Genomic DNA, 63,289 nt, shown 5'->3' on the forward strand with positions numbered 1-63,289 from the left:
TTGTCCCCAAGCAGGGTGGAAGTTGATCTCAGTGGTCTGTGGCTTCTCCAAGGCCTTGTGTGGTAGGGGTAGGGATAATTCTAGGTTGATCTAGACATGACCGGAGGAAGGAACACTTGACTGCAGCCTGCCATGTGCCAGTGCCGCCCTCAACCCCTGTTGGGTTCCATCTTCAAGTGTGGGTCCCATGCTGAAGACAAAAGCCTGGCCTTCTGCCTCTCCAGGGAGTCTGGCCTGGGGCCCACCCTTCTCCTCCCTCAGAACCCTGCTCTAACCTAGGGTCAGTGAGCTCTGGCTGAAGGCAAATGGTCCTGAAGGAAGTTGCAGAAAAACACTGAAGACAGTGCCCCCTTCACCCCAGTCTTCACCTTCCTCTTGCCGTATGGACAGCTAGTATGGTCAAGCTTCCAGCAGGCCCAGGCCAGCCCTTGTGTATGTTTGTTTCACTACTGTGAACAGTTGAATTAGAAAAAAGATAGCTGCTGCAGGCAGAAGTATCCCTAAGTGTGTGGGACTTGGCTTAGCAAGCTAACCACAGGCTGCACTTCAGTCCCTACTTAATCCCTTGGCCAGGAGTTTTGAGCAGTGTACAATTGTATAACTTTCCTAAGCAGCCCTAATCCTGGACTATGAGGCAACTCTGAGGATAAAAATCACTTGAATGCAGAGCTGAAAGACAAATGCAGCCTGGGTCCTTGATAAGGAGTCTCCCATACCATTCCTGGGTGGCCTTCCTCCTTTGCTTTTTTTTTTTAATCATTTATTTTGAAATGACTTCAAAGTTTCAGAACAGTTTCAAAAGCCATACAAATAGTTCCCCTCCATCCAGCCTGGCCATTTAGTGCTATTCTCGGCCGCCTGCTCTCCTGTCCTCTCCTCTCCCTACCATTGGGAAATGTCATTCATCCCTCTTCTGCTGTCCAGCACATATAGTGACCTCTACTTTTGAAGGAAAACCTGAAACTTCTCTTCACATTATTTATTTTGCTATTCTATTCTAAGTTGCAAAATTAAATATTTTTTTGGAGACAAGGTCTCACTCTGTAGTTCAAGCTGTGTTTGAATTCACTATGTAGCTCAGGCTGGCCTTAAACTCACAGCAATCCTCCTGCCTCAGCCTCCCAAGTGCTGGGATTATAGACATGTGCCACCACACACAGTTCTTTTGACATTTTAACTGCTTCCCTCCAAAATGCTCTGCCTGGTGACTTTCAGACCACCATGTGACCCCAGTAGGAAAACCAGCACTGTGACCAGGTCTGCCCTCATGCACACTTCACCTCCAGAATCACACTCGCTATGATCCAGAGACCCTTATGTGGCAAGGCTGCACCATCTCTTAAGTGTCCATATATGGACAGGAAGCTGTGGCCCAGGCCATCCTCTGTGTGATCCTGGCCACTTTGACCTCACAATGTCCTGCATCTATAAGAGGCCCAGGGCTCAGCCCTGCCTCACAGCCCACAAAGTTCTACCTCCTCATAGGTTGGCTGGCTCACCTGAGGTGGTGCTCCTGCTCTGAGCCAAGTCTGGGCCAAGTTCACCTTGAACCATGGCCCGATACAGATGCTGCCACAGCCCAAGCCAGAGCAGATGCTGCTGTAGACACTGCCATAGATGAAGGAGGCAATGCCATCACAGACAGAGACAAAGTAAGAGAGGGTCTGGCCTGGGCTGGGGCTGGGCTCCATGAGGCCATGATGCCCTCTGAATATCTTTTGTGTTACTAGGGTGCTGCCACTGGAGGTACACCCAGAGGTGCAGAAGATGCTAACTGCAGAAGAGCAAGTCCACTGAACTCCTGCTGAAGACTTTACCAGACCTCAAGACCCTCTTGCCACCTCTGACAATGCCACCTTGCACTGAAAAAGGAGCCTTCTAAGGAACAATGCTGCCTGTCAATAATGTTAAACTCGTTCCACTCATGCCTTTGTCATTGATGGCTCAAGGAGAGGGCTGGCCTGGAGGTGGAATGGCTTGGGGATGTGGCACAGAAAGGAAGCTGGGAAGGGGGCCATGAGAGTGACAGTTGTCACAAGGGATCCTGTCCAAAACTCAGTGACATGACATGAGGAACATCTGCTCCCAAACTACCTACCTCTCTGACCCCTGGAGCTAGGTCATCACATTTGAGGGCCCCTGTCCTTCCACCCTGTTCTGTGGTTGGCAGCTGGCAATGAGCCACACAGGAAGTTGCTGTAAGCATCAGAGGGCCATCAGGGCTTCCTTACCCCAAGGGTATCTGGGGATCCCCAGAGCTGGTGAAACATCTGCCAGTCCCAAAAGTGTCACACAAGTTTAATTGAAAGCTGAAATCTCAACAGTTCCTTTGGTTATACAGGGAACAAGACAGTCACCAGTAGAGTCATGAATTCAAGGTTTTCCTTCATTTAGCAGCTCTCATTTGTGTCCCCATTTCATAGCAGTGGTAACTTGGCCAGGCAGCAGGGGAACTGCCCTTTCCGTTCTGTCCTCAAGTGCCTACAGGAGGTTAAGCACTGTGCCCATGACACAAACTTACCCATCAGAGCTGCCAAACCAACCCCCTTCTCACAGGATGCTCCACATGATGGAAGCAGATGCAAGAAATCCTACTAGGATTCCAGGCTAATGGGCCCAGTCAAGGCCTAGGAAGGCCCACGCTCAGCCCTGACACAGATCCTGTGTCACAATCACTTCCTGGCACTGGAGCAAGCCAGGGGTTTCATCAGTGATCCACCAGAGCCACAGGACCAGTTCCTAAAAGGGATCGGGCCCACCAACACCTGGGAGCTCTGACTTCTGCTCATGGGGCTCCACTGAGCACCAAGCCTTCGGTCCTCAGCAGTTCCTTGAGGCAGGTGTCAGCAGGCTGTGCCTCCAGGTGATCACGAGCCCCCATGGAGCCTTGAGCTAAACCTGGCTTTTCCTGGACTCTTGGAACCCCACACACCCCAGCAAGGCAAGGAGGAGGAAGACAGCAGGCTGGAGGGCTGGCAGACAACCCCCCAGGTGGACTTTTTGGGGATTTGCTTTTCTTGTATTTTGACCATATCAGTAGACATGGAGATGTGAACATAGCTGGGCATTCGTATATTTACCAATTGCCTGAGGGGTGACTGAGCCTCTTATAAAGTTTCTTTGTCCTGAAAGGGAGCAGCATTTAAATTCAGGAAAGGCAGTGTCACCCTTCACTCCTGTGAGGCCCCAGGACTAAGCCTGCTTCCTCTTCTATGGCCACTTTGACAAATCACCACACACTCCGAAGCTTTAACCAACATGAGTTTATGACACAATTCTGCAGGTCAGAAGTCCAAACGGGTCTAATGGGGCTACAATCAAGGTGTCTCTGGGCTCTGGGGCAGAACTCATTTTCTAGCCTCTCCAGCATCTAGAGCACCATCCTCAAGGCCAGAAGCACAGCCTCTGCACACCTCTTCCTGCATTCCTCCTCTCTCCTAAGGACTTCTGTGATTGCATGGGACCCACCCAAGTGATGAGGCCCGCTCCCCATCTGCAGACCCTCAGTCACACTTGTGCACAGGTTCATGCATTAGGATGGGGATGCCTTTAGGGGAGGGGACTTCTCTGTCACCATGTCCCCATTCTTTCCCCAAGAAACACCAGGACCACATACCCTCTGCCCTCCTTGAGAGGGAAACTAGGGCTTCAGCTGCCATGACTCTGCTTCCAGTCTTCAGTGGATCATCAAATACAAGGGGACAAAAGCTACACAATATGCCCAGGCATGAAGGCATCCCCCCAACACTCAGATCATATAAAACACTAGAGTTGACCATGACACAACACCAAGGAAGTGGGGAAGCTTCTAGAATGACTACCTATGAATTTCCACCACTCAGTAGGATGAGGATTGGGCGTAGACAAAAAGCAGCTTCTTCCTCATGACTGGGGTTGCATTTTACAGGCAGAGTCAGGGCCTCTGTGCCAGGACTGCAGCCCCTGGCCTGTGCTGACCTCATAGAGGATACTGGGCAGAATGGGGATAATCATGGGATGGGCTGCGAGGTCATAGTGGGGGCCCCCTTTATATATGAGCTCTGAGCACCCCATCAACTAGACCAACCAACAACAAGAGCAGGTGGGCCAGCTGCAGCCCTTCTCCCCAGGTCAGCTACAGCCTCAGCCTAGAGCCGGCCCTCTCCCCAGCTCCTGGCACAGTGGTCCAGTGCTGCATGAGGAGCCCCAGTGAGCACCTGCTCCAGGCACACAGCTTGGAGTCTGGTGAGGGCCAGGAGCAGGAGTGGGGGCTAAGCCCAGAGGGCATGGAGGCCTATGGGAGGACATACAGAGGCTGCCACTACAGGCATAAGTGCTGTTCTCAGAGGAGGCTATGCCAGATCCACAGAGGGCAGCACCTATCCTCCTGAAGGCACAGGAGATGCACCTGTAGGAGACAACATCACCAAGGTCTGGCCCAACCCTGCCCCACCCACGAACATTCCCAGAGCCAGCCTGCCTGCACCAGGTCCCCATTTGAACACTGCTACCCAGTTTCAGCTGGCTGCTTTCTCCCCTCCACCTTAGTGTGGAGGTGGTGGGCTGGGCCAGCTGGGGAGCAGACCCTGGCTCAGCTGTGCCCTCCCCAGGTGGCAATCTCCTCCTCTCTGCAGCTGAGGAAGGGTGAGCTGGCTGCCTGCCTGGTACTGGCCCACCCCTTCACCCTGCCTTGGTGGCACGCTGAGGCCAGGGTCCTTGCCTTGAGGAGGGATGGCAGGCAGACCAGCAGGTGAGCAGAGTTTTGCCATGGCTGGGAGGAAAGGTGACTGATTTCTCAGTGATAGCGACTCTAGAATTGGGGGTGTCCAAGGCCAGGTACCTCAAGGGTCCCAGCCTCGCCTGTTCCTTTAGTGGTGCTCTGTCTCATACCTAAGGGGGAACCCTTTGCCACTGCATCTGCAAGCATCCTTGTCCTTTACACAGCCCCCTTCTGCATGGGTACCTCGAGGTGGGCAAGGTGAGCAGGGCAGCTGGACCCCCCCACCTGGAAGGCAGCCTTGGCAGCACTCGCTACCCCTCTGAGCCAGTTTTCTCATCTGTGACGTGCACAACAGCAGATCAGGGAAAACTGGCAGAACCCAAGCAAATGAGAAAATGAACCCCTCAGAAGTTGTAAAAATGGAATCACCTGGCCTATGAAAGATGAATAAGGAGCCCTAGGTACTAGGTAGTTGCTTTGCTGTTTTTCTATATTGATGTACAAGATGATTTCTATAAATGGCATAATTGGATAGTGTTTTCTGAAGGAAAGACTTATTTTGCACTAAAAAAAAATTCAGAAAGTAGCCAAAAGCCAAAATGGCAGAAATTTTCACTGTGCTACATCAAAGTTACTGATTACTCTTACAAAAACCTCTTTTTTTTTTTTAGAGAGAATCAGACTATTTCCTGATGATATGAAATCTTAAATTATTCTAAAAGTTCATTTTAAATAGCACTGTTATTTTAAGTGATTTTCAGGGAATAACCTTTAGGGAGAATTTTAAAGATTAACTTCACTTGAATCATAAGAAGATAGTGCCTTAATTATGTCATTTACTTTAATTTTTTGTTGTGTTTTTCTCAGTTCCTATTGCAGAGAATACAGAAAAAAATAGAATCTTCCCCTTCTGATGCAACCCAGCATTCAGTGCAGTCTCCACAGGAAACTGCTGTAATACTGCCAACACAACAGATCAGGAAATTGGCTCAAATTAAACCACCTAGACCTAACCCAGCCCCTGAGAAGGGCAGTACTTTTAAAAATGTCATACCAATGAGAAAAGGTCAAAGCTCAGGAAAAAAGGTTAGTTGTATCTCCTGCTAATTTGTATATAGGTCTCTCTAGTGCTGTATTTGTGACATACAGTTAGGAATTTGTCTGCAATATGATTAGGCTCTTTAGGAATGTACTAAGATCATATAGCATTCTTAAAGGCCCCACATAGCTATTGAGAAATTGACATTTCTTTTCTTGGGTAATTTGATACTTTTTATAATCTTCAAAACCTATGTGGATGCACTATATGGGTGTATTTGTGTTCTTGCTAGTTAGTTTAAAATTTGTATACTTTCAGAAACTATTATGCCTTACTGGGGATTGAATGCCTCATACATACTAAACAAGCAACTCTATCAGTGCACTATATTCCCTGCCCTTTTTTACTTGGAAACATGGTCTCACTGAGTTGCCCGCACTGGCCTTCAGAAACTTAGTCTTCATGCCTCAGCTTCCCTAGGAGCTGGGATTACAAGGCATGTGCCACTGCACCTGGCTAAAATTCACTGTATTTTAAAAATCTATATGAAGTGCATTTTACTGTACATAAACTATACTTCAGTAAACTAGTGGGAGGGAATCAGTGTGATGAGTTTATTAAGTTTGAGTGTTATGGTTTATATCTAGACGTCCCCCAAAGACTCATGCCCATCTCTTTATGCAAAATGCATTTAGACCATCTTTAAGAGTTGCCAAAGTCCTAACAGTTGCCAAAGTCCTAACAGTTTCAGCATTGCTGAAAAGTCCAAGCCCAAAGCCTCTTTTGAGATTTAAGGCAAACTCTTAGCTTTGAGCCCCTGTAAAAATGAAAAGAAAGTTAAATTCTGCCAACATACAAATGTACAGGGTAAACATTCCCATTCCAAAGGTAGAAATAGGACAGTAGAAAGGAATGGAACCAAAGCAAGACCTCATCCATCCAGCAAGGCAAACATTAAACCCTGCAGTTTGTGTCTAGCACCTGGGACAGTCTGTGGCTAGATGTGTGAACTCCAAAGACTTGAGTGGCCCTGCCCCTTACAGCACTGCTCACTCCTTGGGGCTTTCCACAGACATTCCACACTCCTGGCTTTCTAATGTGCTGGGATCTCCACTGCACTGACTTGACTGTCACAGCTTTAGAAACTGCCCTCTCTCAGGGGCCACTGCCTGGCCTCTCAGGCCTTCTAAAATCTGAGTGGAAGCCTTCCTGACCCTCAACTCTTGTATTCTGTGTGTGCCTAAAATGAACACTATGCAGATGATGATGCCAAAGTCTGCTACCAGCTGGAGTAGTAACTGAGCCCTTTTGCATCTCTCTTGTGGTTGCAGAATCCCCTGAATGATTGAGCATGTGAACTGAATTCTGTGGAATCCATTCCCATTCTGTAGGCTGCTTCCATTCTGGAGCTTAGTGCCCTGGGGCTTTCTTCTCAAACCAGTCTTTAACCTTTGAAATTTTGAGCCTGCAGAGCTGGAATCCTACTGGTTCTCGGCGGCCATCTTTTCTACTGTCCTGGTCCAAAGTATTTGGCTCTTTTTTTCCTACTTGTATTCTCTCTAATTGAAGGATTACTCAATGAATTTTAAGTAAATAAAATCACTAATTTTACATGTATTTCAAAATACATGTATCTATATCAATTTACAACAGTAAAACTACCACCCACATCAAGATTTTGAACAAAAATCTTACATATGAATGCCAGTTTCTTCACTATGAAATTCCTTTTAACATTCTTATTTCGACCTAATAAAAATGTTACTCTCCATTTCTAAGCCTCAAGCATTTCTATTACCTTTAAACTCCTTTCAACACTTTTTTACAAATATAAGTATCTCAGATCAGAGTTTTGTTTTTTTTTTTACTCAACTTGGATCTTATTAATTAGGAATTTTTAACCAGTTTATAATTTACTTCTATCTCTGTCAGTATATCATTTCTGCCAATTTTAATGCTTCCATGGTATTTTTCTTTTACTAGTTTTTCTTGATTTTTTCACTTGTTTTCAATTCCAGAAACTTGGAATATATATAATCTATTTTTGTCTACAACTCAGTGACAAATTAACCTATATGAACTACCATTTGATGCAGTAATTACTGGTTTTTCTCTATTCAGTATTTCAAACATATCCACACCTCTCCAACCACTGCTTTGAAAATTTTCTCCTTAAATTATTATTATTAACATTATAGACTTTTTATTTTTTAAAAGGGAAATAAAACTACCACTTTCTAATTTGTCAGATTAACATTCAGAATGTCTTTACTGTACTTATCCTGCCCACAGTAACAAACCATTTTTATCTAATGTAGATTTGGCTTTAACAACAAGCATTGTTGTAATATTACATGGCAAAAATAAAACAGTATTTATTTACCCAATACATTGAATATTTGGCATGAACTTTGACAGTTTAAAAGTATATAAACTGAAAAGTTTAGATCTAGCTTACAAATCTATTTTGCATTAGGTTTATTACCCTATATGCAACAATTTTAGATATAATGTTTCTTAACTAGTTTTAATAATCAAATCTTTCATAGTTATCTCCCTAATCTTTTTACTTTTTCTGTTGGCTGCAGTAAATCATTCAGTAACATTTTCAGAGGTTTTTGTTTGATATGCTTTCCTAACCCCTTGGTATCTAAGAAAGTCTCCCAGTTGCCTTCATGCACAAATCTTAACTTGGCAGGGTATGTAATTCTTGATTCAAATTTATTTTTCCCTGAAAACTCTGTAGATATTGTCCCATTGTCTTTCGGCATTTAGAATTGTAAGAGAAGGTCAGTCTGACTTTTGCCCCTCTATAGGTAACCTGCTTTATTAGAATACTTGCAAATTTTTTCTTTATCCTTAGAATTTTAAAATGTCAAAAGGATATGTCTAAGTGTTGCTTTCTTCTCATGAAATTTTAAAGGTACCCTGTGAGCCTTCTTCATTTGCAGGCCTGCTTCATTCTTCAACTCTTTTCTTCAATTAGTTCCTTAACTATTGTTTCAGCTTCATTTGCTTTGTCCTCTGTTTCTGATATTCCTATTACATGTAGATTATATCTCTTGGACAAGCCCTCTACATCTATCTTCTTCTCCTCTCTTCTTAATTTATTTGCCCTTTTCCTCTGCATTTTGTGAGAATTTCTCTTGTTTTGCATTTACTTCAGCAATTTTATTTTGTGACCAACCCTGCTTACATATTTCCTTTAAATGGAGGCCATGATTTCTTCTACGTGGTCACACACCTCCTGCTCTATAATTAAGCCCATATGGGCAACAAGCTCTCTTATAATGTTCAGTGCTTCCTAGATGGTTACTGTAGCCGGGTGCATCAGTATGGAGGAGGGATATCCTCTATTACTTAGCTCTATTCCTTTCTTCTGAACTGCATCTTCATCCCATTCATAAACACCAAAGTTGAAAAAAACAAGTACTTTTAATGCTAATCTTATCAGCAACCAAGTTCCTCTCTGTACTATCTTTGCAAGCCCCAGCTTTACCCAGGCTTCCTTTCTATCCAAACTCAAAACTTTTAAAATCATTCTACTGGCTATTTGTTCTTAATTTGTGATGTAGAGCTGGATAAAAGGTCCCAACAAAACCTAAAGCCACAGCCTGAATGTTTGGCTGCCTTCCAATTTCCTCCTCCAGGTTAATTAGTCCACCACCCTTAATCTCAGACTTCTACAAATTTACTAGACAGGAGTAAAATAAAGATACATTTTCTGCCAGAACATAACACACATGGCCTGGGATCCATCTGCCAATGTAGTCCTTCCCAACTGAAACCTCTTGAGCCTGGTCTTTTCTGGCTGCATTACTGTCAAGATTATAATTTTCTGACCTCTGACCAGACTCTCCCATCAAGCTCAGCTCACAGCGTTTTAGGGCTGCTTCTCCAGCCAGGTCTCCAAAACTTTCTAAATTCCTGCAAGCCAGTTCTAAAGGCTTCTGAACCACATGATCACATAGTATCACAGCAACAACCAGACTCTGGTACCAAAATCTTTTACTTTCTACTTGCTAAGAAACAATACTCACCACACACAAATTAAAGCAGGAAAGGTTTATTTTGGCTCACAGTTGATAGAGATTTCAGTCCAGAGTTGGCTGCCTCCAAGGCAGGGCAGCACTGCAGAGGGATATGGCAGAGGAGAATTAGTTCATGGCATGGCAGTGGGAAGCAGAGAAAGAAAGAAATCAAGGGAAGAGGGAGGGAGATAGATCCTTCCAGCTCATGCCCACAGTGACCCACCTCTTCACCTCCCAACATCATATTTAGTTATAAACTCATCAGTAGACTAATCCACTGGTGAGTATCACAACCCCATAATACACTCACCTCCCAGGCCCCATTCCATGAGCACATAAGTCTTTGGGGGGACATTTAGATATACATCTGTCTTAGTTACTTTGTCTTCACTTGAGACATTGACTTAACATTTTACCTGATTCCCCCAAAGAAGTCATGTCTAAAATCTGGAAGTGATAGGAAAAAAAACAACTAATTGAAGATACACTGGAGAATGAATGGAAGCAGATAGATTCTGTTGGCAGGCAAAGTATACCCTGAGGAAGTGTTTTAATGCAAAGTGAGTTTCCATTTTCATTTTTAGTATCAGTCAGGTGCACTGTCTAACATGTTAGTGACAGTGGTGATACTAGGAAAGCTAAACTTTGTCTGGCATGAGGAAACCAGAAAACAGAATCCAGGAAAAATGTGGTTTCTAAAGTCATTTGAGACATCATAGAAGGGAAAGAGCCAGAAAGAAGACCCCCAAACTGTCCACAAACACCTCTGACAGACCATTGATCCAAATGTGCGGATAACACAGAGGCCAGTTTAGCTAAAGTAAAAGTTTTACCCTGAGGCTGAAGTTATGCCCAAGATCAGAGTTTAAAATTTCTCAAACAAAGATAATTTTCTGCTAAAATATAAGACATAACACCCATGAGGAAAAAATAGAATCCAGAATCTGCATAAATTAACATTCATAATTTCTAAGAAACAATCCATAATTGCCTAAAAGACACAGTAAAATGAACACATTTGTGACCTTGATGTTGGAACCAGAACACAAAAATTTTATAATGGCCATTAAAATTGTCCTTGGGGGCTGGGTGCTTTGCTCAATGGTACTGCACCTGCCTCATAAGTGCAAGGTTCTGAGTTCCATCCCTGGTACTCCAAAAAAAATTTGTCCTTGATGAAGTTAAAAGCACCCCTCCCCACACACACACATACACATAATTGCAGGGATTAAAAGGATAGGCTCTCTTATCAGAGAAGCATAAAGGATAGAAATGAGCCAAATGAAAATTCAGGTATTGAAAATCAGTGTATAGAAGTAACAGGAATTGACTGGAGATGACAAAAGAAAGAGCAAGGGAACTGCAAGATAAAATAGAAATTTTCTGATGTGAAGAATTGAGATAAAATTTAAAAGACTGAGGAAAAAAACCAGAGCTCCAGAGATCTTTTAGGATCTTTATATTTTAGATAATATCAAAGGGCTAACGCATACGTAATTGAAGTCCTAAAAGAAAAAGATAGAGATTGGTAGAAAAGGTATTGAAGAAATAATATCTCTCTAGATTTCTGAGTTTCATGAATGAAAGACATATGTACAGACATAATATACAACCAAGAACAAACTGAAGTCTAACCCAAGGCATACCAGAGTCAAACTGTTGAAAACCGGAGATAAAGAACAAATCTTAAAGGCAGCAATGTAAAAGTGAAAAGACATGTACAGAGAAACATGAATTTGATTACCAACCAAGTTTCCTTGTTCAGAAACATGGATGCCACAAGAGAGTAGAACATCTCTAAGGTGCTGAAAGAAAGAAAAAAATGTCAACCCAAAATTGTACATGTGAAGAATCAAAGTGAGGGCTGGGGATTTAGTTCAGTGGTTCCAACACCTGCCTCACAAGTGGAAGGACCAGAGTTCGATCCCCAGTACCAAAAAAAAAAAAAAAAAAAAGAATGAAAGTGAACTTAGACTGAAAGGATAGGTAGTGTTGTCTTGTTTTGATAATAAACTATAATTTTTATTTCAAAGGCAGCATTTTTGTTCAATTTCATCCTCTTTAGCTTTATTATTTCGCTACGAAAAGATGAGGATTGTCAAACATTTAGCTAAATGTCTCAGTGCTCAACACATTCATAGTTTAGATATTCAGAAAGTCTGAACTGAGTAAAAGTTATTTGTAGTAATCTCTTTGCTTTCCAAACTGTCATTTTCTTAATAACCTTAAGGATTTTAGAAGTATAGAAGTGCAATTTCTAAATAACTGTACCTTTATTCAATTTACAATGTTGATGTAAACATACTGTCTTAATATATCTCAAGTCAAGGGATTCAGATTTTAAAATAATGAGAGTAAATGACTAATTATAGTTCAATATGTAAAAATTACATGATTTACTAAAATACTATAAATCTAAATGATAATCATTAATTTACACAAATTCCAACACTTTTGAATGTTGTCCTATTTTTTATTCCTTTGTCCCTGCCTTTAAGTGTCCTCTACTGTGGTATTACCTTTTCCAGGCACAAGATTCCCTTTTCTACTATTAAAGAGTAGTGTTTGAACGAAGTTGCAAGAAAATCCAAAAAGTTGATGTGAAATATAAGGAAATATCATGGTGATGTTTAACAGTACTCAGGAGACCTTTGATACTTAATACAATAGGCATAATTTTCTATGTTCTTTAGCAAGGTTTTTGAAATTTTTTCACAATTCTTGTTGTGTGTGCAATGGAGAAATATAAGCTAGACACGGGGGGACAAGCAACTACTTTCTAAAGTCCTCCATCTTACTGAGACTTTTTCCCCCCATTGGAGAGAGATTTTTAAACTTTTCTTTAGCAATGTGAGGTGAAAAAATTGTCTTACAGGGAACTCCAAAAAAATAAAGCTCAGAAGCTGGACCAGCAAGGTGAGAGGAAAAGCTTGAATCTACGTGGCCATCCTAGGCCCTTGCCCACACCACAGTGAGGTCCTGGGTCGTGTCTTGCAGCCCAATCCCCATCTGACACTAAGCTGGACCTGCCAGGTAAGAGAAGCAGCTTGAAGCTATGCAGCCATCCCGGGCCCTGCCCACACCATGGTGAGGTGTGCTTAGCTGCTCAGGCACCTTTCAAGGGCCAATTCCCCCCACTCACTGTGTGCCTCTGGCCTTCTGGCTTTTCTGCTACCTGATCCCACACTACAGAGGCACAGGACATTATAAAGACCCTTGTCCTGAGCACCACAAGATAGAGAAGAAGTTAGTAACAGAAAGAGGGTTTCTCAGGCTCCTCGATGAAAACTGAAGCTCAGTGGAAAAGTAAAGAGAATCTCTACAATAAAGGCACATCAGACCATTGTACTTCATCTGCTGCTGGCTTGCTGAGACTCATTGATTCATATATGTACATGGATTCCTACATTGCCTACTATGACAGCAGAGACATACCCTGAAGGAGGCCCATAATTTCTAGTGCTATTTGCAAAAAAAGAAAAAAAATTGTTCTCCTATTTTCAGTTAATTTTTACTTTCTCTCTACTCTTCCAAGTTTTACTTTTCTTTCTTTTAACTTTTTTTTCACTCTCTCTTGCTCATTCTCTGACTGTCCCACATTGCTCCTCATCTCCCTATTTGTTCCTTTCTACACTGAATTTGGATTTGTCCCTTATTGTTTTTTTCTTCTTTTTCCTTCTCTTGATTATCATTAGGTTTAAAGGAAAGTACATTTGGTATCTAGCCTCCCTGTAGCTGTTAGATGATTCTATTCACATCTTTGTTCTTTCATTCTGCCATTTTCTCTTGCCTTTAACAAATTCTTAGAGTTTGTGTGATATTTCTGTGTCTTCGGGATTCACCACTAATCTTACCTATTCTTCCTACCTGTCCCTCATTCCCCAACTTCTTTTAACTCGCCACCTAAAGGGGAAAGATGTTGTCTTGAAGAGCTTATTCATTATATACATGTTAGATTGGTCTTCGGTTTTAATTTAACTCACATAGTTAAAATTCATAGATTAGTAACTACCACAAATTGTCATTTTCTTAGCTGTGCTTGATGGTATGGTATTGCTGACTATATCTTTTGGGCTAACATGTTGTGATTGATCTAATTAGTTTTCCTTCCTGGTATAAGGAAAATAAAATAGCCAAACACAAGCTATATCCGGAAGACAACCCTGAAAAGCAATCATTCCACAAGGGTTCTAAACATAAGCAACAAATGTACCTACTTTAAGCAATTTTGAAATATCAACCCAGGAATTAAACCAAGGACAGTACCAAAAACAAAAATGAGAAGACACTTAAGCAAGGCACAAATTCAGGCTTTCACACCACTAAAAGGAAATTCTGGGGGAAATGAGGTGGAAAAGTCTGAGAAGCAACCACTTGGACACCCTGAACTGATAGCACAGGAAGTAACAAAGCAGATGCATGAGGCTCTAGAAAAATTCAAAACAGAAATAATCTCCCTGATAAATATAGACATGGTGAACAGAATGAAAGACATGATTAGAAGCTCTAGAGCAGAAATAGACAAGAAAATAGATGAGCTCAGAAACATGCTGGAAGCCATGAATGCCCAGCATAAGAAAGAAATGGAAAACATGATCACCCAACATAAGAAAGAAATGGAATCCATGAAACAGATTCAAACAGATATTCAAGAGGTTAAAAACTCCATTGAAAGCATGCAGACCAGACTAAGAGAATGTGAAGACAAAATATCAGATATAGAAGACAGGATTGCAGTTAAGGAGTATGAAAATAAAGATTTCTTAAAGGTAGTAAGGGACCATGAGAAATCAATCCAACAGCTGCTAGATGATGCAAAGAAGAATAACATAAGACTCACAGGAGTCCACAAAAAACCAGGAGAAAGTACAATTGACATAAAAAAAAACTGTTCACAGAAGTAAAAGTAGAAAACTTCCCAGACAGAGGTAGAAAACTGGACGTACAGATAAGTGAGGCATATAGAACTCCAACCGGCCATGACCAAAACAAATCTACACCTAGACATATAATAATCAAGATCTCAGAACCCCCAAAAAAGAACAAAATTCTACATGCAGTTAGAGAAAAGAAACAAATCACCTACAAAGGAAATTTCATCAGAATCACCACAGATTTCTCAACACAAACCCTCAAATCAAGGAGGGCCTGGAGTAAAGTATTTCAAGCCCTAAAGGAAAATAACTTCCAACCTAGACTGTTGCATCTGGCAAAATTATCTTTCAAAATTGATGGAGAAATTAGATACTTTCATGACAAAGAACATCTGAGAAACTTCATAAGCATCAAACCAGCACTCCAAAAAATTTTAAGCAATATCCTAGAAAAAGACAAGGAGGATCATAACTCCATGAGGCCCAGCAGAGAAGGCACCACGCAAGGTAAGACACTAAAGGGAAAGGGGGGAAACTAAGAAATATAAGATTCAATAACAGTAAAACATCATGACAAGGATGAGTCAATACCTGTCAATTATAACTACCAATGTTAATGGCCTCAATTCACCAATCAAAAGAAATAGTGACAAAATGGATTAAGAAGCAAAACCCAGCAATATGCTGTGTACAAGAAATACATCTAAGTCAAAAGGAAATCCATACACTGAAAATAAAATGACGGAATGTAGTGGACAGGGGAAAGGGACGCTACCAGAACCTCTGCAGTGAGTCCTGGTCTCCTGCGAGCCACGACAGCACAGGGCGAATTACAGGAAAGGTAGACAAATGAGACTGAGAAGAAGCTGAGCTTTGGGTCTGATCAGTGCTGCTCTGGGCAGCAAAGACAAAAGCCCCCAGCTTACCACACCTTTTATTCAGTACCTCGGGAGAAACAAATGTAACAAATGACTTGCAGAGAGTTCAATAGTTCACATTGGAATAAACAAGGTGTAACAGAAGCCTTGCAGAGAGTTCAGTACATCTCGAGCAAACAAAATGTTAACAGTCCAAGAACAACGAGGAACTGAGCAGATGTTTGTTCTCCCAGGATGTTTCTTGTCCTGGAGAATCACAGCATCACTGGATCACTAAAGTCTCAGTTGTGACCTGAGGCCAAACTGGAGTTATTCTGTAGCTGGGCTGTAGGCAAGAGAACTAGGCTAACCAAATGACTTTTCCCTAGAATTATGTAGCATTGCTCCCAACAATGGAAAACAGTTCTCTACATGACAGGAACCCAGAAAAAAGCAGGCGTAGCAATCTTATTTGCAGACTAAGTAGATGTCAAACCAAAACTAATTAAGAGAGACAAATATGGTCACTACATCCTTGTGAAAGAAACAATCCAAGAGGAAGAGATGACAATCCTAAATATATATGCACCAAATATGAACACCCTCAACTATACAAAACAAATATTAATGGACATGAAAAACCAAATAAGCAATAATACAATTGTAGTGGGGAATCTCAATACCCCTCTATCACAAATAGACAGATCAACTAGAAAAAAAATTAACAATGAAATTCTAGAACTGAACCAAGCTATTGAACAAATGGACTTAATAGATGTTTACAGAATGTTCCACCCCACAATATCAGAATACACATTCTTTTCAGCTGCATATGGGTCATTCTCCGAAACAGATCAAATGCTAGCTCATAGGACATATCCAAGTAAGTGTAAAAGAATTGAAGTTACCCCCTGTATATTATCAGACCATAATGCAATACAATTGGAGATCAATAACATAAGAAACCACAAAACTGGGCCAGGGATTTAGCTCAGTGGTTCTGCCACCTGCCTCACATGCACAAGGACCCGAGTTTGATCCCCACTACCAAAAAAAAGGAAACCACAAAACTCCCACAAATACATGGAAATTGAACAACACCCCCCTGAACAGCTAATGGGTGACAGAGGAACTTAAAGGAGAAATTAGACAGTTTCTACAAGTAAATGATAATGCCAGTACAACATACAGGAATCTGTGGGACACAATGAAAGCAGTTCTATGTGGGAAATTCATAGCAGTGAATGCCCCTATTAGGACAACAGGGAGAGCTCAGTTAAATAACCTAATGGAAAACCTCAAGATCCTAGAAAAAGAAGACCATAACAACTCAAAGCTCATACAAGAAAGGAAATAATAAAGACTTGAGCAGAAATCAATTCAATGGAGACTAAGAGAATGATACCAAAAAAATCAATGAATCAAAGAGTTTGTTTTTTGAAAGAATTAGTAAAATCTATAAACCATTAGCCAACCTTATCAAAAAAGGAAAGAAAAGGCTCAAATCCATGTGATTAAGAATGAAAAATGTGAAGCCACAACAAATCCTGCAGAAATTCAGAGAATCATCAATACCTACTTTGAGAACCTGTACTCTAATAAAATGGAAAACACAGAAGAAATGGACAGATTCCTAGATACAAACTGCCAAAATTAAATAAGAAGATATAGAAATTCTAATCACCCCAATAACAATGAGTGAAATTCAAAATGTAATAAAAAAACTTACCAACAAAGAAAAGCCCAGGTCCTGATGGCTTCACTGCTGAAATCTACAAGATATTCAAAGAAGAACTATTGCCATTACTTTTTAAACTCAAGCAAATTGAAAGGGAAGCAAGGATTCCAAATTCATTCCTGAAAGCAAGTGTTACTTTGATTCCAAAACCAGGGAAAGACCCAACAAAAAAAGAGAACTACAGACCAATCTCCCTAATAAACATAGATGCAAAAATCCTCAAGAAGATACTGGCAAACAGAATACAGAGGGTCATCAAGAAGATCGTACACCCTGACCAAGTCAGATTTACCCCAGAAATGCAAGGTTCAACATCTGTAAATCAATAAATGTAATACACTATATTAACAGAATCAAGGACCAAATCTCAGTAGATGCAGAAAAAGCATTTGACAAAATCCAACACCCATTCATGATAAAAACACTACAGAAAATTGGAATAGAAGGGCTTTATCTCAACCTGATTAAGGCTATCTATGAAAAACAAACAGCCATCATCATACTAAATAGTCAAAAACTAAAAACTTTCACGCTAAAATCAAGAACATGAGAAGGGTGCCCACTATCACCACTCCTGTTCTATATTGTTTGGGAAACATTAGCCATAGCAATTAGAAAAGAGAAAGAAATACAAGGAATAAAGATAGGAAAGGAAGAAGTGAAACTGTCATTATTTGCTGATAATATGACACTTTACATAGAAGATCCAAAAAACTCAGTCAAAAGTCTGCTAGACCTAATTGACCTGCAGTAGAGTAGCTAGATACAAGGTCAACACTCAAAAAACAATAGCCTTTTTATATGCAAATAGCAGACCAATTGAGAGAGAAATTTGGGAAAAAATTCCTTTTACAATAGCATCTAAAAAAAATGAAATATCTAGGAATCAACCTAACAAAGAAAGCAAAGACCTGTATACTGAAAACTACAGCTCTCTGAAAAAGAAGGTCGAAGAGGATATAAGAAGATGGAATGATATCCCTTGTTCCTGGGTAGGAAGAACCAATATAGTGAAAATGGCCATACTTCCAAAACTACTATATAGATTCAATGCAATGCCAATGGAAATTCCAACAATATACTTCACAGAACTAGATAAAACAATCTAAAAATTCATTTGGAAGCAGAAGAAATCTAGAATAGCAAAATTAATTCTAGGCAACAGAGACATGGCTGGGGGTATCACAATCCCCAACTTGAAACTATACTACAAAGCTAATGTAAAAAAAAAGCATGGTACTGGCAAAGAAACAGACCCAAGGATCAGTGGAATAGATTAGAAGATGCAGAAACAACTCCAGACATACTCAGCCACCACATCTTTGATAAAGGAGCCAACTACCCTCATTGGAGGAAAGATATCCTCTTTAGTAAATGGCACTGGAAAAACTGGATTTCAACCTGCCAAAGATTAAAACTAGAACCATACCTATCACTGCACACTAAACTAAGATCACAGTAGACTAAAGATCTAAATATTAAGCCAGAAACACTAAACTTGCTGGAAGATAAGTTAGGTAGAACTCTTGATGACACTGGCATAGGAAAAGACTTTATGAACAAATCTTCAGTAGCACGTAAGTAGCACAAAAAATCAACAACTGGGATCTCATCATATTAAAAAGCTTCTGCACTGCAAGAAACTACTAACAGAGCCAAGAGTCAACCTACAATGTAGGAAGAAATATTTAGCAGCTATACCTCAGACAAAGGTCTAGTATCGAAAATATACAAAGAACTGAAAGAAATCAGACCCCCCCAAATTCAAAGACCCAATTCAAAAATGGGCATCTGAAATTAACAGACATTTCTCAGACAAAGAAGTAAAGACAGCAATTAAATATATGAAAAAATGTTCAAAATCAGTGGTTATTTGAGAAATGCAGATGAAAACAACACTGAGATTCCACCTCATCCCACAAAGATTGGCTGCTATCAAGAAATTGACAAATAACAAGTGCTGGTGGGGGTGTGGAAAGAAAGGAACCCTTCTCCATTGTTGGTGGCGATGTAGCCTGGTGCAACCACTGTGGAAATCAGTGTGAAGACACCTCAAAGAACTAGGACTCCAGGTCCCATTTGACCTAGCTATTCCCCTACTGGGAACCTTCTCCAAAGAATTAAAAGAATAGATGCTCAGCAATATATGTGCACCTATGTTTATGGTGACACAGTTTGTAATAGCTAAAGCTTGGAAACAGCCCAAATGCCCATCAACTGAAAACTGGATAAAGAAGATGTGGTTTTTCTATAAAATGGAGTACTACTCAGCCATAAAGAATGAGAAACTAGAGACATTTATAGCTAAATGGATGCATATTGAGGCCATCCTCTTAAGTGAAATAAATAGGACACACATGTGTAAATACCAAATTGTTTCTCTAGTGTGAGAAACTGAAAGTGTAAATAAGGATGAAAATGATTAAAATGAATAATTGATAATTTGAAATAAAAGTTACAAAGGTTAGGGGATGGTGGGAGGGGAAGGGGAAAGGAAAGAAAGTAAAGGAAAAATTATGAGAAAGAAAAATATGGAATCAAACTCTGTGTAAACAGGGAAGGGTGGAGGGGGTGAAGGGTGCACAGGTAATGGGAGAAAAAATAAAAACTAAGTTACATCATGTTCTGGGACAAACACCTAATGATAAATGTAAATGTATTTTATAACAAAAATGTACCAATAACTATATATATAAATAAAAAATAAATAAAGCTTTGAAAGAGTGAACTGATTTGACTAAGATGTGATCAGTTGGAGCAAGGGATAGGGCAGGAATTCTTAGCCTCTTGGTCTCTTTGTTCCCTATTTGGATGGCTCAAAAGTTCACGATACATATAGTGAACCTATTGCATGAGTGTTATACATTAACATCTTTTGTCTTAAAAGAAAAATAAGGTTTTTTTCTAAACTAAAACCTTAATATTCAGGTTTAATTGCAATGTTTGCACTTGGCAATAAATAAGTGGGTTTTGGGTTGCAGTTTGAGCACTCATCTCTAAGAAGTTTGCTATCACTGATACAGTGGTTTCCAACCTTGAGCATTTGTGACAACTGGTAATTTTGTGAACCAATAATGCCTATAATTTTCTTACTTTCTTATCAAGCAATTTTTGAAGAGCAATTTATACTCATGTTCTTTTATTTAACAGGAATAAACTATACCTGTGTTTTGTTCTACATCTAAAGCTTCTCTAAGAACACTACAAAGAATTTCACATGACAGGAATGACAGTGCTGCTCCATGTAAAATAGTGATGTCCAGAGGTAAATTGATATTTTCCAAAGAACTATAAAATTACCTATCTTTTATATTATATTACTTTCAGTCTTGAAGTCCTGGAAATGAAAAATAAGATGACAATAGTTAACATTTCTTTTAGCATTTTTCATATTATTTTGTAATACTGATTGTTAAATTTAATATTAAAGAGAGTCTATTTAAATATATCTCAGTTTAAAATTCAGTATCCTTACAGCATTTAATCCATTTAAGTAAGAAATAACATTTCTATCATTGTCAAATCTGTTATTTTCCCTTTATCTCTTCAGATTTTATTTTGGGTTTTTTTGTATTGTGTATTTTCAAGCTACCTGAAACCTTTTTCTAATGCCTTTTAAAAAAAAATTTTCTTAGCAGTTCTTCCCTATGAAGGAGAATGGTAACTTTAAATTGTTGTCTGGTATTTGTCCAAAACAAACCCAAACAAATCAATCCCTTTTATCTGTTATCTTCTGTACATTTGCTTATTCAAGTTTTTAAAAAAGCATGTTTTGCTTCTTCCTCCCCTAGAACCTTAATTATCTCCTTTATAGTATTTCTTGGACTTTTTTCTCCAACGTTTTTTTCCTGACTGAAAGGAAATTATGATTGAACTTTTTGAAATAGAAATCACTTTAAAATATTATGACATACCTAATTTTTAATTATTTCTGATTTTTAATCTATCAGCAAGAGAGACTAGCCAAATGGACACAAGTTGACCATCTGAATCTGAAATGCTCTGAAATCCAAAACTTTTTTAGTACTGACACACTACCATGAGTGAAAAGTACCTGACCTCATACATTGGGTCATATGGTGCAGTCAAAACAGAGGTGTGCTAATATATGAAAATTTACATTATAAATTAATGGATTAAATAACATGCTTCTTGATTTAGGAAAGCAATAGTTTTGATAATGATATATCTTTGTGTTTTTTTAGTTACATTCTCATAGAAATTGTTGAAACTTGAGCTTTGTGTTATTATAGGTGAATTATCTATCTTATGCCTTATACTAGTTTATTTTTAAATTTTCTTCAGTAAAATTGACATATCGAGAAGCAAATGTTTTTCTTAAAATTATTGAAATTAATTTCTCTATATTATTAGATGTTACACTGACATATACCTTAAATTATTTGTTTACTCCAGATAATACAATTGAGATTCAATGTTAGTGACATAAAGGAAATTAAGTCCAAGACCAGTTTTGAAAGGAAATTCTTGTACTATATGTACGATTACAAAAGGAGAATATTCAACTATCTTGAGGCCATTTTATGTAATGTGAAATGTATGAAGACTGGTTTTTGTGATGTCCTTCAACTTGTATAGTTTCTAATATAATCATTTTGGGCATAATTCTAAAATATTGAATAAACAGTTTGACTATTTCTTTGTATGTTTAGTATCTTTACACACATAGGATATATTTACCTACATAGGTAGCAGAAGTGACCATTGGTACTAACAATATTTAGGTTCCTTGTAAGTGAAATGACTTTTTTGATATAATAATTATAGTGTTTTATAAATTTCCTTTTAATCTCTATCATCATATCTGTGTACACATTTTCCCTCAAGTCTGTTTATATAAACAAACATGGAAACACTGGCCCTCACCTGTACCCAAAGAGAATCCAACAGCTACATGATCACTTTGGCCCAGGCCCTGTAAATGTGGTGCTCCAGCAGATTATGCAAGCCTGTGTGGATTGTGCCTTTGAGTCAAAGACTGTTTTTGGATTTCTTAAGCCAGATAATTGTGGAGGAGAAGTGAGAAATGGAATACTAATCCTTTTTTCAACTTCTTTTTCCAAATTTGATTTTAAGTTGAGATGCTAGGATTTTATAACATACGGGCTATTATTCTACTAGTTATGCTGTAATATTTGACTGAGAGAATATGTATAATAGTTATAATCAATTTTTAACCATGGTTTGGAAATTTTATTTAAGAAGAGACAAATGAGGGCTGGGGATTTAGCTCAGTGGTTCCAGTGCCTGCCTCACAAGCACAAGGTCCCAAGTTTGATCCCCAGTACAAAAAAGAAAAATAAAAACAAAAAAAGGAGAGACAAATAATATTAGAGTAATATGCTAATTTAAGATAAAAGGTACAGATTTTTCCTTTTACATGCTATGTTAAGCTCAATATAGACACTACCTTGGTTATAATATGTTTTAATTTGTAAGGAAAACAGGCTGATCTACAAGAACCTTTAAATAAAAATGTGATTCAAGTACTCATTAAGAGAGTCAGGGATTTAGCTCAGTGGTACCACATCTGCCTGGCAAGTGCAGAGTCCTGAGTTCAATCTCTGGTACCACCCCCCCCCCCAAAAAAACAAACAAAAACTCATTAAGAAAAAAGATATAGTGGGTGGTTTCCATACTTGTGCAATTGGATACACCATTTTTGCCCTTGCAATAGAAAGAAATGTTGCTATAGGTCAATAGCGTTTCTCATGATTTTGTTTACATTGTGAATATTTTTAAATGAGGGTTTTTACCAGTATAAGCTATTGAGTGAGAGAACTTTTATAATTTATGTTTATTTCTTTATGAATTACAAAAACTACAAATTAAACTTGTCACACATTTCCTAAATTGATGGAGGTTTTTGTTTGCATTGAATTTCTTACTTTTCTGTGAGATGACTGACATCTCTTTCCCCCTCTAAATAGCATCGTTTGATGGGGAAATTCATTCCATCCAGCTGTCTCCAGTAAATAGTGCATCCTTTGCTCTTCGCTTTCTTGAGACTTTGTGCCACAGCTTGCAGTGTGATTTTTTGAGTAGCCAGCCTTTCAGCTCTTACAGGGTTAATATTCAAAGCCCTGTAGAACAAGATTAAAAATATGTCAGGTAAGAGAAAATGTAACTTTTTATACTATGCTTCTCTTTATTTTGTGCTTAACTGGAGAATATTGTGTTATTCAGCTTTTCTGTCTTCCTCAAAGTAAATGTTTTAGCAACAGAGAACTAATTAGACATATGGTTGTCTTTATTCACTTAAAATGGGAAAATAATCTGGACATGGTGGGACATGCCTGTAATTCTAGCGCTCTAGGAGTCTGAGGCTGGAGGATCACAGCTGGAGCAACTTAGTGATTTAGCAAGAGTGTGTCTCAAAAAAAGTAAAAAAAAATGATGAAAGGGCTGAGGATATAGCTTAGTGTGAAGGCCTAGGGTTCATGCCTTAGTACCACAAAATAGATGAGACAAGCAGATAGAAAGAAATCTTTTGTGTTCATAATAAAATTGAGAATCAAAATCAGTGAGTTATATTTGGCTTCTTTGTGCCTAGTTCACAGAGTTACACATTTTCTATTAGGTTGAAATGGAGATTTAAAGTTACTGACCTTAATTCTAAAATGTTATCAAAGCATATTGAGCCCATTGGCTATCAGCAATGATCTGCTTGAACTTAACATTTAAGCCTTGGTTGGCTTTCTTCCACACAAACCCTCAACTGGTGCTTGAATGAGAGGATCTGTGTAAGGCAGTCTTGTATAACCAAACATGGTTCTATTCACTAAAGAAAACTCTTTGAGCTTCTAGGCTAAAGTGCTTTGTTCTTTGGGAGAATGGTTTGTCTGTTTTTATGTTTATTTGTTCTATTAAAATTCAGCACAGGATATTTACATTTTTAGGTAAATAACTGGGATAGGTTACAATTTGATAGAATACACTGAATAATCAAATAATAGTATTTTAAGCTTTTATCAGTTTGCTGTCACAGAAAGCTTAGTTTGGCCATTTGAAAATGGTTTTGAACTAGAATTTTACGTTAGTTTTTTAGGTTAGTTTTTTTCGTTAGCTTTCAGTTTTAAAAGTTGCATATAAGGGCCGGGGATGTAGCTCAATGGTGCTGCACCTACCTGGCAAGCTCAAGGTCCTGAGTTCAATTCCCAGTACCAGGGGAAAAAAAGGCAAAAAGTTGCCTATAAATGTTATAAAGTTGATTCTTCTAAAATTCTATGTCCACTATCCCATTTATTGAATGTGACTAAAAATATTTTTAAGACAAAGTGCTCTTGGGAGATTTTAATTCTGACAGATCCAGTGTTTGCATATTTTAGAAATAGTTGTCTTAAAGACATTTCACAGAAATATAATATACCTAGAGAAAAATACACATAGAATACAGCTTCACAAAGTGAACACAACTCAATTAACAAGGTTCTGGTTGAAGAAGCAGATACCATGTGGTAACTCAGTTCATAAACTTATTTCTACAATTGTGGTCACAAACAGAGGTACCACTATAGTACCAGTACCCTGGAAGCAACCCTAGTGTGTCAAACCCCTTCCATCCTCTATTCCCCTTTAATCTCAACAAGGGTAACTACTGTCCTGACTTCTGGTACCATATATTAGTTTTACATATTTTTGAACTTTATAAAAATAATAGATTCTGTGTTCTTTTGTGTCTAGCTGTATTTCACTCATTTTGTTATCTGTATGATATGTAGTCAGATCATTTATTCACTTTAATGTATAAAATTCTGTGGTAAAATAGGCCATTATTTTGTGTACCTAAGTACTTTGTGTTTGTTGCCTTTATCAGTAGTGTTATTGTGAATATTTTACTATTTTTTTTTTGTAAAGTATGTATGCCTTTTTGTTCCTCTATCTATCTATGAGTGGAATTGCTAGATCATAGGAAATCCGTTGGCTTAGCTTTGGTAGATACCATCAGTTTTTCAAAGTGATTGCCTTACCTTAATGTCTTATCAGCCTTTTAATAGGTTCTCTGGTGAAATTTTTTCTTGTCCATATTTTTCTCAGATGTTTTTGAACTTAATGACCAAAATTGTGTTATAATCCTAGTCTATTGACACCAGTTCTCTCAATTATTAGTTAAGTGGTCTTGCTTCTTTGCATGCCTATTTTTTGTTTGGTAGACATTATGTATACAAGTAGCCACACACATTATGTATAAAAGATCGGCAGGCACTCCAGATTTCTTCCTTATGGGGTTTCTTCTTTTCTCCTTTAGGCAGGACAAGCGAGGGGCTCATTCCAGACAGAGATAGTGCTAGGTGGGGCTGAAGAACAGTTTTATTGAGACTAGGTCTATCTCTAATTCCTCCCTATTCAGCAAATGTTGACCTCCCAGGTTTTTTGATTGAGAGCCTGGCAATTCGGGAGCTCCCTAGCCCTGAAAGACCATGGGAAACTATGCTTCTATCCTTTAGAGGATTTAGCTCAGCTCTTTAACCTTCTTCCTCATGTATTACCCAAACTTGTCTTATGTGCTGAGGAATAGACTACTGTATGTTTGAGTTAGACCCCTTCTCTTGGTAGATCTGTATTTCCTAAGTTCTATGAGACTGACCGTAGGAGATTCCAGTGTGCTTTTAAAGAACTTTCAACTTAGCTATGCAACTTTTGTTCAGCCCCAGAACTCAGATGTCCCATGGGGAAAAGCCACCTATGAGCTTCAGCTTCCAGTTTGTCACTCCAGATTATGAAGCTGCTAAATCATTTTTAAATTTACTTTTGCCTCAGCAGGGTCCATTACCTGGATCAAATCCTATTTTCAATCCAGTACCAAGAATCAGCAAATTTCCTACAAGAAAAAATTTGATGAAATTTTCAGTTTAACCTAGAATGGTTCTTCCCTGTCTGGCATGTGATTATATTAGTTCTTGTGACTACCATACCTCTATGATGCCTGCTATACAATAACTTTATAATGATATTATTCATATTCTATAATTTTACCCCTTTGAAGTATACAATTCAGTGCTTTCAATATATTCACGAAGTTCTGCAATAGTCAACACTATTTAATTTCAGAGCATTTCCTTGAACCTCTAAATACTACAGTTGGATTGAGTGTCTACCCTTCTAATACCTGACAATGAGAAGTAAATTTCAACATGAGTGTTGGTCAGGACATTCAGACCACAGCACCTGTCAAGCACCTTTCCTCAGAAGGGTAAGCCCCATCAAAACAAGAAAAGGGGACCCAGATAGGAGACAGGACTTCAGTGTATGAGATGAGATGGAGTCCCTGGGAGGATGATGAAGGCCATCTGGATAACAGCTCTGCTCCAGATGGAGGGCAGCTGAGCCATTCTGCAGCAGTGTGACCCAAGAAGTAGACTGTCATCACTGACACCAAGCGAGTGTCCCGGAGAGCGGGGATGAGGTTCTCAGCACTGCCCGCTCATGTGTGTGCTCAGGAGCCCCTCCGTCCAGCTGTGCTGAGGACACACATACCACTGGACAGTTCTCAGCTTTTCCCCAAGTGGGAGATGGGCCACGGCATGCTCAGAAGCAGAGGGCACAGAGCAGCCTCTCCCTGGCCGTATTTCTGTTGCGGCCCAGTCCCTGCTCCAACCTCAGGCCTGCCAGGTGTCCAGCTATGCTGAGCCCCATGTCTCCAGGACCCTCTGGTGGCCTTGTCCACGACTTCCCTAGAAAGGGCCTTGTCTGCACCCAGAGAAGTGGGAGTCAGATGGCGCCCTGGAGACCCTGCCCCTCACCTCCTCCAGCAGGGACAGTGTGTGCTGGCCCTCCATTTTCACAACTAGGCAATACAGTCCTGCCTTGGTATCCAGAGGATTGGATCCAGGCACCCCCGTGGATACCAAAATCAGTGGCTGGTGAAGCCCCTTATGTAGAAACAACATAGCATTTGCACATAAACTAGCAACATACTCCTACCTTAAATCATGTCTAGATGACTTATTATACCTAGTACAGTGCCTACATATCACTTCATTCACGTGGATTCAGTGCACTACTTGTACAATAGCTTCAAGTTTTGGGTTTTTTTCTGGGATTTTTTTCAAATATTTTTGACCTGTGGTTGGTTGACTCCACGGATGTGGATGCAGAACCCACGAGGGCCAAGTAAATATTATTGAGGATAGACACACAGGTAAACCTACAAAGAAAAGTGAGGGGAATGATTAGCACAAAGCTCAAGATCACCAGTGTTTCTTGGCTGTGAGGATCAGATAGTTTTTCTAGGTCTTGACCAGATAAACATGGCTAGCTTGTAAACAGTTTCCTAACCTTAGGAGCTATATTGACCGTGGTTTGATCAGGAAGATAGAGGTGGTCTAGCTGTTGCCTTGTTAGTTGCTGAGGACTACAAGATGGAGGTCTAGGAAAGCCAGCACAGTTCCTGGGTTCCTGCCAAAACACTATAGATGGCATTTGGGTGGAAGGGCAGGGAACCCCTGTTCATGGCCAGCATCACCTGGGGCCCGAGGCGGGATTTTGGGGAGCACTCAGGGGCTGTGCGAGGGGCCCCTATCTGCCGGACCTACATCTCTGTCTGCCTCTTCTAGAACAGAAATGAGTGCAGGTGTTCCTCAGTTTACAGTGGGACTGGGACTGGGTAAATGTACCACAGGTTGAAAGCACCGTAAGTTGAAAATACATTTAATATACCTAACCTATCAAACAGCCAGTCTACCTAGAGCATGCTTGTAACACGACATTTGCCTACAACTGGACAAAATCATCTATCACAAAGGTGTTTTATAATAAAATGTTGAATATCTTATGTAATTTATTGAATATCATACTGATCATATGTATATGATTTCTACTGGATGTAAAGTACTTTGGCTATACTGTAAAGTAAAACGTCCTAAGTCAAACTGATACTCGGGGCCTCGAATTTCCTTCCATACCAGTTTTCAACACATGAATCCCTGTGAGACACATCAAACCACATCCAATTGTGGCACTCACAAACACAGCTTTTCCCACCATACCCTGCCAAGTTCCTTGGAAGTCCTCAATATCTAAAGTGTACAAAAAGAATGTGGTTAACCAAATCCAGAATATAAACACACATGCAAATGTACTGTCTTGATTGTCTTAAAATTGCACAGTACTTTGATTGTGCGCGCTTTTGAATAGAGACCGGGGTAGCCCACTTGAAACTGCCCTCCTGCATGGGACTTTTCAAGCTGTTCTAATATCTAATATGGGTAGGGGAGCAGGGACCAAAATGCTGCTTGGGCTTAAAAAGAACCATTGTCTGATTCAACCTAAGTCAGACAGTTGGCCGGATTTGGGCCCTAAAACAGAAAAAAGTATTGGAGGAAGCTGAAATGTCAACTAGACTTAGGGAGGGCAGAGGAAGATGGCTGGAGGGCTTCAGTGACATCAGAGGACAGAGCCAGGAGCAGCCCAGGGAGGAGGGAAGGGCGAAGAAGTCCAGATGGTCAATCCCTTGTGCTCAAACTGAGATGAAGGCTACTCACCAGGAGCGAACCCGGAGCCAGTGCAGTGGGTAGCTGAGGTGAAGAGTCTGGGTATTACCATGGCTACAGGAAGCCACATATAGAAAAATAACTTAAGCTATACAGTCGTCATTATAAACACTTCATTTTTTAAAACTAACTAGTGTTGGTTTAAAAGGTTCACAGTTACTCTGAGAGAGCCATATGTCTATTGCACAGCAGTGGGAAAATCTGCTCTGACCCCCATGTGTAAACAATAATCCTCTTCTCCTCAGGCAACTTCAGGACACAGAGAAAGTATTTGCTCTAAGCAAAAGCACTTGGGTACAAGGCACATTGAAGCTGTCAGATTCTACTGGGAACATGTGGCACCAGGAGTGCTCACTTTTCCTTGTGGCATCCACTGCGTGACAGGTCTCGAACAGACTAATGGTCACGATTCCCCTCATTCCACAGTGACAGACTTGGCCCAATTTCTGGGGAAGTCAACCTGAAAGAAAGGAGCTGCTGAGGACCCCACCAATGGTCATTCCGTGCTACACCGCAATGGCTCTTACCAAGAAAACAGGTGTTCCCGGTCCCCTCCAACCTCGAGTTGCCTTGACACTCACGTCTTGGAAGTGAATTCCTCCTAGAAGCTTCATTGCATTCTATAATCCTTAGTTCACTGAATAAACATTTAGTGTGCACCTAGTGTGTCATGCTGTATAACTAACAACTAAAAGACTATGACCCATGCGTTTAAAAACAGCCAACTTGGAGTGTGCTGTTAGAACTCTTTTCAGGGGTGGGTGTGTAGCTCAGTGGTAAAACACTTGCCTAGCAGGCATGAGCCCCTGGGTCTGGCCCCAGGCACTGCCAAATAAATAAATAAATACACCTTTTTGAAGAATACACACAAATTTCACAAAACTTTTTGTTTTTAGGGTGGAAATTGGGAAGGAAATATGATTGGGAATGGGTGATAAACTGGGATTGAACTTTACCTGCAATGAATTACTTTCTTTATATTTTAAGAGGAGATGAAAGAAATATGACAAAGTGGTAGCAAATGTCAGTTCTGGATGCTACGTACACATTCAGGTATTTGTTCTACTGTGGGCTTCGTTACATGATTTAGAAAGCATCTCAAATAGAATTGTAATTAAATGTTTACTTCTTTGCACAGTGAAGTATGTGTTCTTACATAAGATCCTAAGTAGTTCTTTTCTGGAACATAATTTGGCAATATATATGAAAAATCTCAAAATGTTGTCTGATTAGCTAGACGAAGGACAAAGCTTAATCATGGGACCAAGGTGTACGAACAAAGATGTCCACTGCAGTGTTATTTATGAAGATGAAAAATTGGAAAAAATTAAATAGTAACAGACTAGCAGAATAACTGGTAGGAAAATCACGTTATGAGATTATAAATGAAATATGCAATGATTAAATGTTGCACATAGCAAGTTCATAAATGTGAAAAAAAGGAGAAAATTTTATACTTGATATAATATTGAAAAATGTTTTTTAAAATCTCGCATGAACAGGAAAAGATGAATAAAATATTCAATTTGTTAACTAACATTGCCTCTGGGTGATGAGGTTATAATTTAATGATATGGTCTCCTCCACCTTTTTGCAGTTCTCAGCTGTTGTTGGGATATAAGCTACTTTAAAGAAAGTTACTTATAATGAGATTATTCCTCCAAATGCTGCTCTAAATAGATACATAAAGAAAAGGGAACTGGCATTGCATGCCACGTATGTGCGCTGAAACATCACTCTACCCCATAGGTACATACATGCATGTGTCAGTTAAAGTGAGAAGTGTATTTTAGAAGGAGCTCAGGGCTGTATTCTCCTCTTCGGCATGCGGGCGCAGTGCTCAGACTTACATCTTATCCTCGGAGCACAGCCAGGTGGAAAGATAGAAGCTGCAGCGGGATCACGCTCAGGATGCCCTGCAGGCAGTCCACGGTGTGGGGCAGCTCGATGGTTTTGTATGCAAACTTAGAACTCTCGGTGTCAACCTTGCAGCACAGCATAATCAGGCGACCCTAGGGTAGAGAAATACGTTTGCAAATAGGTAAGTTCTGAGAGAAGCAGCTGTTTCCACATTGCAGTTTTTGGAACCAGCATTAGTGCAATTGTTGGAATTATGGGTGAAGGTGCAATTCATGATTCATGTAAGGGACAAAGCATGTGATGCTTCGTGGCACATTCCTGTCCTTCCTGGTAAGATGACTGGAACCTACCCACACCGTTCTGCACCCATTTGTTGAGTGGTCTCAGGCTGCCTTGTAAAGGGCCAGGCAGCCCTCCTAACCCCAATGGGATCACCATCTAGTGATGGGAAACAGACCCATAAGCAGACCAGGACACGAAGATGAATTTTAGATAAATGCCACGGGGCAATAAAAGAGGCAGTGTGACTGAGGAAGGCTGCTCAGAAAGGAGATGTCTGGCTTGAGACCTCAGTGATGAGAAGCTGACTCTCTTGACTGTGCAAGAGCATTCTGGGCAGAGAAACACCCAGCACACAAAGGCTCCAAACCGGAATGAGCTCGGCATGAGTAGGACACAGGGGGAGAGTGGGGTGGTGGAACTCGGCATGGCAGGAGGAGAGGGACAGGTGATACAGGCTTGTAGGGCGCTGCAATTGGATGGGGGGGGGCGGTGCTGCAGGAGGGTTTTTGGCAGGGGAATGGTGTGGTCTGACCACCACGCTGAGTCAGGTGTGGCGGCCCCTGGCTTGAACAGTTTACTGTGTTTCACCTACCTGTAACTTCATGAGCCAGCCCAAGATGGAGCTGGAGGGCTCTGGCCTTCTGTGTCAGGGAGCAACTGTACAATAAAGAATCTGGCTAGGGCCGGGGATTTAGCTCAGTGGTTCTGGCACCTGCCTTGCAAGTGCAAGGTCCCGAGTTCAATCCCTGGTACCAAAAAAAAAAAAAAAAAAGAATCTGGCTAGTCTTTGTCCCTGCTGCCTGGGAGAGAGACTGTAATCTTCTGGACTTTCCTGAAAGATAGAAGCATCTTTGTCTCCTGGTGGGCCGCTCAGCCGACACCTGAGTCTATGCTGGTGAGAAGATTCACGATGAGTCCAAGGACAGTTTCAGTGTGGGGGATGAGCGTGTCAGAAAGATCACCATATGATTACAGGATTGGGACCTTGGGCCCTAAAGACAGAGGGAGAACTGGAGGGAGAACTGGAGATCAAGTTCAAACAAAAGCCAATGATTTAATCAGTCATGCTTACTTAATGAAACCCCAATAAAGCATGGGCACTGAAGCCAGAAGCTCAGGTGAGCTCTCAGGTGCTACACCAGGAGGATGACTCATCCTGAGGACACAGAAGCTTCAAGTTTGGTGCCTGACTGGTATCCTTATAATCAAACTGTAATAGGAGGCAGAGCACTTTCCTGCATTCTCTGAGTTGCTCTAGAGAATCATCAAGCCTGAGGGGATCATGGGAACGCCCCAGTTTGCAGCCAGGTAACAGTGGCAATGCCCACATCATTTTGTCTTAGGCCACCTGGGTGGAGATTAGTTTACTTTGAAAAATTGCCCTTTGTAAAGCCATTTTTTTTGTTGTTTCCCTTTCCCCAACATTCTTGCTTCTAAAAGAAAGTCCCCCTTTAAATGGCTGAGGTATGCACTATAGTTCACAATAGAGTGAACTATTCCAGAAAGGAGGACAAAGAGGAAAGCAATGGTCCTCAGACTCCTAATCAGTGATTTTTCTTCAGGTCTTTAAAACAGGGACACCTGGTGGTCTTCAAATTGATCTATTAATCCTGTTTTCTAAAATAAGAGCTCTTATGAAAATTATGTCTTTATCTAAAGCATTAAAGGACAGCTCAGGAGCTGAAGGTCCTTTGTAATCACAGGGATGCCCAAGTAAGAGAAAGAAAAGCATCCCCAGTGCACAACCTTCCTGTCTCTCCCGCCCTTTTGCTTTTTTGGTACCTGGGATTGAACTCAGGATCCTGTGCTTGCGAGGCAGGGGGCAGCACCACTGAACTAAATCCCTGGCCCCCTCCCTCCCTTTTGAAGAGGGTGTGGTGGTCCCTGCCTGGAATCTCTGTGCTCTGAAAGGCAGGAAGGTCACAGGTTTGAGTCCAGTCTGGGAAACTTAATGAGACCCTGTCTCAAAATGAAAAATTTTAAAAGGGCTGGGGACATAGCTCAGTCCAAAGGCCCCAAGTTCAATCCCTAACACTGCAAACAAACAAAAAACAAACACCCTTTCTTGATCCTGAAGTTTCTGAAATGGCCATGAGGACAGAAGTCTGGCCATTTTCCCTATCAGTTGTTTATTTTAATAAGAACTAATGTCCTTCTTACTAACTTCTGTCTTCAGAATATCAGCCGTCCTCAGAGGGCAAGGCCGGACCTTGACTGGTCAAAACTGTGAGTGGCCCAGCAGCCCTGTAAGCACCTGACTTGTGTCTGATGTGAGGCTGCCCTACACCGGGGAAACCTGACTTCAGCCCGCCTGGTCAGCATCAGAACGGCACTGGTCATCTTGGGAGAGGCCATCCCCAGGTGCTCTGCTAGGAGTACCCCACCCTCCTCTGGTCCACAAACCTGGAGTCCCAGGCGGCTGGGGACAGTCTGGGCACTGGGGCTCACTGAGGAGCTGCTGCAGGGTATGGCTGCAAGCCTGGTATTTCCTTCCCAGTGTGTGTGTGTCTCACAAGGGGCACAGGAGTGTGTCATCATGGCTGCTCAGTGGCAGCACAACCCATAGCCGGTGTGGCAGGAAGTGGGTGAGGTGGGCGTGTGCAGAAGACAGCAGGGCAGAGGTGTCCCCGGACCAGCAGAGGCCTCACCTGGTGGGCTGTGACTTGCTGCAAAGCATTCTGGCATTTGGCAAAACAAGGATCCTTCATGATCACCATGATGACTGGCATCTGCTTGTCAATCAGTGCCAGAGGCCCATGCTTCAGCTCCCCGGCCAGGATTGCCTTCTGAATGCATGTGGGTTATCTCTTTAATTTTCTGGGAAAACACAACAGCTCAGTGTCACCCTGGGCAGACAGGGGCTGGAGCAGATCAGCCAGAAAGGAGGAAGGGAAGCGGGGAGAGGGATAACTCGGGAAGGCAGGAGCTTGGGGCTGAAAGGCCAATGGGTGTATGGACCAGTCACGGCAGCAATGGTGAGGCAGGGCCAGGGCTTCCTGTCCAGGGCACACACCACCGCTGGCTCGCTGGCTCAGGGTCCTCAGGCCAGCCCCGGGCGCTACAGCTCCATCTGTTCAGTCGCACACACAGCCACCCACTTTGGACACAAAGTCGGCACTGGTCTCCCTCCTTCCTCCTGGTGAGCCAGACTCATGGTTTCCCGTCACCATGGACAACACCATTGTGCCAGCACAGACTGACCCTTATTCTGCTAGTCGGTTCGTCATTCCTTCAACTTTAGAGCCTTCATACCTTCCAGAGGGTCGCTCCAGCTGACCTATCGAACGAAATCACATCCTCTGGGCTATTTCAATTTTTTCTTATGTTCAGGTAAGATCCATTTCTTTTTTCCTTAATATATGTTTGCACTACACGAGGCAGACCCGTGTCTACTGTTACCATTAAACCCACGTCATTGTCCCGATGAGACCATCGAAGGAAACATCTCTCCTTCCCCAGAGCCATTCCTCTGGGTCAGGGAAACATTGTAGGGACTGAGGCTCCTCCCTGGCGGCTGCAGACAGCTGGAGTCCTGACCTCCACGTGGCCACAGAGGGGCCATTCACTTGTGCCAGCAATAGCCTAAAGGCTTCTTTCTTTGCCAGTGACTAGTGTGGAGACGATGTTGAATATGCATCGTTCACCAGTGCACTTAGCCACTGCAGCTGAGCATCCCAGCCTGGCGGCAGAACTACCGGGGGCTAAAAGTGCACCCACCCAGGCCCCGTCTCCACTGTGCCCTTTGAGAAGCTGTGTGTGGCAGCTCCTCACTTTTTCTGACAGCAGTCAGAATCTCCTACCACCCTGAGTTCAAAGGCCAGGGATTGTGAAATATGTACGTTGTCTTCATCTCTCTTTCCCGGCATATAATCCTAAAATCCTTGGACTCTTAGAGTGACAGGTGCTAACGATCAACTGCTGGCTGACAGCTCCTCGGTAGCTTCAAGATGGGGCCGCGTCACCAGAAAGATGGAGGCAGAATCAGCAGGCTGGAACTTTCAGCTCTGTGCCCCAACCCTAGGTGAGGGTTAAGGTTAAAGGGATCATCACTGGAGATGTGAATCGATCCTGCCTGTATCATCAGCGTCCGCAACAACACTGAAGACGCCCAGAGGGTCCTGGAGGGTGATCTGTCCAGATGAGCATGGAAGCCCACGTCCCTCTGCCCATACCTTGGCCCGTGCACCTACCTCTTCACTGGGGATTCACTGCTGTCCTCCGAAATACTCTACTCTGCGAACCAGTGACCCTAAGCAAAGAAGGCTCTGCGTGGGATGCAGGCGGTGGAGGTCGGAGTGCACTGAGGTCAGGCTTGGACTTTCAAGGCCTGCTAATGCCTCTCAGTGCTTCCTGAGAGCCTTACTGGGGTAAGCAGCGGAATCGGGGCACTGGAAGCTATCTGCCGCTCTCTCCGCAGCCCTGTGGTCCACACAGGAGGAAAGTCAGTCACTGATTTTAAAATGTAGGCTCACTCTTGCAGGATATCAAGCTCCCTTTGGGTTTAAAAGGTAACAAGGAAGTTCTGCAGAGGCTCCTTCTCATAATTCTGGTGTGTGGAATCCTCCTGCACAGGCAGCTTGTGGCAGTGGGAAAACACAGGTCCTTTACATAATCTTGAGCAGGACACTTCACTTGCTGGAGGCTTAAGTTTCTTCCTGAATACGGTGTGGGCAGTTTCTAGCACTCTCTCAGAAGCTGCCAGTGACATGTGACTGAGCTTCTCCAGATGGGGCCTGGCTGCACCAGCCGGCTCCTGGGGCTCACCTTTTCTCCTGGGAGACCAGGAGCTCCCTGGGGACAGACACCCAGCTGTGTCCCGGGCCATACCAGCCTGGTTGAGAGCTGGGGCTCATGCAGGCCCACGGGATGGCCAGCCCTTCCCTCCCCACACAGTGCTGTGCCCTCCCTTGCCCCACAGGTTTCTCGGCAGGTCTCCTATATCTCCCCACGGCACGGTGGGATGCTGGGTGGGTGGGCAGGGGTGCTCATCAAGGCTCCTTCCAGGCACATGGCATAGTTGTAGCCCCTGCCCATCACCAGAAGGGACCTCTGTGTGTAGAGCTCCAAGGCCAGGTCATGGATCTTCTCTTCCAGGGACAGCACCTCCCTGATCAGCTCTGAGACACGCACACAGCAGAGGGAGAAAGTTAGCCATTCTAACTTCAATTCTAACTTCAAAACAACCTTATGAAGAAAGCTGTAGGGTACACACAAGGTTCTGGTGCTCAATCACTTGGTATACTTTGCTTCCTTGCATTAGTTTACAAGGACTTCAAACTTACATTATGGGAAATAACTTGGGTTACTGGCTATAACTTGTTCACACAGCAATTCGTATTTGTGTGACTTTGAAAAGCACTTGTAGTAGGCAGGGAACTATTATTTCTAGCTGCATTTTACAGGAAGGCAGCTGAGGCTCTAAGAGATGAAACCACCAGCTGGTGAGAGTGGAGCGCCTAGAATGAATGCCGCCCAAGCTGGGTCTCAAGGCAAAGCTGTGCCCTGGGCCAGGTGCTCAGACTTCCCCACCCCAGGACTCCTTCACAGTCTTAAAGACCAAATCCCTTAGGAGCCTCTTTTCATGAGTTAGCTCTCACTGTTTACCACCTTAGAAAATAACACCGAGAAATTAAAAAGCATTCGTGTATTTAAAATAGCAATAAACCTATTACATTACTTTATTTTTCTGGGAAAAGATGGGAGAGAATAATGACACTGCTTAACATTTTGCATATCTTTTTTTTTTCTTTTTTTTTTGGTACCAGGGATCAAACTCAGGCCCTTGTGCTTGCAAGGCAGGCAGTGGAACCACTGAGCTAAATCCCCGGCCCTGCATATCTTTCTAATGTTTAATAAAAAGCACCTGACTGTTTTATGTTTCCACATTCAATTTGTTGTGATTTTTTTTTTTCTTTTGGTTGAAGTATAAGCTGAGCTTCCAGAGACAGAGCACATAATTTTTTCAAATAATTCAAATATTCTTTGCTACATCATACTTGAGAAGGGATAATTCTTACAATGGTTGTTACAAATATAGAATTTGAAATCATATCAATGAAGTGTTCTGATTTGTTACATTGATATTTATCTTATACTTTTTTTTTTTTATTTTCTGGTACCAGGGATCGAACTCAGGACCTCGCACTTGTGCAGCAGGCGGTGAAACCACTGAGCTAAATCCCCGGCCCTATCTTATATTTTAAATGGCTCTTTACACATGCAGAATTTTGTTACATCATGCACTGGCCACAAAACAATGTAAATCTTCTAAAAATGGACACATTTCATTATAAAATACATTTTAGAAATCACATTTGTAAAAACCACCATGATCTGGGCTGGGGATTTAGCTCGCTGGTTCCCGCGCCTGCCTTGAAAGTGCAAGGTCTCGAGTTTCATTCCGGGTACCAAAAAACCCCACAAAAACCAAAACCAAAAACCATGCCACCATGATCTCATCAGAAAAGTCAGGAAGTGGTGAAGCTCGTGGTGGTAGATACAATTTTCCAAAATTCTAAGTTTTGATCCAAAGCCTGAAGTTTATTATTGGCAACAAATTCTGTTGTTTGTTCCCCTGCAGTGCGGGGCTAGCGGCCCTGGTCCGTGGGGGCTGGGAGGGGAGGGCTCAGCACTGGGCGGGCGGGCGGAGGAGGGTGGCTGCCGGGCGGTCGGTCGTCTAAAGGGCCGAGGCCTGCGACTGCAGCTGCAGAGGCGCAGAGGGAGTTGGGGAACATACCGGGGAAGGACCGCAGGCCCCGGGTGATCTCTTGCCTCCTGTTTTGTAGCGAAATCCGGTCTTCAGACATCATCAAGCCAAACATCACCAGGGAGATGAACGGGCTGGTGTAGGCCTGTGGGCGGAGGGACGGCACGGACCAGCGCTGCGGGGACAGGAGGCTCCCGGGGAGGCCCCTACCTTGGTGCTGGCCACGCCGATCTCCGGGCCGCGTTGATGTGGACGCCGCAGTCGGTCTCGCGCGAGATGGAGCCGCCCACGGTGTTGGTGACGCCCACGGTGAGCGCGCGGCGGTCCCTGCGGTAGCGCAACGCCGGGATCGTGTCCGCGGTCTCGCCTGCACGGAGGGAGGGAGGGACGGAGGGACGGAGAGACGGCCTCGGGCCTCAGGGCCTCGGGCCCCACCGCCCCGCCCCGCCCTACCTGCCCGCACCCAGCCGGCGCCCAGCCCGCTCCAGACTGAGGCTTCCTTGCAGTTTGCGCCCCAGCGCGTCCTGAGCTCTCAGGACATCGCTGACCGCTGACCCTGTCCCGCCCCTGGGACAAGGCGAGGGGAAGCTCCCTCCAGCCCCGAGCGGCAGCTGACTGCAGGTCTGGCCGCGCCCTGCCAGACCCCTAAGCTGCGTGGTCGGGACTCGAGGCTCCACAGACTCAGCAGTGAACACCCAGAACATCCCGACGCGGTGTTCCTCAAACAGATCGTGTTTGAAAGGAAACAGTTCCTGAGGCCTCAGTGTGGACTCAAGTGGCCTTTCCAATAAAGCTACTTAAACAGGTTCATGCAGAAACCCGGGCAAACTCTGCACTGCTAAGTCTTAAAAATTCAACCCAGATAAACAGGAGCCAGACCACAGGGTCAAAACCACTGGAATCCACATGGGGTCTCTGAGGCTGCTCCTCACAGGCGCCTCGCAGGCCGCTGCTGGGGGCTGTGCTCAGCCAAGCGCTCCGCAGTGCGGGTCGGGTCGGTGCTCGAGGGCTGCCCGGTCAGCTCTCTCCACTCCTCAGCACGCTGCAGCGCATCCGGCCTTGCCCAGCACCAGAGGTGGATGGCAGGGAAACCAGGAGGGCAGGGCAGCACCTTCGTCAGACCCACCCCTTGTTTTATTTATGTATTTTTTTGGTACCAGGGATCAAACTCGGGTCCTGCGCTTGCAAGGCAGGCGCCGGAACCACTGAGCTAAATGCCCGGCCCCCCCGGTTTTATTTTTGTGTTTTGAGACAGGGTGTAGCTATGTAGCTCAGGCTGGCCTTGAAGTTACTTGTTAAGTTTTTTCCCTGTATGTAGAGCCTCAAGGGCTGACACTATTATATTTATATAAAATCCATCTCCTTTTTTCCCATACTGGAGATGGACCCTATTTCCCACCCCCGCCCCCACAGAGTTAGGGTGACAGGCTTCAGTCGCCACGCTGCACTCCATCGCCGTTCTTTTTCTAACGGCTCCTGCCAACCCACGAAGTATCGTTTGGCTCTGGTGGGATGGTCCACCCAGAGGTGAGCATGGCAGTCCTTAGGTAACAGGTGGTCGGCCGGCCACATAGTGGCTGTGTCTGCTCTGGTTTTACTTAGCTTGGCATCGAAATGGAAATGGCATTGAACATTGAAAATGGAAACAGTATTAAATGCCCCTATACACACTGGAGCATGACGCCAAATTCTCAGATGTGATAATAACCTGTGGTTACATCTGCATCTTTTTTCACATATTCTGAGGTTTGTGGAGAAAAGGGCGTGGTGTCTTCAGGGGCGAGGATAATGTGGGTATGGCTGGGACAGATTAGCTGAATTGATCATTGCTAGGACCAGATGATGAATTATGTGAATTTCTCTTTTACAAAAACTTGGAATTCTTCATAATTACAGTGTTTCAAAAATCCTTCTAAAGCTCAAAAGCACTCCAGAGCACGTGACTGCGGATCACCTCTGGACCCAGGGCTTGACCAAGTGAGGGCAAAGGCCCTTAAGTAGGCAGTGTTACCCAGGCAGGGCTTCCTCTCCTAGGGGAAGCCCCCAACCCGAGCAGTGACTCAGCGTCCCCCCTGCTGGGCAGTGTGGGCACTGCACCAGGGGGACTGCATGGCTTGGGCACAGGACCCACTGAGTCCTCAATGTGAATCTCGATCCAGCAGAATTTTGAATGAGATTTTTTTTTTGTCCACTAAATTAAACCCAGCAAATGTTTATGGTCCTTAAAGCACTAGACTCAGGATGGCAGGAGCAGGGAGAAGCCGTAGGGCAGGAGACAGAAAAACAATGGATCTGGATTCTCAGGCCAACTGCAGCTCTTTCACAGCCCTCTCCACAAAATGGTGACAGTAGCTGATGCCTGCAAGGGTTAAATGCCTAAGGAAGGAAGGACCAGCATGTGGTATGGTGCGGAGAGAAAAGCTGGGGATGAGCTACTGCAAGTCTGGCCGTGCTACCTGCAGGCTCCCTTACCGGACTGGCTGATGAAAAAGCAGACATCGTCCCTGAAGACAGGTGTGTTCCTGTCCAGGAAATCGCTGGCAAGTTCAACCATCACAGGGAGCTCGGTCAGTTCCTCCAGCACTTGTCGTGTCTGAAGACAAAAGGAACAGAGGCTGAAGTCCATCCTGGGCACCACAGAGACGCAGGGCAGCTGGGCTTCGAGGGATCGCGTGTAACACAGTGCCGGAGGGACAGATGGAAGGGGCACAGGCAGAGAGCACAGGGCAGGACCTGGTGGCGGGCACTGTAAAGGCATCACAGCTTGTCTGCATACCATGTGCTGAGAAAGGTCCCCTACCAGATGCCTGAGAGATGCGCTCCCTGTGACAGCGTCACTCACAGAGAGCCCCTCTTCTGCATGCTTTGCTGGAGCCAGGGCAAGGGCCCAAAGAGAGGCGGAGAGTCATTACCACGACCAGGCCCCTGCCCCTCAGTCACCCCCCACCAGGTGCAACAGTGCCTTGCTGTCCCAGTGGGAGAGGCTTGCAGAGGAAATGTTGGCGCCACTTCTGGGCTGGCTTGCGGCTATGGGTGCGAGCACTGTGCGGCATTCAGAGGCCAGTGTGTGACAGCACTCAGGATGCTAATCCCAGCACTGCCCCGGACCCAGTGTGGCGCACTTACAGCCACAGCGGGCGTGGTAGCTGGTGCCACAGCCAATCACGATGAGCCTTCGGCATCATCGAATCTCCTTCAAGTGGTCCTTTAAGCCGCCCAGGAGCTCTACAGGACACACAGGCCGTGTCAGGGCTGGGTCTACACTGTGGGTGCTCACTCACAGGGTGCAGCACAGGCGGATCCTGACGAGTTTTGGGATTACCTGTGTTGGTCTCAAAGTTCACTCGGCCTCTCATGGTATTGAAAACGGATTCTGGCTGTTCAAAGATCTCCTTCTGCATAAATGCACTGAAGTTACCTGGTCAAACAAACATCAACGGGGTGGGTTAGTTTTAATTTAGTTTCATTTCCAAGTGCTTAACTTTTATCCAGGAAGAAAAATCATTATAGTGATAGGGAGACCTGTAAAGCCATCACAGATTTCAAGGGCATCTCCAGGTAATGCTCTGCTTGATGCTCCCTGGGACAGGTCAGAAGCAGGTTGGACATAAGGACCATCTGCAGTGTACACCTGAGGGCCTGCAGCTAAAGGAAGGCAGGGATTTACGTGAGGCGTGGAAGGAACAAATAGTGGGCCTGGTCCTCTTGGTCCATGCTCCCTTTAGCAAGTCCCCAACCCCAGGGCTGAACTCAGGGCCTTTGGCATGCTGGGTAAGTGCTCTACAGTTGAGATACAGGCCCAACCCTGGCAATGTCCTCATAATAAATACCCTCCCAGCTTCAACAACAGAGACACACTTTATCCAGCCTGCTGCGCATTTCCAGGCCTCGATCTGAACGGGACTAGATGGCCATTACAGAGACAGTTTGGCTGCAGGGGTTCAGGCCCATCTGAGGCATAGCATGAGTGATCTGGACCTGGCAGCCACCTTCTCTCACGTCTGCCGCCTGGGACAGAGCTGGACACAGCACAGTGAAGTAAGGGAAGGGATTCTGTGAGGAAGCGGGACAGCAGGGCTCAGGAGGGGCCTTGGTGTTTGAAGGATCAGACCCTCGGGTGCTCTGAGGGTTGTGTTTCAGGGGAGCTCCGGATGAGCTGGAGGTCGTAATGTTCTATGATTAGAACAAGAGCTGCAAGAACCACCAGGTGGGCCGGCGAGAGAGCCAGGCCTGCCAGGAGGGCACGGCACAGTGGGGAAAGGGCTGAGTGGGTGGGGCTGGGCTTCGGCCTGCGGGGTGGGCTGTGTGCTGTAGCAGGGGGTTTGGGTTCTGTGCTAAGTTCAGTGGGAAGCAGCAAGATGACAACAGGGTCTGATTCATGTTCTTAAAACTTTACTCAGTGGGCCGGGGATTTAGCTCAGTGGTTTCGCCGCCTGCTGTGCAGGCGGCAAGGACCCGAGTTCGATCCCTGGTACCAAAAAACAACTTTACTCAAGCTACCCCGTGGCGGTAGGTACCGTCGGGGGCAAGGGTGAGTGCAGGGAGACAGGCTCTGCTCATGGAGATGTGGTCCACAGTCCTCACCCCCATCACTGCAGACCTTGTCCTCAGAGAAGAAATAAAGCTGGGCCGTGGGACCATCCCGGGGAGCCGTGATGCAGGGGTCACACCAAGAAGATTCCTCTTTGGAGGTACAGGTCAGGCTCTCCACAGCTCCTCAGTTAGGCAAGTCACAAGCCACCCGCAGTCCTGCCCTGGTGGCCACGATGGGCAGAAGGAGACAGTGTCCCTTACAAGGGACACTTACAGTGTCCCCTTACAAGGCTGCTGCATGGACTCTCAGAGGACACCTGCCTTTCATGATTTGCTGCAGTTCCACTTGCAAGGTCTGGATGGCTCGAGATGGGTCATCACTAGCCGAGCATTTGACTCGGTGAATGGAGAGTTTCCCATCAGCCACTGTGGCGATGTCGTCATCCTCCAGGAAGATCACCCTGTTGGTGTGTTCTATGATGGCACTGCAGGGACACAAGGGCATCATAATTACCTCACTCTGGACAGTCACAGTCACTTACTGTTTCCCAAGAATGGGGTCAGCATCAGTGGCATTTTAAGAGTGACAGTGACAGCACACTAAAAAGATCAATTTCTGGTGAACCTTCCCCTCCTGTCCACACTCTCCCTCGGCTGTCAGGGTCACCCTAACCCTAACCTATCCCTAACCCATTGAAGGATGCGTAGAAACATTACATGATTTCTTCTGTAAACATTTTAGCTTATATCTCTAAAAGCCAAGGAATATTTTTAACCCACTAGAATACTCATATCATATCTGAAATTCATAGTTATTCCTTGATATCATCAAATATCTAATAAGTTCAAAATTCTTCTATAATCTCATGGATGTCTTTTTATACTTAACTTTTCTTCAAATCAAGAACCAAATCTTTCGAGGAATGCTCAGGAGCCAACATACTATTCGAAATTTTAAAGGGAAAGAAGAAACCATTTATCTTGCATTTTAAAGCAGTCTGACCTTTAGAATAACTCCATAGTTATTAAAACAGGTTTCTCTTTATAGAAATGATACAGCCAGTAAAAAAAGGAATGACAGAATTAGAATTATTATTTTAGGAACTCATTATTAATAGTTGTATTCAAGGATCATCCATGGCTAATGAAACTGGAAGGTAAAAAGCTGAGAAAGTTTTATAAGGGATGGATAAGGCTGACAATACTTGAACCCCTGATCGATCGTAGTACAAAAAGACAGACAATGAGACATCAGGTGCCTCCTGGAGGGAAGACACACCACCAACTATGTAATCTTGCAGAATAAGATTCAAACCTAAATTAAAAATTGAATATGATCAAACTTGTAGACATACGTAAACTCACTTACAGGAAGCACAATGGACAGAAGATTCTATTAAATAAAACTGTGGGGGTGTACTCAGAAAAATCCAGAGGGCAGGAAGCCCGAATGACCCAGTTTCTTAAGACACATACACACAGACAGAGCAAGACCCAAAGGGGACAAGATATGCTCTTCACTGAAATATGAGGTCACTGTGTTTATTTTTATAACTTTACACTAATGAAAAGTAGTAAAGATTTTTCCCTTCGGTCTCAGTTGCTTTTTCTTGTTGCTGAGCCAAAATACCCAACACCCAAAGTTAAAGGAAGAAAGGCTTATTTAGCTCACAGGTTGTACAGGTTTCAGTCCAAAATCGGCTGGCTCCAAGCACGGCAGAGGAGAAACAGTTCAAGGCAGGCAGAAGACAGCAAAAGCAAGCGACAAGAGACAAGCGGCAAGCCTCTTTCTGTTCCTTATATTGTACCCAGGCTGCAGCACTCACATCGTTAATCCCAGCACCCTTAATCCTAGCACTGCACCATGAATCAATCCCAGCATCAACCACCCCAGATCCAGCCACTCTGAAAAGGCCCACCTATAACTGCACAAGGCTTTGGGGGGGAGATCTAGACAAGCCGTAACACCTTCAGATTGTGATAGGAGTTTTAAAAATAAATTTGGGTTAGAAAAGTGGGTGCATAAAAAATGCACATGATCAACAGCACAGGTCACACAAAACCACAAAGGCAGTACTGGGGAACTGGGGAGGGGGGTTCATTCCACCATGGACCACATCCACCTGCCTCTCTAAAAAAAATGCAAACCCCTGGTACAAAGTTAAAGAGCGCTATGGCTCTAAGAAGAGTTATCTCCACTCAGATTCTAGGGGACAAGATAAAGGATAGAAAGCCACTGCACTAGAAAAAGATGTTAAATAATACACACCCGCTGTATAGGAAGTAAAAAATACAGAGGAAGAAGCAGGAATGGCCTGGATCACATCTCTGAGAAATAACACTGCTGACATGGTAGCACTGCCCTGCCGCAATGCTTGATCCATGTGTGTCTACATTTACATGTGCAGGTTGAAATATACTATTTTAACTTACAGAACAGATGGCAACACCATCCAGTCACGAGGATCACTGCTGTGAGGATTAAATCACCTCTATCAACCTGGGAGCTCTCCGAGATGTCTCGGGCCCCTGCTCCGTGGGATGGAGGTGAGCTCTGCGCCCTCACCTGGGGTCCGCTGTGACGACTGAGGAGGCCCCGCACAGCCCCTGAGCACAGGCCAGCCCCGCCAGGGCGTCACATGCTGTCTGCATGGCAGGGAGGGTGCCTGGTGTGGGTCTGTGAACCAGACACACACACGAGATGTAATCCCCAAAGATGTGCATGAACAGTATTTGGAGGTGGCACCTTTAAGAGGCAACTGGGTCACGAGGGACGAAGGGTTTAATGGGATACCATGGAAGTAGTTTTGTTACACAAGTGCACTCTCTGTCTTGCCCCGTGCTGCCCCCACTGTGTCGAGAGGCAGCTAGAAGACACCTCATCCTCCCCTGGGTCTAAAGCTCTTGTGCTCATCAACCCACAAAACAGTAATTTTTGAGAACTTCTGATGCAGCAAGAGATGCCAATACCATGCTCTCAGACGTCCCAGTCTCCAGAACCATGAGCTAAATTAGTCTCTAGTTTTACAAACTGCCTCGTCTTGAGTATTTTGTCACAGCAACAGAAAATGGACTAACAGCAGGTTTTCTTGTTTATATACTACAATTATAGAATCACTTTTTTACGTTTTAAAAACATAAGCAAACAAAAGAACCTTGAGGGTTTTAATTATAGCTCAGAATTTATAGATATCGGGAGAATCAAGATTTTTAATTTTTTATTCGTTAAATTTTAAAATTTAATTCTCCTAACTTTAATGTTAAGCCCAGCTGAGCTCAGATCTGCTAGTTTTTGCAGGAAAGTTAGAAATGAGAATGTAGAATCTGTTCATATATTCGAGTTTCTTCTTGTTTCTCAGTGTTAATTTTTGTGGTCTTCTCCAAACATTTTTGCAGCTATTTTTATTAAACATTATTCTAAGAAATGTAATTAAAGCATTTTCCTTCAGCTGTGGTGAGTAGTACTGCTTTCTGTCTAACAAACACTTGCAGAGAGCCTGCCGTGCCTGGTCGAGTAAGGACTCCAAGGGACAAGGCAGGCACAGCCGTCCTTGCCCCGACAGTGGAGGGTTTAGCAGCGGCTGCGGGGATTAGGACTCGCTCACCTCTTCGAGCCGCCAGGGTTAGTGCTAACAGCCTTTCCACTGGAGTCCAAGTGTATCATTACAATGCCTACAAATCATCATCTCGTCTTCCTCCAGGCACTCATGCCTTTTCTAATTTTGAAACATCTAACATATTTCTTTCAGTATCAAATTTCTTTGATTGTAACTTAGGTACCACTGAGTGTAAGATCACAATTATTTTGCATGCTTCTAAGAAATAAAAATTTCAGCAAATTATAATTTCAAGATGACACTTATGGATACAAAAAGAATTGTATGTAAAACAATTGTGGGTCTTGGGATCAGTAAAATAGTATTCGCTTCTCACTGAAATGACGCTTTAGGAACAGTTAGGGAAGTGCTGCCCTTCGCTCAGTGTTGAAGATGATGCGGCCTGGCCTCTTGAAATGGGTCTCAGCCCTGGGTCTGGTTTCCTGTCTCTCCCTGCTTCCCAGGAGAGCGGGCCCAGAGTCCTCCCCGCCCAGAAGAGGACCCTCCTGGACGTTAGATGGGAGAGAAAAGCCACACAGAATGGAAAGAAACTTGGATGAAGGAGGTAATGCTGATATGTACAGCAACTTTGTATTTATAACAAGAAAGTATTTTACTTCGTTCTCTCTGTATCTCTCCTTTCCCCACTCTGTCCTTCCCATCCCCACACCTTCCTCACTTGCATGTGTGTGTGTGATGTAAGGAAAGAGTTTTGTTTCTAAAATTATTCTTTTTTTTTTTTTGGTAGCAAGGATCAAACCCAGGCCCTTGTGCTTGTGGGGCAGATGGAAAAAAATTGTTCTTTTGAGAGTCGATGAGAGCTTGAGCTTTACATCCGACTGTACAAGCCCTCACTCTCTGGCCTCTGATTGAGGACAGGTCTGACACCACGCAAAGGCGGGGTGCAGTGAAGGAAGGACTGAGGCCTGTGCCCCATCTAGAGACTAAAGTGGAGCCCTCCAGACAGCGAGGGCAGGGAGCACAGCCCCAGGCGCTCCGATCGGTTAGGTTTTCGAAGAAGCTGCAAATCCAGGTTTTTATGTGAACTCTCCCAATTCTGAGATGTTGACAACTCACTCCATTTTCCCACAAGGTCCCAAACAGCGGCTCAGTGGGTCTGGGGTGTGGCCCCGGGGCGGCCCACAGCAGAAACACAGAGCCCAGCCACAGGAGGGTCGGGAGCAGGGGCACTGGGGCCTGGGCCGTGCCGGGTGCGAGAAAACAGCTCAGATGGGGTGAGCAGATGGTTGGGCCAGGGATGGTGCTCCGCTCCGCGGCAGAGCACTTGCCTGCCCTGTACAGGGCCCGCCGCTGGCATGGGGGGGGAGACGGTGGTAGGCAATCACTTACTGTTTACATAATCCCAGGAAAGGAAGACAAAAAGGTTTTGTTACCTTGCATCTGAAGCAAAGAAGAATTCCATGGCTTTGTCGCCCACAGCGTGAAGGCAGGTGGAGCTGTCCAGCCTCTTCATCCTCTTTTTACAGATATTCTTCACATTCTCAACATTGCCTAGTATATAAAGGAATCAGTTGCAAACCCCCAGAGCCTACTTCATTTGCATAACATGTGGCAAGGAACCCATTTCCCCTTTGAATATGTGTGGGAGAAATTTGCAATTTTTAGCTTTGGTTGTGTCAGCCAAATCATGTAAAAGCTCCCCAAAGAGCACAGCACCACTGCAAGAGCATTTTAATGGCAAGAGGGCGGCTGCTGAGCCTGAGACACTGGCCCTCACTGTTCAGGTCTTCCCCGGGAAGCTTACATGTCCTGTATACGACGGGGATCTGCTCCGTGGAGCGTTTGTATTTGCTGCGCACTCCGATGAGCAGTGGGCTGCCTCTCCTGGAGGGAGAAGCAAGCATCGTTAGCCATGCCACCGACACCCCGGCCTGGGTGTCCTCCTAGCACCCGAGGTGGAGTCCCAGAATCCAGCCCTATCCCTGGAGCAGAGAATTGTTTGGGCCCCATAGGGTGGACACCCTGACCACAGATGTTCCAAGGCTCTGACAGGGGCCCCAGGCCAGCATGTGATGCAGCTCATGAACACCGTGTCACCCACCTGTCCCACAGCCTGCAGACCTGTCCCCAGCTTAGCAGGACTCGAAACTCCTGCAGCTCAGGAGTCCCCACAGGTGACTCACCCCACCCCCAGGTGGGTCACAGTGGCTGGGTGCTTACATCAGAACAGACTCTGACAGTGTAAGGAGCACAGGGTCTCCGCTCCACCTTCATCAGCCCTGGTCTGCAAGAGCAGGTGCGCTCGATGCCCAGGAGCAGCCAACGACTCCCATTTGTGTCCCCTTTCACCCAGCTCAGGTGTTCTCTTGCTTCCTGGGCCCCCAGCTAGCGACTCCTGAGTGTTCAGCTGGCGCCTCCAGACTCAACCCAATACAGATTGAAAGTATTTGGAAAAAATGCCTTGGTATTGAACACATACAGATTTTGGGGGGTCATTATTCACTAAACTATAAAGTATAACAACTATTTCTATAACACTTACATTTCGTTAGGATAAATAATCTAGAAGTGACTTGAAGTGTATGGGAGGATATGTCTAAGTTATATGCATATATTATGCCATTTTATTTTTATGTTTTTCAGGGCAAGTGGTTCATCCTTCCTTTTCCTTCTCCCCTTCCATTCTCTCTCCCTCCCCCCCCACCCCACCGGGGATTAAGAACCAAACAGAGGGCCTCACACATGCTATCAAGTGCTCCACCGCTGAGCTACCTCCCCAGCCCTTTTTAGGTTTTACTTTGAGAACAGGCTCTTGCTAAGTTGTCCGGTCTAGCCTCGAACTATGATTGGCCTGACTCAGTAGCTAGGATTACAGGAAAGCTATACCATTTTTATAAGGGACTTGACCGTCCAGGGATTTGATATGTGCAGGAGGACTGATTCCAGGACCCCTGGAGATGTGGATGGAAGACTACTCAGCTTTGTGGGCTACTGAAGGCAATTTCCAGGTGATTTTCTCTGCCTGAGTGACATTTCATAGATGAAGTTTAGAATCTGACCTATACAACATGAACTAGGTGAAAGAGACAGTGGTTTTCCCCAGGTATGATCTTGGGGGAATTTCTGTAGCTGAGCAAGGGAGAACTTGGGTGTCCTTCCTGCCAGCACCTGGCTCTCTGAGCACAGTGGAAGGGCTTTATGGTATTCCCTTCCGATCCACAACTTCTACCAGTGAATGCGTTTACGGTATTATTCCATGAATTTTAATGGCATCTTGCCTTTAAAATCTACTTCTTTGTTTCTCCTTAGAAATGACAACATACAAATAAAATTTATAATGGATGTGCATAAAAGGGAGGATCATTTCTGTAGCTCACATACTCGAGACCTCCGATTCTTAGAATCCAGGAAGGTAAAGTTGCTCCTTTCCCTGTGGGATATGTTCTAAGACTGCTGGGTGGATACCTAAAACTATGGATAGTGGCAAACCCTATATATCAAAGATTTTCTATACATACATAATATCTATGATGTTTAATTTATAAATCAGGCACATTAATAGACTAACAGTAACTAATAACACAACAATACACTGTAATAATAAATGCTATTTTAAACTTATAATTCCTTATTTCTGGAATTTCTCACGGAACCTTGCCCATAGGTAACTGAAATTTTGAAAAGCAAAACTGGGTAAGGGGGACGCCTATAGTTACTAAGGAGTGTGAGCTTTTATCCACCACATGTTAACTTACAGAAAAGAGAACAGAGGGCTACGGTCAGAGCTGAGTGGTAAAGCATGTGCCTAGTGTGCCAAGTTTGATCCCCAGCACCGAAACAAATAAGCAAAAAACTCAAAACACACTAAGACTGTTTTTATAAGACCATTTATGAGAGCTGTATCAGACATTTTAACGCAGTATAATGGGGCAATATTTTACCTCAGGCAATTCCCTACAAATGTAGATCAATGAACTAATGAACAACTTGTCCATTAACCTGAATCCAGCCCACATATATGCATTTGGCCTGCTAATCTGACTCAGTGCAGATCCTTAATATTTGCTCAGGTCTAAGAGACCTTGGTTTCCAGTAGAGGTGATCTGTTTGATCCCTCTTCTGACTTCTCGAAGTATGGTAGAAAGTTTGTAGCATTGAGACAGGTGCTGTGAGGACCCTGAATATTTTGGAGTCTTTTATTGTGACTAAAGCAGATCAGAGACAGTTCCAAGTCCACAGGGAACTAGCTCCAACTGCCTTCCCAATAATGCCTGTGAGGAAGTGTATGCTCATCTACTCTTCTTGGCAAATGGCACCCCCAAATCTTATTGCTGTACATTGAACTCTGTGGTTTCTTGAGACTTTGAGACAAAGAATTCTCCCAAGATATCCAAAAGATTGTCCAGAAGGCTACAGAGCCAAAAGTAATAGGCAATGTAGAAAAATAAAGCTTTATTGCTTCTTCGGCTGCCTTCTGCAGCCATTTTAAATAGTAATAGCAGATATTGTCATATTTTAAAAGAGCCTTCTAAATTTAATAGCAGCCAATCAGTAGTTTGTAATCCTGTGATAAAATTAGAAGGAACTAAATTCTAAATGTTAAATTAGTTTCAGTCCTAGGAAAAATAAAATCATGCTAAATTCGTATCATTTCCTGCACCATCACTCTCAGAGTCTTCGAAGGACAGCTTCAGCCTCTGTCTCAGCCTCCCAGGACCTCAGGAGCACTCTCCTTGGCTCCCCTGGGCTTCAGCAGGAAGCCTGCAGCCCAGCATGGCCCTTTAGAGTGGATCCTCCTCCCACGTGTCCATGCCCTACCAGCCTGAAAACTGCAGGGGCCACGTGCACCCCAGCTGTGCCCTGCAGTCCTCCACGCCTGGCCCCGGCAGACATCTGTAGGCACACTCTGAGACCAGAAGTCCCCCAGAGCCCCTCTGCCCTCCACCATCCCCAACACCCCACCGAGTGCTGTCTTATCCTGTAAGACGATGCTCTTGCTATCTGCCCCTAGGATGGCATCTGCTCCCCCTGGCTCCCGGGCACAGGCCCTGCCAGCCCCATCACAGATCATCAGAACCCTCTGCCCTTCTCCGTCTTGTCCCCAAGAGCAGAGACCGGGTCAGGTGCCACCAGGTCCCCAGGAACCTGCACGCACTGAGTGCTCAGTGAACACTGGATGGCATATGAAATATAACACTGCAGGATGGCACTTAGTCTGCTTCTGTGAATTCAAGCGGTGCTGGGCACCACGGAAGGGGTAGGACCGAGGGACATGTGGTCTGATCCCAGCTCTCCAGGCTGATTCAGGGATGCCTCTGACATGAAGGTGTCGAGACCTTCAAGGGCAGGTTCTGAGCCTTCAAGGGCTTTCCAGTACTGAGTCTAAATCTATGTGCACTTTGGTTCTCAGTTCCATGTTCACAATTTTCCCTGCTTTTACATAGACGGACATCTCCAAAACTGGATACGCTTCAAGCCCCACAAAACCAGGGTCTGGCCCTGGTGTACAGTTTCATTTTTTATTTGAATTTGTTGTCAACGTCTAAAAATCTGGAGATCTCTCACAAAAATCCGACTTTCTGGTTTCTCTTTTTTAAAAAATTAGGTGCTGTAGTACCACCGGTGACAGAGATGGTGGGGTGCCTTCTCTGGGTTGAGCCACAGTTGTGCCTCAGATCCAGCAAAGCGCCTTCCAGTTAGCCCAAGGGCCTACCCTCCCTTCCTGCCTCAAGCCAGGTGATTTCATCTCATGCATTTATTTATTATGGAGATCTCAATGAATCGGCCTCACCTTGTGGCTACCGCTTCTCCTGGGTAGTGCAAGCTCTTGAAAACCAATGCAAATGTGCCTTCCTGGAAGCACAGGAGAGAAGGGTGAAGGGTGCCCGTCCTGCACAGAGCAGCTGCTGCAGCCTGCTGCCCAGGCAGTCTCCCGACCCTTCTTCCTGGCAGGTAGTCCTGGGGTCGGTCACTCGGGGCACCAAACGTAGGAGCAGCTTGTGCAGGGACAGAACAGGAGAGAACAAAACAGAAGCACACTGCAGTGGCAAAGACCAGAACTTGTGAGTTTCATGACGAGCAGCATAAACCTCATGTGTTTGGGGAGACCCACCGGCCCAGCAGGGATGCCCACCCCTGGAGCCATCTGGAGGCATGGGCACAACTGAAACTGCTTTCTCCTCCTGGGAGGGGCCGCCTCTTGGACAGTCTCCTCAGTGTGAGGGACTTTGCTCCCTGGGTCTAGCCCTGGGGGACATCCAGTTTCTCTCGCTCTCTCCCTCAGGTCATTCCCTTCAGCATGGAGATACATGTGCTCTGCTATCTGCCATGTACACTGTCATAAGCACAATCCTCCTCGGAGGCGCAACCCTCTCCTGTCTCTGGGCTGAATGTCTGCACTCTTCTAAAATCAAACAGCTCAACTTTCCCTGCCTGTCTCCCGCAAGGCCCTTTCTGTTGGGTGTCACTGCCCACATCGCAGCACTCTCTACTCCACGGGATGTAGCACCCCAAGGGCAGGCGTTTTAGGGGGGGCCATCGTTCATCCTCAGTACTTTCATTCTTAGTATTTTGTGCAAATTGGCCTGATAAATGCTTATGAAAAATGAAGGAACAAAGGAATGATTTAGAAAAATGGGACCTGTTACTCACCAACTGCTGAATGACTCTCTCGACCAGTGTTGAAAAAGTAATGTCCTCAGTTTCCCTGTTGTCAAACACGTATTTGATCAGCTTGGCGATGGTCTCCGTGTCTGTTTCCGACTCAAACTCGTAGCCTTTGCTTTCCTGGAACATGGGGTTGGACATGAGGTGACAGATAATGGTCACCGCACAATGCTGGCCTGGCCAACCCCTTCTGGTCCCCTCTGATTTGACTTAAGGCGAGAACAAGTACAACTGGGAAGGGACAAAAGCCTGTTTGCCAGAATCACACAGCCAAGTGCTTCTGAGTCATCTCAGTATTCCTTGAGATCATTCTTCTTTGGGAACTTGTCCTTGCCAGCAATCTGGATATTGCAAAATACCAGCAGTCAAAACGATAACTTATGTTGGATCAAACTGACCACATCCTGACCGACACCATACAAGCTTTCGATATCGGGAACACTCACCGTCTGACTTCCCACCCGCATTCCAGCTGGTATACGAGTCCCGCGGCCACTTCACTGAAACCAATTCATGCTACTCTGAGTCTCTGACGCTGCAGTCGCCCTTGATAAATGTGAGTGCCCTGGCTTCTCCCTAGGCAGGATCTGAGCCGCAAGGCTCAGGGGCTGAGGCTGATGCTGTGTGACATGGCCGAGGGTGAGTCTCCCTCCCTGCTGCACTTGTTGCAGAAAGAAATGAGCTGGTTGGGAAGTTTCTGGGGAAATCAAGACCACTCGATCCAGACGTGGCCCAGGGAAATGTCTTACCAGAAATTTCCTCAGATCTTTGTAATTTGTGGTGATCCCATTATGGATGACAACAAATTCTGAAAGAAAAGTTTAGTGAAGACGAAAACGCTGTCAAGAAATGAAGTTTGCCTGCCTCGCAAGCGCAAGGTCCCGAGTTCGATTCCCCAGGACCAAAACAAACAAACAAACAAACAACAAAAAACCCAAGAAATGAAGTTTAAGTCAGATGCGAAAGAAAACGATTTGATGGCTTGCAAGAACTCCGGAAACTGACCCCTACAAAGACTTCTGTTAAGCAAGTTTCGTTCACAGTGATCAGGACTGATATCTGCAATGTCTTTCAGTGACAAGACCACCAGCCCGACCTTGCAGAAAGTTCTTACTGCATTCTACAGGATTTTCAAATATGTCTAGTGAGGGATAACTAACTCATCATGGGCGGAAATGACTCCAGTCCTTTCCACCAGGACTTTGACTCAAAGGAGTCACAAACTAATGGTTTGCAGATGTGCTTTATTTGATTCACACTGTATTATAAAAATACTTGAGTTTAACACTTTAGAGTTTCACTTTAAAATCCTTAAGGGAAACCCCTGAAGTTGTGAGATCCCTACGCTCCCCAATTTTCCTGTGCTGCTCGCTAGCCGGGTGAGCCCAGCAGCCTCTCCCACCCTGGGACCCCGGGCACACCCCTTGCTGTGGGGGCTCCCTGCACAGGGGGGACCTCCGCAGACCTGGGAGCCCAGGGGGTGAGGGTTCCTCTCCATCAGCAGCACAATGCCTCAGAAAGTGGCTGAAGAGTGAGGAGCGGCAGGGCAGGCACTACCCGGCCCGACAGTGGAGGAGGACAGTAGTCACTTCCCTTCATCCTGGATGGGGGGTTCTCTATTCCTCGAGATCTGGTAATCATCTGGGATTGTCTGGATATCAGGTACCAGGTACCTTCAAAAGCACTCTATTATTCACTGACCCTTTGTGCTGTGTCTCCAATTCAATTTTTTTCTTCCGCTATTTTTTCTATTTCACATTTTAAAACTTTTTCTGTTTGTTTTTTCTTTATGTTGGTCACCATAACTTCTGCGCTTTTTTTTTTTTTTAAAGAAAATCTGTTTTCGTGCAGTCACACAAAAAAAATGAGAGGGCTTGAATAGGACAAGCCTATGCTTAAAACATTACCATTATGTGTTGAACTATGTATCACATGGTGCCCTGTAAACATGTACAATTTTAGGGTTTTTATGTATCAGTCTGACTGTCTCCCTCCCTTTCTCCAGGGTTTTGTTTTTCATCATATGTTGTGGGATTACTTCTTTACGTTATTTTCTTAACTGTCACATTTCTCTTTCATCTCAGACTTATTTATTCCCTAGAGTTCGTATTTTCCTTGCAAAAGCTTTCTTTTCCCATTGTGGGACTGAACCAACAGCTTCACCCCACTGAATGAGGCCCGCAGCCCTGACAAAACATCTGTGTGATTTTCCACGCTCTCCAGAATCACTGAGGAGTCTGAGGAGTGCTGTGAGCCCTTGCTCTTGGCTTTGCTGCTTTCAGTTACTCATCCTGAGTCCCAGCAGGAGCCCACGCTTGCTCAGAGGGAGTTCTTGGAGGCTTTCTGCTCTGAGGTCACAGCAGGAGTTACTGTCTGTACTAAAGTGGGGGTCTCTGGTGGGGCTCACTGTGACCTTAGGGTGGAGGCGGGAGGCCGGAGCTGCACTGCAACCTCACAGCGCACCGGGAGACGCGCGCTGACCCTCTGTGCCACTGGCCAGGCCGCCCCTCAGGTGAGCAGGACCCCGCAGGCAGGCCTACATGCCTGTCAGCGCACCACTTGGGAGGCTGAGACAGGCGGGTCCCTGGGAATTCGAGGCCAGGCTGGGCCACCTAGGAAGCGCCAGTCTCAAAAGAAGGGCCCTCGGAGCCTGAGCCCGGGGCTCACGCCGCTCCCTGTGTGCCCAGCTGGCTGCACCAGGAGGCCACCGTGCGGGACGTGATCGTCCACCATGAGGCGGGGCCGCCCTGGTCACCGTGGTCAACAGCAAGGTCACCTACGCCAAGTTCCGGAAGCTCTTCCCAGAGTAGACGCCGGCCGGGAGCTGTACTGACTCAGCCTCAGCAGAGCAGGCAGGTGTGGTGGCCGCGGTCCCTCGCACTTCCTGGCAGCCGCTGGTCAGTGGCCGGTGTGAGGGGAAACTGGTTGTGCCAGGCGTGGTGTGACCCAGCACTCGGGAGGCTGAGGCAGGAGGATCAGCGTGAGTCCGAGGTGGCCCTGTGAGACCCCGGGTCCCGTGTCCCGGCCAGGAAGACAGAGCGGTCCCCGAACAGGACAGCAGGACCGTCCCCACAGTGGGGGCTCTGCTCGGCATCCCCACGGCTGAGCGGTATGCAGGACAGCCAAGCTCACGCCTCTCCGATGGCCTCGTGGTGAGAACACACCGCGGCAGAGTCTGGTTTTCTTTGTTCTGTAATTTTAATTCTGTGTGATCTTTAAAGAGAAGTGTTACGTGGGGCGGGGATTTAGCTCAGTGGTTTCGCCGCCTGCTGCGCAAGCGCAAGGACCCGAGTTCAATCCCCGGTACCAAAGAAAAAAGTGTTTCAGTGAAAATAACATTTCAGAAGCCAGGCCTGGTGGCAAACACCTGTAGTCCTGAATGCGGGAGGCTGAGGCAGGAGGGTCTCCCTGCGCTCAAGGGAGGTACATGGCGAGACCTGTCTCCAAACAGCAGCAAATGAGAGTTGGGAAAAGCAAAGCGGACACATTACCCCAGGACGCCCGCTGGCCAGCGGGTGCGCTCCCCGGGTCGGTGGGGCTTTCCCGGCAGGGTCTCCGTGGGGCCCGGGCTGTGTTCCGCTGCGACCCCCACAGCCGGCCCCTCGGAGCTGCAGTACCTGGGTCACAGGTCGCCGCGGCCTGGACACCCTGGGTCCTGCTGCAGACGCCGTAGGAGGGGGCCGGGGTCCCTGTCCCTGTGTCCACTCCGTCCCCACCCGACCGGCACCGTCAGCCCTGCAGCAGCTTCTGTTGAGGCCAATGACGTCGGTGACGAAGGTGTTGGCCCCGATGAAGTCGCCGGCGGCGATGATGTTGGTGCAGCTGGGGCCGGGCCTGGGGCTCTGCTCTCGGACCCAGGCACTCAGGGATGGCAGCGCAGGCAGCATCAGCTTTGCCGGGGACTGGGCTGGGTGCGCAAGGATGTAGCCCAGGGACTCCGGCAGGTTGGTGCCCGCCACAAACAGGCCCCCTGCATGGGAGGAGCGGGTTACACAGATGTGGCCTGTGAGCCCAGCCGGGGCCAAGGACGTCCCAAGGCCCATGGGGGGGAACAGTAAAGTCCCAAGACGTCCACGTCCGCGCTCTCTCGCGTGTCGGACACCAGCAGCCCCAGGAACTGGGGACTGGCAGTGTCCAGTGGTTCCCTCGGTGTGGACCCCACAATGTAAGAAATGCAGGTGACCGGGCCGGGCGCTGAGAGTCCTGGTCCCTGAAAGACTGAGAGAGGGACAGAAGGAAGGAGAGAGGGACAGAAGAACGGAGATCTCGAGAGCAGGAGACAGATGCAGCCAGGTGGGGAACTGGGGCAGCCCCTGTGCAGGGCCCACGCCTGCAGGCTCTGTCTCCTCAGAGTGGAGGCGCTGGGTGAACCGGGCACGCGTGTGTGCAGTGCACGTGTCTGAGAAACCCTCGTGGGATGCCGCAGCTGCAAACATACCTCGGGTGGGCACCTGGGCGGGAAGTCCTACCCTCCACACTGCTGCATGGAGGATGTGGGTGTGCACGGGACACACGAGCGCGTGGTGCACGCATGTGAATGTGATACACACCTTTGTGTGCACAGGGATCGGTGTAAGTGCACGTCTGGTCCACACAAGTGTGTGTCACACACATGCACTGGTGCCTAAGTGTGTTATGCACACAGGTGTAGTCACACATGCTTCCATGCTCATGCGTGTTTGTGTATCGAGTAGTGTGCAGGTCTTGTGCATATGATCCTAGACATGCACGTGTGCACACAGACCGGTATCAGTGTACTGTAAACGTGCGTCCCATACGCCTGTGCATGCCCACGTACGAGTGGCTATAGAAAGTACATGTATTATCTGTGTGCTTCCGTGGGTAGGCGTGTTTCCTGTGTGCTTGTGCTTGTGAGCATAACGTGCATGCCCCCACGTGCGTGCACACCCATGTCTGTGTGCATGCTGTCCCTGTGTTTGGGAGCCACACCGGGGTGGTGCCGGCCGGGCTGTCTGTGTGGGGCCCTGCTGGCCCCCGTACCTGGCCGGCTGCAGCTCTTCATGGTCTCCAGGTAGCGGATGAGCGCCTGGCTCTTCACCTGGTCGCCCCACCAGTAGGGGATACCGGGCCAGAGCTCAGGGTGCCGGGCCACAGTGGCCTCATCCTCGTAGGACAGCAGGACCTGCTGGCCGCTCGCCCACAGCTGCAGCAGCGTGGGGACCTCCTGCAGAGTTGGAGTGGTGGGCGGGGAATGGGGTCCCGAGGCCCAGGTGCGCCCCCCTGCCAGCCGAGCCGCCACCCTGCCCTGCACTCACCCCCAGGGACACAGCGTGGCCCCCAAAATGTTCTTGATGCAGGTGACCAGGTACTCGTGCAGGTCCTCGCCGAGCCCCTTGAAGTTCCTGCAGGCCACGACCAGCACCTTGCGCGGGTGCTGCTGCAGCCTCTCCGAGATCTCCGTGAGCATGTCCTGGGGCCAGGCAGGGGAGGCCAGGGGACACGGGGAGAGGCCACGGGGACACGGGGAGAGGTCATGGGGACACAGTGAGGCCAGGGGACATGGGGAGAGGTCACAGACATGCAGGGTGAGCTGCAGACAGCGTGGGGACACAGGGAGAGGAGGGCTGCGGGCTGCACGCCTGTGCGTCGGTGCGTGTGCGTGCGTGTGCGTGTGAGCGAAGCCCAGCGCAGGGCCGGTGATGAGGCAGGAGGTGCCGCGTCCGGAGACCCCGGGTCCCCTCAGCTCGCAGGGGGACAAGGGCCGGCAGCGAGCCCTCAGCGGCGAGCCCTCGGCGGCCTGAACGCGGGCTGCAGCCCGAGGACCCCACTGCCGCGTCAGGGTCAGGTCCGGGGTCCGGGGGGTCCGGGGGCTCCGGGGGCTCCGGGTGCAACAGCCCCAGGCCCCGCTGCCGCGCTCACCTCCGCCAGGGCCGTGGTGTAGACCACGTGCGCGAAGTGCAGGTTCCGCCGTCAGCTGCTGGGCTCCTGGGCCAGCTGCTCCGAGACGTCCAGCGTCTGCACGCGCCGTGGGCCTCAGCGCTGTCGCCCGCCCGCCGGGTCCCCGCTGTGCCCCCCCGTCTGCGTCTGCAGAACCCAGGGCCCACCCAGGGCCGGGACAGAGAAGCCGGCGGGGAGGTGGCGCACGCCTGTCATCCCAGCACTCGGAGGCCGAGGCAGGACGATCCCTGCGAGGTTGAGGCCAGCCCGGGCTCCACAGTGAGTTCAAGGCCAGCCTGGACTATGTGGTGAGAGCCAGTCCCCAAAGCCCAGTGCGAAACAAAAGTAACAGAGAAAGTAAAAAGCTAATATGAACACTAACTAGAGCAACACAAGATAATCCTGAAAACAAAAACAGAACGTGAAGTAGTGAAATGACTAAGGATGAAAGAGCAAAATCGTAATATGTACATTAGCAAAAAAGGGGCAAACCATATCGTGAGAGCAAAATTCAACACTAGTAAAAGAAGGAAAACAATAATGAAAAAGCAAAAGTTAACACTCATAGAACACAAACTAATAATAATGAAAAAGCAAAAACTGGCATTAGGAAGATGAACACCAACTGACAATTAAAATCAACCTGCCTCAAAAGGGCAAGGTCCTGAGTTCGATTTCCAGTACCAAAAAAAAAAAGTCAATCAATCAAATATTAATGTAAAGACAGAAAATGAAAAAACTGTTTTCCCTCCCTGTGCCCAAAATAATAAGTAAAAGTGAAATATATGAACATATGAAAGAAAAATAAAATGGTTCATATTCCCTGTCTCGACCCAAAATAATAATGAAAAAGCAAAGAACAACGTAAAAAAGGAAAAGGAAATGCTCCTATACTTTCACCCAAACTAACTGGGTAAAAAAGCAAGACTTAATGTAAAAATAAAATGAAGGAAAAGAAAACAGAATTATGCTCTCTACACAGAATAGTAACGAAAAAGCAAAAACTGATATTAAAGCAAAATAGTAAAAGAAACAAAACAGTCAAGAAAAAGCAAAAGTTATTCTCCCACTACCCAAACTATCAGAAAAGGTTAAGAAAAGTTAACATTCAGAAGGAAGCCAGCAAGGGTCACACACCTATCCTCTCAGGAGGCTGAGGCAGGAGGATTTCAAGTTCCAGCCCAGCCTGGACAACTTTGGGAGACCCCGCTTAAAGAAAACCGCAAGTTGCCTCCTCAAGGCATCAGATAATCCCACAAAATCACTCTGTTGGGGCGGGGTACAGGGTCTTGCTCTGTAGTCCAGGCTGAACTCATTATGCAGAGGAAACTCGTGGAAAACCTCCTGCCTCAGCCTCCCGAGTACTGGGACTACAATCGTGCGCCACCTCCCCCTCCTTAGTGTTGTCAGGCCAGGGGGCTCCTCGGGCCTGGCCGCTCCCTGCCCTGTGGGCTGCACGGGGCCTGCACAGAGAGAAGCGGTACCACAGGCCGAGCAGGGAGCAGAGCGTGAGGAGGGACACACGAGGATGGGTGGGGGGTTTCGCCATGTTCCAAAGAAACAACTCAGCCACCCCTCCCGCTGCCTCGGCCGCCTCTGGAAACCGGGCTCCGACAGCGGCGGGGTGGGAGAGCTGGGGTCCCCAACACGGCCGGGAGGGGCGGGCAGCCTGGCGCGGGTTGTGGGGAGCGGGCTGGTGGGTGGGTGGGTGCGCTCCCAGCACGCGCCGCCGAGCACTCGCGGGCCTGAGCTCACCTGGGAGGGACAGCAGGTGCAGTGGGACATCCCACAGCCACGGGCACAGCCCCGAAGTTGCCGGTGACGCTCAGCTGTCTGGCCATGGTGACCTGCGGGGCGGGCGGAGAGGTTAACCCACAGTTCGGGGTGAAGGGGCACTGTCATGGGCTGAGCTGCTTCTCCAAAGGTTTGTTGATTGACTCCCTGGCCCCAAGACCTCAGGATGCAGCTCGTGGGGACGAGTCTTAAAGAGCCGTGAAGGTAAACTGAGTCCCCAGTACGCTGAGGGCTCCAGATGTCACCCGGTCCCGGGAATCCGGCGTGGGGACGTGGACGCCCCAGGAATCGGGAAGTGCCACACCCAGGCCCGGCCCCGCCCCGGCCCCCGCCTGTTGGCTTTCTAGACCCAAGAAAGTGCCGAGCTGCCCCCCCATGCCCCGAATATGAACCCGCCCGCGGTCACCCCCGTCAGTAAACACGCAGGGCACACGCCCGGAGCCCTGTCTGCCTTGTCCGTGTCCCTCTGTCTGCTGTGTGTCTTGACTCTCGCGCTCTCTCCTCCCCACCCCCCCCTCGGCACGTGCTAGTCGAGGGAGTAACAAACCTCCTCGGTCCGCACACTGCTCCAAGTCTCCGGCCCCGCACACCGGGACAGCTCTCCCTGCGCGGCTGGGGTCCCTGCAGGGAAATCTGGGTAAAACGCGAACCGGTTGCCCCCCCCCCGCCCCCGCAGCACTCAGGGCCCCCGAGAGCAGCCTCAGAACAGCGGCCCTGGGAGTGGCAGCGCTCCAGCCTCTGAGTCCAGGTGCTGATTACAAACCAGAGGCTTAGCCGGGCGTGGGGGGCGCGCCTGTCGGCCCAGCACCAGGGAGGCTGAGGCAGGAGGATCTCTGAGAGTTTGAGGCCAGCCCGGACTGCACAGTGAGACCTTGTCTCCAAAAACACACCCCAAAACCAAACAGAAGGAACACCAGGCCCTCTCCAGCAGGCTTGGCACCCACGTTCCAGAGGAGACCGGCCGGCGCTTTCCCATCCCTCCCTCCCTCCCGGCAGAGATTGACTAGCAAAGTCAGCTTTGCAGACGGGCTCGCAGGCGGGCCCCCGGGCCGCTGTGCGGATGCTCCCATTCGTTCCTCCCTTCCTTTGCTGAGGCAGGGCCTCGCCATGCAGCCCAGGCTGGCCTTGAACGCACGGAGACCCTCCTGCCTCAGCCTCCCGAGTGCCGGGATGGCAGGCGTGCGCCCCTGCCCGGCGCCTCCTCGTGTTTTGTTAAGGGTGTCACTCCGCGGTCTTCACTGTCATTTTCACAGCCCGACCCGTCCCTGCTCTTCTCTCTGTCACCACCTCTGTCTTCTCAGGGTTTGTTTTCCGCTTTCCCTGACGCGGCTTCCCTGAGCCCCAGCTGCTCCCGGCGCCCCTCGGCCCCTCTGTGGCCCCACTGTGCTTTCCTCCGCTCGCCGTCTCCCTCTGGGTCTCGCACCCAGGGCTGGAGAGTCTCCGTCCCCCCGCAGGGCAAGGAGGGCCTGGCTCAGGGACACCGCCTGGTGTCTCAGGGTCTGCAGCGGGCAGCAGGCCAGGCCCCAGGGGGCCCCAGCCGACACCGACAGCCCCCGCCGACCACTTCCAGGGACCCTCCCCGAGCTCTCCTGCCGCAGTTCCCCCAGGGCCCAGTGGGGACCAGCAGAGACCCACAGGCGGGTCTGAGTGGGGAGGACTCGCCGGACCGAGGTGGGGCCCGCGCCCTGCCCAAGGCGCTGGGCACCCGGTGTGGGGGCGGGGCGTCGAGCTCTGGGGAGCTGGCTCGGCCCCGAGTCTGCACACCGAGTTCGCTTCTGCCCCCTGCACTTCGCCGGGGTGACTCCCGGAGCCTGCAGCCCCGTGGCCGAGCCTCAGGACGGGACGTGCGGGCAGGGACACCCCGCCTTCTCTCAGGAGTGGGGTCGAGGCGCGGCCGGGAGGCTGGACAGGCCCCAGGGTTTGCCTGCTCCTCCAGCCTGAGCCACAGGAAGCCGAGCTCCGCCCCAGGAGGACAGGACCCCGCCCAGGGTGGCCCAGAGAGACCCCACCTCCCGGGTCCAGGGGTGCAGGCATCTTGTGTTCCAGAATGTTCCTCGGCAGGCCCGCCCGCCAGCCCTCAGGACGAGCAGGCTTTCGGCAGACGGGCCACGCTCTGGCTCTCGCTCTGCCCCTGGAAAGCTCCCGGCGGGTGGGGCTGGCGCCCGGGGCCTCAGCTGCCCTAGACCTTCACCTCATCCCTGACTCTGCCTCAGCCCAACCTACCCTCCTGGGTCTGGGGCCTCGCCCTGCCCTAGGCTCGCCGCCCCAGTGCCAGCCCTGAGATCCCACAGGCCACACCCCTTTTCTGGTGGCCTCGCCCACGGGGCCCCAGCAGCCAATCGCGGTGGGGGGGACTTTCGGCAGGGCGGTGAGATTAGCCCCACCCACCACCAACCAATTCTGGTGTCACCGGTGACTGACAGGCCTTGCTCCGCCCTCTGCCACGGCGCCAACGGGGTCTCGAACGCCATTGGCGAGGCCGTTTTTTCTGCATGCTGATTGGCTGCGTCTAGCCTATCCGGCGCAGTGACTTCTGACGCCCAGCGGTCTCCACTCAGGAGCATGGCCGCACCCTGACAGGACCGGCTTCACACACGCGTGAGCAACCTCCCGACCCTCAGCGCGACCTCCTTGTCTCAGGTGAAAACTCTCGGTACCCCCCACCCCCCCCGCCAGCTCCCAAGTCCCTCCGCCCCGAGAGACCTCGAGCCCCGCCCAGAGGGAGCCCCAAAGCCCAGGGTCCAGGCTCCTCTGAGGACGGCAGGACGCCCCCCGAGCTCCGACCTGAGGCCCAAACCCCTCCTGCCCCCAGGTCTTGAGCAGAGACCCCGGGGGCCCCATGGGCCACAGGGCGGCCAAGTCTCCCTCCCACACCCTGGACCCTTGTCTGAGGCCCACGCCCACTGCCCCAGCCCGGGCTCCCCAACACACTCAGCCCCGAAACTCCAGTTCCTCAGACGTCACTGTGTGCGTGCCCGAAGCTGAGGGAGCCGAGTTCCGTCAGCGCCGGCCGTGGGTCCCCACAGCCCCGCTGAGCCCCAAGGGGTCGGGCACCCTAAGTACCCCAAGTACCCACCGAGAGAGCTCCGGGCCCGCCTGAGACGCCCCAAAGCTCTCAGCCGGCGACCCCACACAGCCCGCCCAGCGCCCCAGCGCCACTCAACCCTCCCTGACAACTCAAGTCCCCAGCCTGAGGCCCCGAACGTCTGCCTGCGAGGGCCCCGGTCAGCCCAGACACCCCA

General features: G+C 46.6%; 2 long non-coding RNA genes and 1 pseudogene across 3 annotated transcripts; 1 reads left to right on the forward strand and 2 right to left on the reverse strand.

Annotated features, from left to right (window-relative positions):
- Window positions 1–4,062: 4,062 nt before the first annotated feature.
- Window positions 4,063–12,834, forward strand: LOC110344232 (uncharacterized). The gene is made up of 3 exons (XR_015448364.1): window positions 4,063–4,410; window positions 5,567–5,785; window positions 12,645–12,834. It is a non-coding gene; the product is annotated as an uncharacterized LOC110344232 (long non-coding RNA).
- A 13,281-nt stretch (window positions 12,835–26,115) lies between these two features.
- LOC147820652 (glutamine--fructose-6-phosphate aminotransferase [isomerizing] 2-like) lies at window positions 26,116–57,535 on the reverse strand (annotated as a pseudogene). The gene is made up of 15 exons (XR_015448362.1): window positions 57,357–57,535; window positions 53,105–53,163; window positions 52,341–52,475; window positions 51,481–51,542; window positions 47,494–47,573; window positions 47,123–47,240; window positions 42,454–42,617; window positions 40,881–41,017; window positions 40,072–40,192; window positions 37,810–37,966; window positions 37,630–37,744; window positions 35,871–36,010; window positions 33,542–33,710; window positions 30,602–30,763; window positions 26,116–29,211 (listed from the first exon to the last, which is right to left on the reverse strand). The product of XR_015448362.1 is annotated as a glutamine--fructose-6-phosphate aminotransferase [isomerizing] 2-like (transcript).
- Window positions 57,536–57,704: 169 nt separating this feature from the next.
- Window positions 57,705–60,288, reverse strand: LOC147820653 (uncharacterized). The gene is made up of 3 exons (XR_015448363.1): window positions 60,009–60,288; window positions 58,236–58,331; window positions 57,705–57,786 (listed from the first exon to the last, which is right to left on the reverse strand). It is a non-coding gene; the product is annotated as an uncharacterized LOC147820653 (long non-coding RNA).
- Between the last annotated feature and the right edge of the window lie 3,001 nt (window positions 60,289–63,289).

This window comes from Heterocephalus glaber, unplaced genomic scaffold (genome assembly GCF_053883595.1).
Source record: "Heterocephalus glaber isolate CG9 unplaced genomic scaffold, H.glaber_assembly_v1.0 deba00001824, whole genome shotgun sequence".
NCBI classification, from domain to species: Eukaryota; Metazoa; Chordata; class Mammalia; order Rodentia; family Bathyergidae; genus Heterocephalus; species Heterocephalus glaber.